This window comes from Mauremys reevesii, linkage group 7, assembly GCF_016161935.1.
Source record: "Mauremys reevesii isolate NIE-2019 linkage group 7, ASM1616193v1, whole genome shotgun sequence".
Classification (NCBI taxonomy): Eukaryota; Metazoa; Chordata; order Testudines; family Geoemydidae; genus Mauremys; species Mauremys reevesii.
The window spans coordinates 76,466,705-76,527,652 of NC_052629.1; the positions used below are offsets into that span (position 1 = coordinate 76,466,705).

Genomic DNA, 60,948 nt, shown 5'->3' on the forward strand with positions numbered 1-60,948 from the left:
CAACAGCCAGCACACTGCCTGAGCCAAAAGCCAACAGCACCAACGATTGACAGGGTAGCTGGGGCCTCCCAGGAGAGGGCAGGGGGGCAAGTATGGGCACAAACCTGCCTCCGATTGTCTATCCTGCTCGGCCCTGGGCACAGACCCCTGCAGGTGGGGGCCCTGCTGTCCACCCTTCCCATCTACCCCAACAGAGCTCCCTGTAGACCTGAGCCCTGGCCATGGGGGTGAGAGGGGCCACAGGCCACAGACAGAGCAGCAGCCAGAGGCAGCTCAAGATAAAGCTGCCGCCCTAGACAGCACGGCCACGGGCTGCCCCTGCACCGCTCAGATTTGGCCCAGCCGGGCAAATCTGTCACCCTAGGTGCTGCCCGGTGTTCCCAGCGCCAGGGGCTGCTAGCTGCAGGGCCCAGTACTGGGGTGTTGGCTGGGGGCAACCCCATCACGCCAGCTCCGAGAGTCGAGGCTGCAGGAGAGTCTGAGAATCAACGGACCGCGTGGCACACACCGCTTCGCCACAGGCTCCGCCCCCCCAGCATGGCCTGACTCGAAGGGTGGGGCACTGCCTGTGCTGCAACGGCTGCAGGTGGACCTGGCACTCAGGGTCGGGGGACAGTGGCACCAGAACATGGGGCTCCAGAACATGGGGATCTGGTCCCTGGCACAGAGTTCGGTTGGGCCTGGGGGGGGGGGGGGTCCAGTCCCTGGCATAGCGCTGGGTAGGAGCCCAGGGTGGTGACTGGTAGCATCCTTGGGCCCTGTCCGGCTGGCCCATCTCCTGCACTGAACAGCTGGCAGTCCCTTCCATCCTTCAGTGCTGCTGCCCTCCAGTGGTGCTGCTGAGTTACTGCAGGACAGTTCTCTCTCCCTCACACCCGTAGCAGGCCAATGGGGGTGGGGGGTGCTCTGGGACAGGGCAGGGGGCCAGCGCTCCCCACAATGTGCCGGGATGGAGGCTGGGTGCTGAAGAGCGACCCTGCTGGGGCACGGGCTGCAGGGCAGAGCAAGCAGCCTCACTGTCCACCCCCCTGTGCCTGTGGGAATAGAAACACCCCACAACCAGTGCAGCCCACACTTCTGGAGATGGGGCCCCTCCCACCTGCCCCACAGGCCAATGCAAACCCAGAGCAGGCCGGGGCTGCCCAGGAGGCTGAGTGCCAGCAGCAGGAGGATGATGCGTCATTGCCATGACATAACGCTGCTGCCGGGTGTGTGGGTAGAGGGGCTGGGCCCTGCCCCCTGTGAAGCCAGCCCCAACCCAGTGCTGTGGGAAGGTGGGTCCCATGTAGTGGCTGGTGAGGTGTTGAGCAAGGGGTCGTCCTAGGCTGGCACTCCCTAGGGATGTTACTCCTGCCGGCTTGCCCCTGGCTGCAGGGGCAAGTCAGGTGGGAACTTCAAGCTCTGGGACTTGTTTCCCCTGCTGCGGCCCCTCTCTGGGCACCACTGGGATACCACTGGCATTTGAGGGACCTGCCCTAGAAAGTGGAGGGTGTGTGTGGTCCAACAGCACCCTGGCACCTAGCTTTGTTCAGCGCTGTGTTGCCATGGCTCCTGCCCTCAATCTCAGGGCAAGCCCTGGGGCCAGGCCAGGCTGGAAGAACTGGCCATGGATACTGAATTCCTCTCTGCCCCAGAGGGTACGCCCCCACCCCCAGGGCAGGGCTGGGATAGCGGAAGGGACGCCTGGTCCCTGAGCCTGCAGGGCCATGAACCCGGCTGCGCAGGCAGGCAACTCCTGCCAGGGTTGTGTGTGAGAGGTCATGCCCTGTGCCTCAGGGCCCTACCCCACACAGCCCTGGCTCCTAGCCCACAGTGTGGGCAGAGAGCTTTCCAGCACCAGGGCGTGCCCTGCTGGTGCCAGCCCCTATGGCTACATCCCTAGCCACTGGGTCCATAGAGCACCAGCAGCCGTGTGGGGCACTGAGCTTAGAACCAGGACAAACAATTCCAATATCCCCAGACAGTCACAGGATGCTCCGAGGCCCTGGCTCCATGCAGACCCCGGGTGGCACTGGGAGGGAGGGTTGCCAGCAGTCCTGCACCCTGCTGAGGACATAGTGTGACAGCCAGGCCCAGCTGTCCCTGCGCCGGGTGGGAGCCGAATTTCCATTCACCCCTTGGACAAGCCCCCATGAAATCAGGACAAAGAGCCCGAATTCCAAAGCTTCCCCCAAACCAAAACTTTGTGATTCAAGCCCCAGAACTTGTTGGTTTTGACAGTTCCTTTGTATTAAAATAGTTGCTGTGTCTCTTCGCTACACAATAAATATCAGGTAGAATATCAGGTAGTGGTCAGCATCCCTGTCCCAACACGCCAAGCAGGCAATGCCAATGGGAGCCCAGCTGGGTGCTGGTGCCGCCTCCCATCATGTCGCCACAGCCCCCTGACATGCTGCCCAGCCCAGGTCTCCCTGGCCAGTTCTGACTGCGTTCCTGGTGCCACACGGGTGGATAGCACCCCCTAGCACGCGGCAGCTGCTTCACCCTCCTCCCCACTAGAGGCCAGCTCGTCCTCGGAACCAGGCACTGACGGGCTGGACAGGCCAGGCTCCAGGTTGACATAGGTGATGTTCAGGTTGATGTAGCGCTCGCCCTTCAGGGAGGCCATGATGCACTCCACCTCCCCGATCAGGGTGGAGAAGGTGGGGCGCTCCTCGGGGCTCGGAGCCCAGCAGCTCAGCATCACTGCGTACCTGCCCCAAAGAGAGGGCCCGTTAGAGTCAGGACAGGCCCAGGCGCAGGGAGCTCAGCCGGACTCCAGCACCAGACCACCTCCTGCTCCCCCACCTGATCCCCACATGCCAAACCATCCCAAATTCCCCTGCTGGGCCCCCTGCACCCCGCAACCCCATGCACCAGGAAAGGGGAGCCCAAAGGGAGTGTCCTGCGTGAGGGGATGAGGAGGATTTTGGGGGCGCTGACTGGGCACTGGGAGCTGGTAGGCAGGAGTTTGGGAGCTGGGATATGTGGGGTTGATGTGGGGGACACAGGAGGGAGCGGGGTTGTGGGGGCAGAAGGTCCCCAAGGGGCCCTGAGCCACCCCCCGCTCCCCGCGAGGAAGAGGGCACAGCACTCACAGCGAGTTCGGGCAGTACTCAGGCTGCGGCAGGCGCCGGCCACTCAGCAGGTAGTGCGTTATGTCGTAGGGATCCACCTCGGGGTACGGTGGGGCCCCACGTGTCAGCAGCTCCCACAGGAGGACTCCGAAGGACCACTGTGCCGGAGAGAATGGGGGTTATTCCGGCAGCACCATGCGTGCGGCCCCCTGGAGTCTCCCACTGCACATGTGGGCACTGCCTGAGGGGACCCAGCCCGGGGGCCTGGCCTTGGCAGTGCCCGCAGCAGCAGGCATGGGAGAATCTGCCCCATCAGGTCTCTGGTCTCCACCAGGGAGGGGATAGCTTAATCCCCGCTCCTCCCCCAACTCTTTACCTCTGGCTACCTGACCTGCCCACCTGCCGGAGAGCCATATTTTGAGACCCCACATAGGCCCAGTATGGGCCAGCAAGGACACGGACCTGCCTGGGTCAGCGACGTCAGGAGTGGTGTCTGCTGGAGTGCTCTGACCCCCGGGCCGTGTTCTGACCCCTGGGTCGCACTCTCCCTGGGCCACACTGACCCCCAGGCCGCGCTCTCCCCATGCTGGTCTCTGACCCCTGGGGACGGGCTCTACCTGGGCTGCGCTCTCCCCTCCTTTGCACAGCGATGGGAATGCCAAGTGGTAGGAGATGCCCAGACCCCCGTTGTGCAGCCAAGGAAGCTCAGCTGGAGGCCAAGTGCTCAGCAAGTGCTGCTCTGTGCCAGTCACGCTGGCTGGCAGGGCTCTGCCCACTGCCAGCTGACACAGCACAGCCAGCGCAGGTGGCAGGCTGCTGGGAAAGGGCAAGCCACACGTAATAGGTCTAAACTTCCAAAGCCCCATATGCCAAGGGAGGCAAGTGACACCGTGTGCAGACCAGCCACTAACCCTGGCTCCATCAGCCATGTGCCCAGGGTGCCCGGTGGGGGGCAGGGTCCAGCCGGGGTGGGAGCTGGCATGAAGAGAAGAGCAAAGCACTGTCCTGGACTTGGAGCGGCTGGGAGCCACATAGGGCCATTCTGCAGTCACTTGCCATAGCCACCCAGCTCCTGGGCGCCCCCCGGTGGGCGTGGCATGGGCACAGGCAATGCACTAGCCCCACACACAGCCCACTCCGCACTCACCACGTCCGACTTGGTGGTGAATTTCTGGATCTGCAGGCTCTCGAGCGCCATCCACTTGACGGGCAGCTTGGCCTGGCGGTGCTGCCGGATACTGTAATACTCCCTATCAAAGACGTCCCGGGCCAGGCCGAAATCCGCCACCTTCACTGTGAATGTCTGGTCCAACCTGCAAGGCACAGACAGGGCTGGGGGCAGAGTGGGAGGAGGACCAGGCTGGTCCCCACCGCCCCGGGGAATGCCAACTGAGCTGGTGGCACCGCTCCAGGAGCCTGGCATTCGGAGCCGCTTATCTCCAGCCCCCAGACATCTGGGCCCAAAGCCATGGGCGGGCATTCAGCAGCCACTGGCACACAGGCTGGCAGGTCTCAATGCAGCCCCCAGGGCCACGCGTCCACCCTCCCAGCTGGCAGAGTAACTGCTCCTGGGCCATGAACCCCATCCTCGTAATAGCAGGGTTCCTTCTGAGGTGGCTTGACTAACACTCGCCCTGCTGCTGCCCAGGCTCAGCCAGTACCAAGTGAGCATGCCAGGTCCCGGTACCCACCAGCCCCAGGCTCAGCTGGCACTGAAGGGACATGCCAGGCCCCGGTACTCACCAGCTCTGGGCTCAGCTGGCACAGACAAGGCCTGCCAGGCCCTGGTACCCACCATTCCCGGGCTCAGTCAGAACAGAGGGGGCAGTGACAGGCCCCAGTATCCACCAGCCCAGGCTCAGCCAGCACAGACTGGGCAATGCCAGGCCCCGGAATCCACCAGCCCCGGGCTCAGCAGGCACAGAAGGGGCAGTGCCAGGCCCTGGTACCCACCAGACCAAGGCTAAGTGAGCACAGAGGGGGCAGTGCCAGGCCCTGATACCCACCAGAGGGTGCATTCCAGGCCCAGTTACCCATCAGCCCTCAGTTGGCATAGAGGGGGCGTGCCAGGCCCTGGTACCCACCAGGCCCTGGTCTGAGTTGGCACAGAGGGGGCAGTCCCAGAGCCTTGTATCAACCAGTCCCAGGCTCAGCTAGCACAGAGGGGACAGTGCCAGGCCCCATAACCCTCCATCCCCATCAGCCAGCCCTGGGCTTGCCGGCGGCACTCAGAGGAACGAGTGCCATGGCCTGGACTCCCGAGACCAGCGTGCCTGGCCAAAGTGTCCCACTGGGAAGCGACTTGCAGTGAAGAGGATGCTGAGGAGTGTGCCAGTGAGTGCTCCAGGCTAGCGAGGCATCCCCAGCGTCCCGCATCCGGGCACGCAGGCACCAGACACACGCCCGCCACACTCACATGCAGTTCCTGGCGGCCAGGTCCCTGTGCACAAATTTCATGTGGGCCAGATAGTCCATGCCCTGCGCCACCTGCAGCCCGAAGCCTATCAGGTCCTTCACCGTCGGGTTCTGGGGAGACAGGAGCAGGGAAACATGCATCCCCATCCCTCATGCCTGGGCACAGCCCAGCCCCTACCTGGCACTGCCACGGCTGGAGCCCTGTGACCACCAGCTCCCCCAGCTCCCCCAGCCACCCTGCATCTGGAGCCAGGAGACTGGGGCAGAGCGCCAGGTGGGGCAATGCCCATGGCTGGCTGTCAGGAGACCTGGCTAGAACGCTGCTTGGAGGGTCTCCACGGCAACCCCTACAGGACACAGGCGTGGAGCACAGGAGCATGGCCCTCTGCTGAGCCTGCCCCTGGCCACAGCTGGGGGCTGGCATGCGGCAGTGAGCTACCCGGGCAGAGTTGAGTAGGGGGCCCAGGAAGGGAATAGCTGGGGGCTGCAGGGCGGCATGGAGAGGCCGTGGCAGAGCCCTGGGGCTGGAGGGCAGCATGGAGGGGCAGTGGCAGAGATGGAGGGTTGGAGGGCAGCGTGGTGGGGCAGTGGTAGAGTGGGGGAGAGGGGAATAGCTGAGGATGGGGAGACAGGAGTATGGTGTGGATGGGCAGCAGTAGAGCTGGGGGGCTGCAGGGGAATAGCTGGGAGGCTGGAGGGCGGCATGGAGGGGCAGTGGCAGAGCAGGGGGGCTGGAGGACAGCGCAAAGGGGCAGTGGCAGAGCTGTGAGAGGAGAATGCAGGGCACCCTCTGCTAGCCAGGTGAGCCCCTTGCCTTCCCAGTGCAAAGTGGCCCTGCCGGCCAGCTAGCCTGGAGAGAACAACGTGAGGATAGGGGCGGGACTCGACCCTAGCACCCTCAGGACCCAATGTCCCGGTTCCTGGTCTCCTGGGAGCCAGGGGAACTGGGTGGCTGGCTGGTGGGAGGGGCAGATGGGCTCTGCTGGGTGTCCATCAGCCCTCATCTCACATTCCTGCCCATTCAGCAGGCAGCACAACCCCCGACCCCAGACCCAGGCACCCCCTGCCCCACTGGGACCCTGGGATCCGGAACGCCCCCTGTTCCCTGCAGCAGCTTCAGCCTAGCTGACAGGTCTGGCAGCTCTTGGAAACCCAATGGCCACAGTGCTGCCTGGCCGCAGGGCACCTGGGCCGGTGCAGAGAGCATGGGCTGGTAAAAACAAAGGAGTGTCCTTCCACGGGCAGAGAATATAAAAGGCCCTGAAAACTCCTCCATTTGATCTCCAGTCCTGCTTCTTGCCTATGGAGGAACCTTGCTGCAAACTGAAGCTCTGAACAAAGGATTGAATGACCCATCCAGCTGTTGATGTACGCCAGAGACTTGATTTGAACCTGCAGTTTATTCCACCACTGCTGCAAGCCTGAACCAAGAACTTTGCCATTACTGTATGTAATTAATTCCATTTAACCAATTTTAGCTCTCACCTATATCTTTTTCCTTTTATGAATAAACCTTTAGATTTGCGATTCTAAAGGATTGGCAACAGCACGATTTGTGGGTAAGATCTGATTTGTATATTCACCTGGGTCTGGGGCTTGGTCCTTTGGGACCGGGAGAACCTTTTTTCTTTTACTGGGGTATTGGTTTTCATAACCATTCATCCCCATAAGGAGCAACGCTGGTGGTGATACAAGGGAACTGGAGTATCTGAGGGAATTGCTTGTATGACTTCTGGCTAGCCATTTGTCCCCTTAACAAGTGGCATTGGTGGTGATACTGGGAAACTGGAGTGTCTAGGGCTTGTATGACTTATGGTTAGCCAGTCGGCTAAAACCAAAGTCCTCTCTGTCTGTCTGGTTTGGTGTGCCTTAAAGGTGGAAAAACCCAGGGGTGAAAGTAACTTAAAAGATTTACCAGTATGCCGGAGTCCTGAGCGGGGCATGGCCTCAGCCGGATGAGGCGTGGCCTCAATCAGAAGAGGCGGGGCCTTTCAAGATTTAAAGGCCCTGGGGCTCCGGCTGTGGCTTGGAGCCCCAGGGCCTTTAAATCACACCGGAGCTACCAGCTGCAGAGATGGCTGGGAGGCCCAGGGCTCAGGGGTGAATTAAAGGGCCGGGGACTCCAGCCGCCGCGAAGCTCCAGGCCCTTTAAATCACCACAGGAGCCCTGCCACCACTACCTCCGGTGGCAGGGCTCAGGCTAGGGCTGGGGTAGCGGTGGCAGGGTTCCGGCGGTGATTTAAAGGGCCCGGGGCTCCAGCCACTGCAGGGAGCCCTGGACTGGACCAGCTTCTCCATGGGTGATTTAAAGGCCCCAGGGCTCTGGCAGCCAGGCTCGGGTGGGGATTTAAAGGGCCTGGTGCTCCTGCCACTGCGGGGAGCCCCAGGCCCTTTAAAGTGCTGCCGGAGCTCCAGCAGCGGGGCTCAGGCGGTGCTTTAAAGGGCCTGGGTCTCCCCACAGGGGCCGGAGCTCCATGACCTTTAAATCCCCGCCCAAGCCCAGCTGCCAGAGCTCCAGCGGTGATTTAAAGGGCCCAGGGTTCTCCGCAGCGGCTGGAGCCCTGGGCCCTTTAAATCACCCATGGAGAAGCCAGTCCAGTCCGGACTGTATTGGCTTACTTTCACCTCTGGAAAAACCCCAGCCTTGGTCTGTAACTGCCGTGCTCTAAGCAATTTGTCCTGAATTGGTACTCTCAGAAGTGTCCCACCAAGCACAGCATTGCTACAGGAGGTTACACGTTCTCCTCTAGGCTACAGGAAGGGAAACCCCAGCCAGGGTGACCCTGCCTTTGCCTGGCCCTTGAGCAGTGAGGGTGGCTGGCCTGTGCTTACCCGTTCCTTGGAGCGGATGAAGTGTCGGAGGTCTCCGTGCTTCATGTAGGGCAGCACGACCAGGGGCAATCCCTGGCGTGGCAGGCAGACACCCACCAGCGACAGGACATGGGGGTGATGGAAGCTCTTCATGAGAATCCCCTCCTTCAGGAACTCCTCCACCTCCTCCACGTCGGTGATTCCTGGGACCGAGCACAGCCTTGAGGCTGGGGCACCAACCAGTCCAGGAGCTGCAGTGCAGGGACAGGCCCCAGGGGATGGGGCAACCTGGGCTGTCGGAGCCCAGCAAGGAGCAGCAGAGGGCACGGGAGAGCAGTGGCTACATCACAGAGGGGTTACGCCCATGCCATGGGACACCACACCCAGCCACCAGCCAGGCACAGCAGGGGCTGGGCACACACACACTTCCTAGCCCCCGGCATTGGCAGCTGCGCAGGGGGAAGGCCTGAAAATGCCCAGGAGTCAGGCATAGCCAGCCAGATAGGTGGGGTTCCCACTCTAATCACCTCGTGTTCCTTGGCCCATAGCCTGGCACGAGTGAAGGACCAGCGCAGGAAGCAGGTGGGGCTCGGAGGGACCCCAGGGAGGATGGGGATTTGGGACCCCCTAGAGCGCGGCAAAGGCAGCCCCTGCGGGAGAGCAGGCCAGGAGCCAGAGGGAGGGGCACTCACGGTTCAGGGATTTGACAGCGCAGTGGATCTCCCTCTCTGACAGATCTCTGTATGTGCCGTGGTACACGCTCCCGAAATGCCCTGGCCCGGAAAACACAGGCACCCTGGAGAGAGCTGCCATGCAGCAAGGAACGCCCCAAGCTGCCTTTTGCTCCAGCCGGCCTGCCACAGGCAGGGCAAACATCTAGACTCCAAGGGGATGGGCTGGAAGATGGCAGAGGGGCTGGGCGGGTATCAATGCTGCAGGGCCCAGATGGGCACCAGATACAGCAGAGGCTGTATTACTGTGGAGAGGCACCCCACATGTACTGGATACAGCCAAGGGAACATGGCCATGTTGGTGCTGCAGAGCCCCGATGGGCACCAGATACAGCCAAGGGGATGGGGCCATGTCGGCGCCTCAGGGCCTGGACAGGCACCGGATATGGTTAAGGGGACAGGGCCATGTCGGCGCCACAGGGCCCAGACGGGCACCAGATACAGGGTCCGGGGCCATGTCGGCACCATTGGGCCATGTCGGTGCCACAGGGCCCAGACGGGCACCAGATACAGGGTCCGGGGCCATGTCGGCACCATTGGGCCTGGACGGGAACCGTATATGGCTGAGGGGATGGGGCCATGTTGGCGTTGCAGGGCCCAGATAGGCACCAGATACGGCCTTGCCCTGCTGTGGGGCCTCCAGGCCAGCCCAACGGGCTCTCCACAGGGCTGTTCTGCGCTGGGCCGGGTACTGCCCCTCATTGGGTTCAGAGAGGCAACCTACCTGGGCAACAGCCACCAGCTGCAGGCATGCACCTGGCACTCCGGGGAACGGGCTGATCTTGGTGCAGCCAAACTGTACCGTGCTGCTCAGCCCGAGCCCTCAAGCCGTGGGCAGGGACCAGCCCCTCTGACGAGGGGAGCAGCCAGGGCTAGGCAGCGAGGCTGTGGCAGGTATGGACACCCCCCCGCCATGCCCAGCCCCGCATGCCATGCCACAGATGAATGCCGTGCTGGATCACCACCACATGGGGACTCTCATTAGTACTGAGCTTCTCTGGGGTGGGACCTTGACACAGAGGGAATGCCAGGTGGGCCCAGCCCGACCCAGCTACGGCTCAGCACTCATTGTGCCAGTCTGCATGTGCCAGGTGGGCCCAGCCAAGCTCAGCGCTTCTTGTGCCAGTCTGTATGTGCCACACAGGTCCAGCCTAACACAACTACAGCTTGGCACTCACAGTGCCAGGCTGCGGGTGCCACGCAGACCCAGCCCAACTATGGCTCAGTACTCCTGTGCCAGGCTGCAGATGCCACGCGGGCTCGACCCAGCCTCAGTTCAGTGTTCACTGGGCCACGCTGCTGGTGCCAGGCGGGCCCAGCGCTCACCTTTGCCGATAACCCGGTCCCGGTGTGTTAGCAGCCGCTCCTCTGGGATCAGGACATCCTTCACCTCCTCCAGCAGCTCAGGACGGAGGTTTTCGACGCAGCAGGACGGCATCCTCACAAGAGGCACAGCAGAGCCATCACTACTGCCCGTGTAGGAGGCATCTCGGAAGCGCCTGCTGCCAAAGCCACCACTGGGAGTGGCTGCTGGGGGCAGCACCGCCAGGAACCGGGCAGAGAGAGGAAAGTCACAGCAAGACCCTGGCAAAACCCTTCCCCTCCACTGGATCAGCCTGCATGCCCTGCTGCCTGCCCGCTGCTGGGGCAGAGGGAGGAACTGCCCTTCAGAACATCGCCAGGGTCTCCCGATCAATGCCCACCAGCCTCGCGAGGGCCCCCAGGCATTGCAGTGCTGGGAGCTTGTGGGCAGGGGTCCCACGGCTAGCGAGGACCAGTCGGCAGGAGCTGCACACAGCCACGGCCAAGACCCGCCCACTGGGCCAGAATAGAAGGGAGCGGACTGACATGCTGGTGCAGCTCTAACACGGGCAGGGCTGCCCCACGCTGGCGGGGGAGGGAGTGGGGGCCAGGTGTCTGCTGCAAGGATGGTGACTTGTCCCTGCCCCATAGGCTGCAGGCACAGTGAGCAGCGCCCCCTGGCATGACAGTTCCTTACCCTGCACATCCCGGTAGTCCATGAAGGAGGGGAGCGGTGCAAAGCTGGGGGCATTCCCATTGGGATTCACCATCATCTCCAAATTCTCGGTCCCTGAGGACATGGAACAAGAAGCCGTTCAGAGCCTCAAGAGCCAACGCTGGCCTAGTGGCCTGGTCCACTTCTCCCGGGTACCACATATCCCACTGGCCACAGGCTTCGCTTAGCCCCCCTGCCACACTGAGAGGATGGGAGGCCCAGCCCCACTCAGCACCGGCACCCTAAGGACTGGTGCAGCATCAGTAACAATGGGGCGGGGGGGGGGCAATTTCTTGGTGCCTAGATAGCAGGATGACAGGCACATTGCCTGTAATGCCAGAAGACACCTCCCCATGGTCGTGGGGCACAGTCCCATTCACCCAGGTAAGGCATATGACACCCAGCTTGGGGCCCAGAAAGGGAGCGGACGCTGACAGAGCAGAGAGCGTGTGACACAATGTTCAGTGCCTGTGGGAATGGGGCCATGGCAGGCTCAGGGGTGTGACACCCCGTGTGGGGGAAGGGAATTACCCATCTCCTTCCTGCGTCTGTATTTCACCACCAGGAACGCCAGGAGGCAGCCGAACATGAAGGTGGTGATGATGGCCAAGAGGATGCCCGTCAGGGGGTCTGGGGAAATGGTGGCCACCACCAAGCCCAGGTACTGGCACGCACCATTCACACAGATCTGGGGAAGGACAGGGCAGGCAGTCAGTGCCTGGGCAGCCAGCAGGTGGAGAATGGGTCCCTAAGCCATCTGCAGGATTAGGGGACTTGCCCACCCCCAGCGCTGAACATCACCCCAGCTCTTATCTAGCACTTTCACCCAGCAATCTCGGTGTGCTCTGTCAAGGTCAGCACCGTTAGCCCTGTTTTGCAGAGGAGGAAACCGAGGCACGGGGCATGGCCGCGACTTGCCCAGATCTCCTGAATCCCAGCCCAGTGCTCTATGTGCCATGCCACTCTGCCTCTCTGAAGCATTAACACACTGTACTCCTGCAGCTGGCACTCCTGCCCAGGTTTTCCAGAGGGAGTGGGGCTGGCATGAAGGGAGCTCCACTCCACACAGGTCTCCTGGGTACCGAGGGATTCAGCGCCCAGGGCTGGTGGGACAACAGAGGGCCCAGAAGCAGGCAGCACATGTGGCACATGGCCAGCCCCGAACCACATTCCCTTGGCAGGATGGGCATCGTCACCTAATGGACCAGAGGACATTTCCCATCATTGGGCCCATGGGGCTACACCCCTCTGTTACAGGGATGCTCGGAGCATGCATGCCAGGTACCCTAGCCCCCATGCTCTGCCCTGTCCCAGCCCTGCCTGGCAGCACCCCTGCAAAGCCTGGCACCTACTCGTCTCAGCAGTGAGCACTGAGTGAGGCAGGTTGGGCAGGACATGGGCATCAAAGATGCCACCCCAGTACGTGCCATGTTGCAGAGACACCAGAGGAAGGAGACTGACAGGGTCACCACGAGGGGTCAGCCGGCGGGGACCCCCCGGCCACCCCTTTACACGCAGGACAGACAACAAGCACCTGGCACAGCCTGTGGCTGCATGCTGAGCTGGATGCTGCTTCCCCTGCCCTCCTCACTGTGTGCCAGACAGCAGAACCAGGAGTGAAACCCAGCAGCTGGCTGGCAGTGGGGAAGTCGTTCCCCACAGGCCTGGTGCCCTCCAGAGGCCGGGAAAACCTTCCCCAGGCAGCTGCACTCAGGAAATGTTCAGCCCACATGTTCAGCCCCGAGTGCTGTCCAAAAAGGAAGGGCAGGGAGAGGGGGTGGCAGGCTGCAGGCCAGATCCCCCAGGGCAGAGGGCCAGTCTAGGCAGTGCTGACACAGCTCCAAGCCAGCCAGAGTCTCCCTGGGCTCCATGCCAGCCAGGAAAAAAGGGGGGCAAAGCCCTGGGAGCCCTGCGTGAGCACTGTCCTCCCTCCAGCTCGGCTCTACCTGCACAGGGACTCCATCCGGGGGGAGGCTAAGGTTCCTGGGGATCCGGCAGGTCACTTCGTTCTTTAGCACGCTGGGATGGCAGTCCTGGCCCGCCACAGTCACGGTGATGCTCATGCAGCCCACCAGTGCGTCCAACCCGATTTGCTGCACACACAGCCACCGTCACAGGGATCCCCCAACCCTAACTAGAGAACTCCCCCACCTGAGCCACCCCACCTCCCCGCCTCCCCCAGGATCTCCCTGATCTGAGCTGTCCCACCTTCCCCCGGAACGCTCCGGCCTCTCCCTGGAACCCCGCCCCCACCTGAGCCACCCTGCCTCTCCAAGGTTACCCCCACTCCCCGGCCTGAGCTGCTCTGCCTCCCTCAGGAACTACCTCACCTCCCCGGGAAACCCCCTGGCCTCTCCCAGGAACCATCCCACCTGAGCCCTCCCAGCTCCCCTGGGAACCCCCAGGCCCACCCCTCCCCAGGGTGCCGCACCACCCCAACCTCAGCTCCAGCCTCTCGCCTTGGCTCCCATCCCTTCACCCTAAACCAGTGCCCTGTCCTTCAGGGCCAGTCATTCATCCCCCTGCAGGCCCTCAGCCCGCTAGCCATGGCCCCGGGCCCTCCCTCACTGGCCATGGCCCCAGACCCAACCCCACCAGCCATTGGCCCAGCCCCGGGCCCTCCCCCACCCTCTCCCACTGGTTATCCCTCCATGTCCTGGGCCCTCCCCTCTCCCATCCCCACCAGCCATCATCCCATGCCCTCGGCCCTCATCTCTCTGCCCCCCAGTTCTCTCTGGCACTCTTCTGGCCCCCAGCCCACCAATGCAGGCCTGGCCTGGCCCCCTCAGTCCCACTCCTTCCCAGGCCCCCTGCCTCCCGCAGCCCCCTCCGTACATGGATCTCGATCTCGTCGTCACCAGACTTGAGGTGGTACTTGTGGTCGTCGTGCTCAAAGGACAGGATCTGAGGCTTGGGGTAGTAGTGCAGGAGGAAAGCCCTGCGCCCAGGGGAGCCATCCAGCAGCACGGTCAGGTTGCCATGGGCGTTCTCCACCCTGTTAGCGAAGGGGTAGGCTGGGCTCTGGCACACCAGCTGCTCGGAAGAGCGCAGCCCCGTGCACACCTGAGGGGACACGGTGCGTTGGAAGGAGGGTACCCGGGAGCAGAGCTCACAGTGGGGAGGGGACCCGGTGCTCCCTGGATATGGCCTGGAACCAGTTCCCAGGCACGCCATCAGGCCCAAGCCCACGCCACCCTTTGCTCTGCTGGCTGCATGCTATGGACCCAGCCTGGGCCTCTTGCCATCCCCCCCGCCCCACCACAGGCACACTCCGTCTGCAGGGAACCCGTGGCTGCAGCACCAAGTTAACGCGCCCACCTTGGATAACTGGAGACCAGAGCTACCAGTGACATGAGTGTGTGAGCTCTCAGCCGCCTCCTGGGAAATGCACAACCCCCTGTGACTGGCACGGCCTGGGCCCAAGACCTCAGACTGGGACAGCAGGGCCTGTGGGCCAGCACTGAGCAGAGCCCAGGGCTGGGTTAGCATGGCTCGCATGCTGGGATTGGAGGGCACTGGCAGAGCTGGGCGGACACAGGGCAGGGCTAGCAGGGGCTGCGGGGTGGGATTGAAGGGAACTGCCAGAGCTAGGGAGGAGCCCAGGGCTGGGCTAGCAGGGCTTATGGAGTGGGATTGGGGGGGAAATGGCAGAGTTCAGGGTGGCCCAGGGCTGGGCTAGCAGGGGCTGAGGGGCAGGATTAGGGGGCAGTGGCAGACTGAGTGGAATCTCCTACAGCGCCTGCCTGCACCAGGCCCGACCAGCGTTTCAAACCCATTTTTCTCTCCTCCTTCAGCACATCGTGCCCAGCTCCCTGACGGTGATCCCCTGGCCTCAGCCGGCCCTGGCCCACGATGCCGGCCCTGCCCCACCCCTCATACTCACCTTGGCCTCCGTCACCACGCTGGCGTCCACAAACTGGATTCTGGGGTAATACACGGAGTCCAGGCTGGTGCCATGGATGGTGAGGGCCGAACCCCTGCAGAAGGTCACAAATCACTGCCATATGGATTGTGAAGCACAGCCCTGAGCCTGGGACCCCAGGGCCAGGGGAGACCTGGCCAGGGCACACTGGGGGCCTACAAGCTGGGGGCAGCCCCTGGCCAGAGCATGCTGGGGACCTGAGGGCCGGCAGAACCCTGGATGGGATGCACTGGGGACCCACAGGCCGGACCAGCCTCCAGTGTTGGACGTGCTGGGGACCATGGGGCTGGGGAACCCCTTACAGGATGCACTGGGGACCCACAGGCCAGGGGAACCCCGTACGGGATGCACTGGGGACCCAGGGGAACCCCAGCTGGGGTATGCTGGCTAGATATGCTGCCCAGGGCATCTGGTGTCCACAAGGGGAGCTGTGCCTCCTGTTCCTAACCCCCCATGCTGTGAACTCCCACGTGTCATGGGCTTGCAGAAGGAGGCTGGGGTTGCCCATGGAATCAGGGGGCTGCCCCATCCCCAGCCTGGAGGGGGAACACCTTGGCTCTCAGGAGGGGGCCCTCAGCCTGGTGAAATGGGCCAGGCTGCTGGGCACAGAGTGCTAGGCTCTTCACCGTCCCCTGCAGGGAGGCGGCCATGCAAGCTGGGGGTTGGGGAGGGAGGCTGTGATCCAGGGAGGTTGGAGAGTAGGGTTGGAGTGGTGGGGGGGGGTGACATTATTGACATGAACTGTGACTGTATAGATCATTGTTGCAATCACTGTTATATATTTGCAGTCAATATTGTACAAAGGTTGCCAAGTGAGGTGTCTATGAAAAAGGTTATGCTTTGCTAGTTATGATTATGCTATCTGTAGGCATGAATCATTTTTGTATTTAAAGTATTGGCTCTATACTGTCTGTATTTCAAACTTGTGCTATGCTTCTGGGTGACACTCCAGACAATTTGGCATCAGCACTGCCTAGCCTGCTTGATGGCCCATTAAGGACCATCAGCTATACAAATGACCCATTGAGAGAAGGCAAATACACTTTGTGACTCATCAAGGTATACGGGACATGCCTATGGACAGAATTCTCAGGTTTTTCCACGCCTTGTGCTCGGTAGCTTGTTTTTGGAACAAAGGAAGCACAGGCCACATGGCAAGACACTATAAAAGGCAGCGGCGTCTCCTCCATCTTGTCTTCAATCCTGCTTCTTACCTCTGAAGGTACTTTGCTACAAGCTGAAGCTCTGAACAAAGGCCTGAATGACCCTCCCAAGCTGTGGATTTACTCCAGAGACTTAATTTAAACCTGCAGTTTATTCCACCACTGCTACAAGCGTGAAACAAGAACTTTGCCATTACTGTATGTAATTGATTCCATTTAACCAATTTTAGATCTCATCTATATTTCTTTCTTTTTATGAATAAACCTTTAGATTTTAGATTCTAAAGGACTGGCAACAGTGTGATTTGTGGGTAAGATCTGACTTGTAGATTGACCTGGGTCTGGGGCTTGGTCCTTTGGGATCAGGAGAACCTTTTTTCTTTTACTGGGGTATTGGTTTTCATAACCATTCATCCCCAAAAGGAGCAATGCTGATGGTGATACAAGGGAACTGGAGTATCTGAGGGAATTGCTTGTATGACTTCTGGCTAGCCAGTGGGGTAAAACTGAAGTCCTCTCTGTTTGGCTTGTTTGGCATGCCTTAATAGTAAAGGAACTACAGCCCAAAGCTGTAGTTCTGACTGTCCTGCTCTAAGGGCATGGCTACACTTGCAGATGCAGAGCGCTTTGAGTTAAACCAGCCTTTGTAGAGCGCAGTAGGGGAAGCGCTACAGTCTGTCCACACTGACAGTTGCAAGCGCACTGGTGTGGCCACATTAGCAGCTCTTGCAACGGCCACAGAGAGCAGTGCATTGTGGTAGCTATCCCAGCATCCAAGTGGCTGCAACATGCTTTTCAAATGAGGGGGGTGGGGTGGAGTGTGATAGGGAGTGTGTTGTGTGTATGTGGGAGGAGAAAGAGTGGGTTTTTGGGGGGCTGAGAGCATGTCAGCATGCTGTCTTGTAAGTTCAGACAGCAACAGACCCCACCGCCCCCCTCACACACAGCATTCCACAATAATGGTTGCTTTGTCTCTGGCTGTCAATCGGAGCTTTCAAAGGGCATATTGGCGTGCCTGCAGTGATTCCAAAACAATGACAAGAGTCGCCACTTGACTTAAGGGGATTATGGGACATTTCCAGGGGCTGATCAGAGCGCAGTAATGCAACACCTCGTTCACACTGACGCCCGGGCGATTCAGCCAATGCACACCAAGTGTTAATCTTCTCGCCAAGGTGGAGTACCAGGAGTGCTCTAGCCGTGGAGTCAGAGCGCTCTACGTGCCTTGCCAGTGTGGACGGGTGGTGAGCTAGGGCGCCCGGGGCTGCTTTAATGCGCTCTAAATCACAAGTGTAGCCAAGCCCTAAGCAATTTGTCCTGAATTGATACTCTCAGTTGTGTCCCGCCAGAGGCCGCAACCCTCTGCGGGACATAGTGGGACTGTGACCTGCGGGGTTGGAGTGGGAGGGCTGTGACCAGAGGGACTGTGATCCAGAGGGGTTGGAGTGGGGGTGATGTGACCTGTGGGGTTGGAGTGGCTGTGATCGGGGAGATGGAGTGGGGGGCTGTGACTGGGGGGCTCCAGGGGTGGGGGGACCCTTGGCAACTCTATGTCCTCTGGGCACTCACTCGTAGGTGCAGTTGGGGGAGATGTCATGGAGGACAGGGTCTTGGCGGTACTGGAATGGCTCCGGGGCAGGGAACTGCTCCCCGTCTATCCACAGGGCCACGGGGACATCACCCAGGTTGCTGGCTGCAGGGCTGGTGCAGCGAATCTCGGTGGGGCTGGGAACAGAGGACAGCACAACATGGAGACAAACAGACCCCCGGCTGGGCTGCAGCCTGCCCCTCAACCCGCCCTGGCCCACATGCCCCCCGGTGACCCGCCCGGACCAGCATAGCCGACACCCCCACGCTGGCCATCCCATAGCTGGGAGCGTGCCTGGCCCCATCCGTGCCCCAACAGGCCCTGGCAGTCCTAGGGCAGGAGCTCCCCTAGAGGGCTCTGCCCCCAAGATGAGCCCCAGGCACTGCAGACAGACATGGGCTCTAACACACTGCAGAGTGTCTGTGGCACCAGACGCCATCCAAAGGACCCCACATGGGTGTTTGTGTGTAAATATGACCTCAGTGGAGCATGTACACACGTACGGAGCTGGCCGCACCCAGCCACGCCGATCCAGCCGCTAAGCCGCACTGACCCAGCCATGCCACACCACACCTGGCCACACCAACCCAGCCATGCTGACCCAGCCACACCTGGCCATGCTGATCCAGCCACACCAATCCAGCCACACCCAGCCACAGCAAACCAGCCACACCTGGAAGCACCGACTCAGTCACACCTGGCCATGCTGACCCAGCCACACTGATCCAGCCACACCTGGCCATGGGGAACCAGCCACACCTGGACACGCTGACCCAGCTGCAATGACCCAGCTACACTGAACCAGACATACCAACTGAACCGCCCCCAGCTACGCTGACCCAGCCACACCAACCCGGCCGCACCGACCCAGCCACACCCGGCCACGCCAAACCAGCCGCACCCGGCCACGCCGATCCAGCCGCACTGACCCAGCCACACCCGGTCACACCTATCCAGTCACACCAGCCCAGCCGCACCTGGCCACAGCAGCCCAGCTGCACCAACCCAGTCACTTTGGGAGCAATTTGTCTAAGCAATTTGTCCTGAATTGATGCTCTCAGTTGTGTCCCCCAGAGGCAGCATCGTTACAATGGCGTAGTCATGCTAGGATACACAGAACCAGGTCAATTAAGCTTTGGATCAGAACCCCAAGCTATCCAAATTTGAATTTTGGGATTGAGAGTTTGGTTGGTTAAAGAGCAGTTGCAATGGGTGAGCATATGAGGGCCTTGACAAAAAAGCCCTGGAAGATTTGTGTTCAGAAAAGGGGATAAGCTTTGAAAAGAAAGCTACAAATCAAGAACTGAAAGCTCTGTTAATGGCCAGTGAGCAGAAGGCAGGAGCACAGTCCTTACCTGATGCTACAGAAGCTGCAGAAGCAATTAGAATGCAAAAGGCAGCAGATAAACTGCAACTTCATCATGAACAGAAACACAGACATTTGATGGCTGGAAAAGCAAAATAATGGCTGAATTAGAAAAAGAAGCTAAAAGAAAGAATGGCTGAATTGGAAAAAGAAGCTGCTGAAAGAGAGGAAAGGGCTTGTGGAAGGCAAATGGAACAACTGGCTGCTGAGGAGAGGGTTCAGCAGATGCAACCAGAAACTGCCAGACTTAAGCTCCAAGTCAAAAAAGCAATGGAAGAACAGCAGAAACTGTATCATCTTGAAAGTACAGTTTATAACAATGTTGGTATGTTGTATAACTCTGAGCAGTTGTCTAGGTGTAACTGAATGTACCCCAACACTGCCAACTTTTATGTAAATGCTGTTACTGTGAGTTCAGTAGAAGGTGACTCCATAAATTGTGCCAATGCTATGTATGGGAGTGGTAATGGAAAATTCATAGAGAGTGTAAACGTCAATGGTAAAAGCTGTTTAGGGCAAATTATAGCTTCTAACATCACTCTTGTTAAAGCAGATCTTGTCAAAGAGGAAGATTACTTACCAAATCAGAGTGTGAATATTGTAGTCCTCTATGAGCTTACTGTAAGCATGCCTTTAGCCAGAATCCACCTTGAATAGAATGGTGCTAAGCATGAAGTTATAGCTGGTGTAAGGAAGTTATTGCCTAAGGATCTTTTGATTGGGGGAAATATTAAAGCTTTGTTCAGTCCAGGTAACCAGTCACAGGAAAGGAATGATCTTAAACCTGTGTCTATTATGGGCAATGATTTGCCTGGGGAGGGTTTCTCCAAATGTTTGTCTGAGTAAAAGAGCTATTTGTCTGTGAATGAAGTTTCTGAATGTCTGTCTAATGGCTCAGAAGTGAATCTGGAATTAGATCAAGCACAGAAAGAACTCATTGGTCAGGAAAATGTTTCTCAGGAGCAAATTAAAGCCCTAACTGAGGAAGGCAAGGAAAGTTTGAATGAGCCTAGGCAGCCTTGTGAGCTAATGGCTTTGTCTAATCAGCAGTTTGGGGAGGCAAAGATAGTGGAAAATGAGTGTCCCTATACCTTACCTGTGTGGAGAATTGTAACAGTAAAGGGAATGTGCCTGTGTCTGTCAGGGGTATTGACTTGCCTATGGAGGGAGCTACCCCAGTCTCCAAGCAGTTGTCTGTGAACAGCCCTGTGTGCTGGGACAAGGGAAATGAGATCCCGAGCTGTGTGTCTGGTAAAGGAAAATGTGTCTCCAGTTCTTTGTCCATGAAGCAGACAGAAGGTGCCTTTCAGCCTGTAATGGTTGAGTGTAGTGCTATTGTCTCAGAGTTGGTTCTGGATTCAACTAGAGCCCAGGAAGGAAATGGTCCTAAGTTTGTGTCTACTAGGGAGAATGGCACTGTAACTAGGTTGCATCCAGTTAGTGTCATGGCAAAATCCCAGAGACCAGACAATTCTGATGCTTGTATTTTGCCTGTTGCTAATGTGTGGCTGGAAAAGGGTGTAGCAACTTTGCCTGATCACAGTAATATCCTAGCCAGGGCACGAGGAGAGCATAAAGGTGATTCAATTGTGTTGCCCACTGACAGTTTGGAACTTGCAACAAGGTGGAAATAATTCCTAAGCTTGCGTGTGCTGAGCCTGGTAACCTGCATGTTGCCAGTGACTGTGACAAAAGTTGCAGAGGGAAAGAGAGTACCTGTAACCTTTTATCTAGTAAATCTATGAGTTTGCCTGAAAGGGGATTGTGTAGAAATCTGCCTGATGAGCCAAATGTGATCCTGGATGTATGTGAAACCCAGGAAAGTGTTCCTTTAGAGCAGGGATCGGCAACCTTTCAGAAGTGGTGTGCCGAGTCTTCATTTATTCACTCTAATTTAAGGTTTTGCATGCCAGTAAAACATTTAAACGTTTTAGAAGGTCTCTTTCTATAAGTCTATAATATATAACTAAACTATTGTTGTATGTAAAGTAAATAAGGTTTTTTAAATGTTTAAGAAGCTTCATTTAAAATTAAATTAAAATCCACAGCCCCCCAGACCAGTGGCCAGGACCCGGGCAGTGTGAGTGCCACTGAAAATCAGCTCGCGTGCCGCCTTTGGCACACGTGCCATAGGTTGCCTACCCCTGCTTTAAAGCAAGCCCTAGGTGAAGAGGGTAAGGGCAGAATTTCTGTGAGGGGTGAATTGTTGCTTAGAGAAGCTCCTAGGGAAAGGAATCCTCATGGTAATCTGTGCAAGCAGTTTGCTGCAACTGATGGGTGTGAATATAATTTAATCAAAAAGGTTTCAGTTCCTAGCAGCCAGAAATGTTCCATTTGGAATGGATTCACTGACTTTCCTTTTGAAAGATCCAATGTGGATAGCGTTGAAAAGGTCTCAGATGAAATGAAAATTGTCAGGGAATTTAAACAGCCCTATGACCAAGTGGCTGTGTTTGGCCAGCTTGTTGGGAAGACGATGGTGTTGGAACAAGAATGTCTCCACACTAATTCTTTAGGTGAGCAGTCTGTGCTTCAGGGTCCAAGGACAGATGCAGTTACTGGTGTTTCAAAGCAGAACAGTTTTATGGCTGAATGTTTAAGGATGCAGGGAAGAGCAAGCAAATTCTCTCCCTCAGACTCTTTGGATTTGTGTGGTATCTGTGGTTGGCGGCCCATACCCCGACTGGGGTGACGGGCATGAGTGAGTGAGAGTCATTAAGACAGAGTCCAGCCTTGAAATTGGTAGCAGTTAAGAATCTGAAAACTGGTGACCAGGTTCCTGTCTGTGTTGATGCAAACTACCTGGCTGACAGGGAGAAGAAAGACTTGCTAATAGCTGTTAGCAAAGAGAGTACACCCAATCAGCCAGTGGATTCTGTTAAACAAAAGAAATCAGGGTTTAATCCTTCAGGGCAAGGAGGGAAAAGGGAACTAAGGGCAGGAGTGAAAGTAACTTAAAGGACTTACCAGGACTTTGGAGTCCTTAGGAGGGGGCGGGGCCTCTTCCAGAAGAGGCGGGGCCTCTTCCAGAAGAGGTGGGGCCTTTAAATCCCAAGACTCTTTAAATCACCCCAGGAGCTACCAGCTGCACAGGCAGCTGGGAGCCCCAGAGCTAGGAGTGATTTAAAGGGCTTGGGGCTCCAGCTGCCCTACCGCAGCGCAACCCCAGGCACTTTAAATCGTCATCGGAGCCTGGGGGGCTCCCAGCTGCCACCCCAGGCTCTGGTGGAGCTTTAAAGGACCCTGGGCTCCGCTGCAGTAGCAGCAGCCGGGAGGCCCATGCCCTTTAAATCACCACTGGAGCCCCAGTGCAGCTACCCCAGGAGTCCACCAACCGGACTCCGGTGGTGATTTAAAGGGCCCCGGAGGTAGCAGCAGCGGGAGCCCTTTAAATCCTTCAAAAAACACCGACTGGGCAGGATTTTTGCAGTTCCTTCTCAACTGCATGAAACTAGTCCCTAGGTTGCTGGGGAGGGGGTAAGGACCCAAACACCTATGAAACATTTAAAGATTTTCACTCAAAAACCATCCCTATAGCTATTGAGAGCAAACACCTTGCACTTTCTGGAGTTCTGAAATTTCCTATATTTCAAATTGCCTTGTGCTGCCCTCCCAACCAGTCCCCTTACCCCGTGCCTCCAACAGCGCCCCGCCAGCCGGTCCCCCCTGCCCCGCGCCCCCAGCAGCGCCCTGCCAGCCGATCACCCTGCCCCGCGCCCCCAGCAGCGCCCCGCCAGCCAGTCCCCGCTACCCCGCGCCCCCAGCAGCACCCCGCCAGCCGGTTCCCCTGCCCGCGCCTCCAGCGGCGCCCGCCAGCCGGTTCCCTACCCCGCGCCTCCAGCGGCGCCCGCCAGTCGGTCCCCTGCCCGCGCCCCAGCGGTGCTCCGCCAGCCGGTCCCCCCTGGCCCGCACCTCCAGCGGCGCCCCGCCTGCTGGTCCCCTCTGCCCTGAGCTTCCAGCAGCGCCCCGCCAGCCGGTCCCCCCTGCCCCACGCCCCCATGCCTCCAGCAGCACCCCGCCAGCCGGAACCCCCTGCCCCACGCCTCCAGCGGCGCCCCGCCAGCCGGTCACCTCTGCCCCGTGCCCCCAGCGGCGCCACACCAGCGGATCCCCCCTGCCCCACGCCCCCAGCGGCGCCCCACCAGCCGGTCCCCCCTGCCCCGCGCCTCCAGCGGCGCCCCGCCAGCCGGTCCCCTTCCCCGCGCCCCCAGCAGCACCCCGCCAGCCGGTCCCCCCCTGTCCTGCGCCTCCAGCGGCGCCCCACCAGCCGGTCCCCCCCGCCCCGTGCCTCCAGCAGCGCCCCTCCAGCCAGTCACCCCTGCCCTGCACCTCCAGTGGTGCCTCGCCAGCCGGTCACCCCTGCCTCATGCCTCCAGCAGCACCCCGCCAGCCGGTCCCCCTGGCCCGTGCCCCCAGCAGCTCCCCGCCAGCGGCTGGAGCCCCGGCCTTTTAAATTGTCCCCGAGCCCTGCTGCCAGATTCCCGAGGAGGCAGCAGCAGGGCCCTGGTGGCTATTTGAAGGGCTGGGGCTCCGGCCGCTGGCAGGGTACTGCTGGAGGCGCGGGGTAGGAGGACCAGCAGGCAGGGCACTACTGGAGGCGCGGGGCAGGGGGATCGGCTGGCAGGGCGCCACTGGAGGTGCGGGGCAGAGGGGACCGGCTGGTGAGGCACTGCTGGAGGCGGGGCAGGGGGAACCGGCTGGCGGGCAAGGCTGGAGGCACGGAGCAGGGGGGACCGGCTGGCGAGGCGCTGCTGGAGGCGTGGGGCAGGGGGTTCCGGCTGGTGGGGCGCTGTTGGAGGCACGGGGTAAGGGGACCGGTTGGGAGGGCAGCACAGGGCAATTTGAAATATAGGAAATTTCAGAACGCTAGAAAGTGGAAGGTGTTTGCTCTCAATAGCTATAGGGATGGTTTTTGAGTGAAAATCTTTAAATGTTTCATAGGTGTTTGGGTCCTTCCCCCTCCCCAGCAATCTAGGGACTAGTTTCATGCGTTTGAGAAGGAACTGCAAAAATCCTGCCCAGTCAGTGGTTTTTGAGGGATTTAAAGGGGCCCCAAGTCCTTTAAATGGCTGCCAGGGGGGCCGATCTGCCCCGGTAGAGTGCACTGGCTTACTTTCACCGGTGCTTTGAAGTGTGAGTGTGGTCACAGCGCCAGCGCTGGGAGAGAGCTCTCCCAGCGCTGCAGGTACTCCACCTCTCCATGGGGATTAGCTTGCAGCGCTGGGAGCCGCGCTCCCAGCGCTGGGGCACTGTTTACACTGGCACTTTACAGTGCTGCAACTTTCTCACTCAGGGGTGTGAAAAAACACCCCCGAGAGCAGCAAGTTACAGCGCTGTAAGGCGCCAGTGTAGCCAAGGCCTTAATTTTGCAAAGGGAAGCCACAGGTTAACCCTAAAATGTCAGAACCCCAATAGTATTGAGCCAAAGGTGTGGCATGACAAAAATGATTGTGGATGGACACTGGCAATGGATTTGTTGTTACTGCTAATGGTAATTTTTGTAACTAATGTGTTGCTATTACCAAGAACTGTAAAAATTGTGCCTAATCTTTTGAAAAAAGCCCTTGAACATGTTAAAAGGAATACATGAGAACATACTTTATTTTAAAAGGCCTTGTTATACTGATGTTTCATAGTTAATGCCTGTAAAAAGTATTGGAACTTTTCACAGCGGAAAAGACATTCCAGACCTGATGTGCTGTATGAAAAAGGAAACTAAGGCACACTACCATATTGTTTTCACAGCTAAATGCCAAGATTCCTATGCTATGGACAACATTAATATCTACATTGTCTTGATAATAATTGGGTTCCAAACATTTGCCAGAGTTTGTATGGATAAAATAGCTATGGATAAAGTAGGACATTGAATGTCAATGGTAATTGGGACAAAATAAAACATGATTTTACAAAAGGTAGATCATGCCAAACCAACCTGATCTCCTTCTTTGAGAAGGTAACAGATTATTTAGACAAAGGAAACGCAGTGGATTTAATTTACCTCGATTTCTGTAAGGCATTTGATACGGTTCCACATGGGGAATTATTAATTAGATTGGAAAAGATGGAGATCAATATGAAAATCGAAAGTTGGATAAGGAACTGGTTAAAGGGGAGACTACAATGGGTCATACTGAAAGGTGAACTGTCAGGCTGGAAGGAGGTTACTAGTGGAATTCCTCAGGGATCAGTTTTGGGACCAATTTTATTTAATCTTTTTATTACTGACCTTGGCACAAAGAGTGGGAATGTGCTAATAAAGGTTGCGGATGACACAAAGCTGGCAGGTATTGCTAACACAGAGAAGGACCGGGATATCATACAGGAAGATCTGGATGACCTTGAAAATAGGAGTAATAGTAATAGGATGAAATTTAATAGTGAAAAGTGCAAGGTCATGCATTTAAGGATTAATAAGAATTTTGGTTATAAATTGGGGACACATCAGTTGGAAGTAACAAAGGAGAAGAAGGAACTTGGAGTATTGGTTGATCACAGGATGACTATGAGCCGCCAATGTGATCTGGCTGTTAAAAAAGCTAATGCGATCTTGGGATGCATCAGGCGAGGTATTTCCAGTAAAGATAAGGAGGTCTTAGTAACATTATACAAGGCACTGGTGAGACCTCATCTGGAATACTGTGTGCAGTTCTGGTCTCCCATGTTTAAGAAGGATGAATTCAAACTGGAACAGGTACAGAGAAGGGCTACTAGGATGATCCGAGGAATGGAAAACCTGACTTATGAAAGGAGACTCAAAGAGCTTGGCTTGTTTAGCCTAACCAAAAGAAGGCTGAGGGGAGATATGATTGCTCTTTATAAATATATCAGAGGGATAAATATCGGAGGGAGAGGAATTATTTAAGCTTAGTATCAATGTGGACACAAGAACAAATGGGTATAAACTGGACACTAGGAAGTTTAGACTTGAAATTAGACAAAGGTTTCTAACCATTAAAGGAGTGAAGTTCTGGAACAGCCTTCCAAGGGGAGTGGTGGGGGCAAAAGACATATCTGGCTTCAAGACTAAGCTTGATAAGTTTATGGAGGGGATGGTATGATGGGCTAGCCTAATTTTGGCAATTAATTCTTCTTTGATTATTAGCAGGTAAATATGCCCAATGGTCTGTGATGGGATGTTAGATGGGGTGGGATCTGAGTTACTACAGATAATTCTTTCCTGGGTGCGGCTTGCTGAGTCTTGCCCACATGCTCAGGGTTTAACTGATCGCCATATTTGGGGTCGGGAAGAAATTTTCCTCCAGAGCAGATTGGCAGAGGCCCTGGAGGTTTTTCACCTTCCTCTGCAGTGTGGGGCATGGGTCACTTGCTGGAGGATTCTCTGCACCTTGAAGTATTTAAACCACAATTTGAGGACTTCAATAACTCAGACATAGGTTAGGGGTTTGTTACAGGAGTGGGTGGGTGAGATGCTGTGGCCTACCTGTGCAGGAGGTCAGACTAGATGATCATAATAGTCCCTTCTGACCTTAAAGTCTATGAGTCTATGTTCTTTAGCTCTTGGAAAGATCACATGAGACATACAGGAAGAGCAAGGATCCAATCCACTATTGTTCTAACCAAGTTTTACCTTAAGTGTGTAAAGAGATTCAATCATGTTATTGAACATGACTTTGAGAAACCATTTCTGTTATACACTAATACAGCTAATAATTAGCTGTAGTAAGACAGGACCAAGGATGGGGAGCTCTTGGGATGCAGTCAGCGATGTTTGTCTCATCCCTTCCTGCATCAATTTTGCGTTGGGGGTGTGACGTTATTGACATAAACTGTGACGATATAGATCAGTGTTGCAACCACTATTACAAATTTGCAGTAAATATTGTACAAATGTTGTCGAGTGTGGTGTCTATGACAAGGTTATGATTTGCTGGTTATGATTATGTTGTCTGTATGAGCTTTTCTGGGAATGTTCAAACTAATGTGTAAACAATGGCGTCCGCCTACAAACTCAGTCATGCATGGACATGTGACTTGCCCATGTGACTCCAAGCTCCATCTTGCTTCTGTGATTTTCCACAGTAAAAACAAAGGAGTGTCCTTCCATAGGGAAGAGAATATAAAAGGCCCTGGAAACCCCTCCATTTTGTCTTCAATCCTGCTTCTTACCTCTGGAGGAACTTTGCTACAAACTGAAACTCTGAACAAAGAACTGAATGACCCATCCCAGCTGTGGATGTACTCCAGAGACGTGATTTGAACCTGCAGTTTATTCCATCACTTTGCCATTAGTGTATGTAATTGATTCCATTTAATCAATTTTAGCTCTCATCTATAATTTCTTTCTTTTTCTAAATAAACCTTTAGATTTTAGATTCTAAAGGATTGACAACCGCGTGATTTGTGGGTAAGATCCGACTTGTATATTGACCTGGGTCTGGGGCTTGGTCCTTTGGGACCGGGAGAACCTTTTTTCTTTTCATGGGGTATTGGTTTTCATAACCATTCATCCCCATAAGGCAAGGTGCTGGTGGTGATACAAGGGAACTGGAGTATCTAAAGGAATTGCTTGTATGACATCTGGTTAGCCAGTGGGGTAAAACCGAAGTCCTCTCTGAATGACTCATCACAGCTGTGGATGTACTCCAGAGACTTGATTTGAACCTGCAGTTTATTCTATCACTGCTACAAACCTGAACCAAGAACTTTGCCATTGCTGTATGTAATTGATTCCATTTAACCAATTTTAACTCCCATCTATATTTCTTTCTTTTATGATTAAACCTTTATATCTTAGATTCTAAAGGACTGGCAACAGCCTGATTTCTGGGTAAGATCTGACTTGTATATTGACCTGGGTCTGGGACTTAGTCCTTTGGGATCGAGAGAACCTTTTTTCTTAGAATCATAGAATCTCAGGGTTGGAAGGGACCTCAGGAGGTCATCTAGTCCAACCCCCTGCTCAAAGCAGGACCAAACCAAACTAAATCATCCCAGCCAGGGCTTTGTCAAGCCTGACCTTAAAAACCTCTAAGGAAGGAGATTCCACTACCTCCCTAGGTAACCCATTCCAGTTCTTCACCACCCTACTAGTGAAAAAGTTTTTTCCTAATATCCAACCTAAACCTCCCCCTCTGCAACTTGAGACCATTACTCCTTGTTCTGTCATCTTCTACCACTGAGAACAGTCTCGATCCATCCTCTTTGGAACCCCCTTTCAGGTAGTTGAAAGCAGCTATCAAATCCCCCCTCATTCTTCTCTTCTGCAGACTAAACAATCCCAGTTCCCTCAGCCTCTCCTCATAAGTCATGTGCTCCAGCCCCCTAATCATTTTTGTTGCCCTCTGCTGGACTCTCTCCAATTTATCCACATCCTTCTTGTAGTGTGGGGCCCAAAACTGGACACAGTACTCCAAATGAGGCCTCACCAGTGCTGAGTAGAGGGAATGATCACATCCCTCGATCTGCTGGAAATGCCCCTACTTATACATCCCAAAATGCCATTAGCCTTCTTGGCAACAAGGGCACACTGTTGACTCATATTCAGCTTTTCGTCCACCGTAACCCCTAGGTCCTTTTCTGCAGAACTGCTGCCCAGCCATTCGGTCCCTAGTCTGTAGCAGTGCATGGGATTCTTCCGTCCTAAGTGCAGGACTCTGCACTTGTCCTTATTGAACCTCATCATATTTCTTTTGGCCCAATCCTCTAATTTGTCTAGGTCCCTCTGTATCCTATCCCTACCCGCCAGCATATCAACCACTCCTCCCAGTTTAGTGTCATCTGCAAACTTGCTAAGGGTGCAGTCCACACCATCCTCCAGATCGTTAATGAAGATATTGAACAAAACCGGCCCCAGCACCGACCCTTGGGGCACTCCACTTGATACCGGCTGCCAACTAGACATGGAACCATTGATCACTACCCGTTGAGCCCGACCATCTAGCCAGTTTTCTATCCACCTTACCGTCCATTCATCCAGCCCAGACTTCTTTAACTTGCTGGCAAGAATACTGTAGGAGACTGTATCAAAAGCTTTGCTAAAATCCAGAAATAGCACATCCACTGCTTTCCCCTCATCCACAGAGCCGGTTATCTCGTCATAGAAGGCAATTAGGTTAGTCAGGCATGACTTGCCCTTGGTGAATCCATGCTGACTGTTCCTGATCACTTTCCCCTCCTTTAAGTGGTTCAGGATTGATTCCTTGAGGACCTGTTCCTTGATTTTTCCAGGGACTGAGGTGAGACTGACTGGCCTGTAGTTCCCTGGATCTTCCTTCTTCCCTTTTTTAAAGATGGGCACTACATTAGCTTTTTTCCAGTCATCCGGGACCTCCCCCGATCGCCATGATTTTTCAAAGATAATGGCCAATGGCTCTGCAATCTCATCAGCCAACTCCTTTAGCACCCTCGGATGCAGCGCATCCGGCCCCATGGACTTGTGCTCGTCCAGCTTTCCTAAATAGTCCCGAACTACTTCTTTCTCCACAGAGAGCTGGTCACCTCCTCCCCATACCGTGCTGCGGAGTGCAGCTGTCTGGGAGCTGACCTTGTCTGTGAAGACAGAGGCAAAAAAAGCATTGAGTACACTAGCTTTCTCCACATCCTCTGTCACTAGGTTCCCTCCCTCATTCAGGAAGGGGCCCACACTTTCCTTGACTTTCTTCCTGTTGCTAACATACCTAAAGAAACCCTTCTTGTTACTCCTAACATCTCCGGCTATCTGCAACTCCAAGTGTGATTTGGCCTTCCTGATTTCACACCTGCATGCCTGAACAATACTTTTATACTCCTCCCTGGTTATTTGTCCAATCTTCCACTTCTTGTAAGCTGTTCTTTTGTGTTTAAGATGAGCAAGGATTTCACTGGTCGCCTGCCATATTTACTTTTCTTCCTACACATCGGGATGGTTTGTTCCTGCAACCTCAATAAGGTTTCTTTGAAATACAGCCAGCTTTCCTCGACTCCTTTCCCCGTCATGTTATTCTCCCAGGGGACCTTGCCCATCAGTTCCCTGAGGGAGTCGAAGTCTGCTTTTCTGAAGTCCAGGGTCTCTGTTTTACTGCTTTCCCTTTTTCCTTGTGTCAGGATCCTGAACTCGACCATCTCATGGTCACTGCCTCCCAGGTTCCCATCCACTATTGCTTCCTCTACTATTTCTTCCCTGTTTGTGAGCAGCAGGTCAAGAAGAGCTTTTCCCCTAGTTGGTTCCTCCAGCACTTGCACCAGGAAATTGTCCCCTACACTTTCCAGAAACTTCCTAGATTGTCTGTGCACTGTTGTATTGCTCTCCCAGCAGATATCGGGGTGATTAAAGTCACCCATGAGAACCAGGGCCTGTGATCTAGCAACTTCTGTTAGTTGCTGGAAGAAAGCCTCGTCCACCTCATCCCCCTGGTCGGGTGGTCTGTAGCAGACTCCCACCACGACATTACCCTTGTTGTTCATACTTCTAAATTTAATCCAGAGACACTCAGGTTTTTCTGCAGTTTCATACTGGAGCTCTGAGCAGTCATCCTGCTCTCTTACGTACAATGCAACTCCCCCACCTTTTCTGCCCTGCCTGAATACTTTTACTAGAGTATTCGTTTTCATAACCATTCATCCCCATAATGAGTGGCACTGGTGGTGATACTGGAAACTGGAGTGTCTAAGGGAATTATGACCTATGGTTAGCCAGTGTGGTAAAACCAAAGTCCTCTCTGTTTGGCTGGTTTGGTGCACCTTAGAAGTGGAGAACCACCAGCCTGGGGCCATAACTGCCCTGCTCTAAGCAATTTGTCCTAAATTGATGCTCTCAGTTGTGTCCCACCAGAAGAAGCATCATTACAGCCACACATGCAATGACCAGAGCCAATACCGGATTTACAATGGCACCACTGGTGTCAGGCCCACGGTGGAAAGGGGCCCCGGCTCGCTCTTCTCCACCTCTGCTCTCTCCTGTGGGGTCAGAGAAGCTTGACGCTGCAGGCTACTGGGGCTCCATGGCAGCCTCTGCCGGCAGCCTGGCTCTTGCCCCACCTCTTTCCCCAGCATCCTACATTCCCTCCCCCCTGCCTTCCCCCACCACCAATCAGCTGGATCAGCTGCTTGCCAGCAGGAGGGGGGAGGAGGAGCAAGCCGCAGCATGCCACTCTGGGGAGGAGGAGGAGGAGAAGAGGTGGGGGTGAGGCCTTGGAGAAGGGGCTGGAATTGGGGCATACCCCCTCCAACCTCCTGTGTGAGCACCCCCACAACCCCAGCCCACACCCCCAGCCCATCCTAACCACTGCACCCCCTCACACACACCCAGCCCCCTGCACCCCCTCACACACCCCTAGCCCCCTTCCCTGACTCCTGTACCCCCACACACACAGCCAGCCCCCGTCCTGACCCCTGCACCCACTACACCGCCCCAGCCCTGACTCCTGCATCCTCCCTCACGTCCCCTCAGCCCTTGCCCTGAAACCTGTACCCCCTTCACACACCCCTAGCCCCCTGTGACTCCACTGTGACTCCAGATGTGTTCTCCACTGTGTTCATTTTTGAAAATTTATAATAAGTGATGCTCGGGGGGTGGGGGGTGCAAGGTGGAAGTTTCACTTAGGGTGCAAAATATCCTTGCACCGGCCCTGGATCCTGTGTTAGCTGAACCCCACAGTCTCCAACCAACCTAGGCAGTACAGCAGACATGGCCCTGCCCACTAGCTCCTCTCCACTCCCTAGTCCACCCGCCACTTCCCCCCACTTAAGGCTTAGCCCTCTTACTTTTAAAAATGATTGCTTGCCCCTCTCCCCCCATCAGGCTTTTCCGGCAGCCCTGTTGCCAGGTATCCAGTTTTAGACTGGAAACTCCAGTAGAAAATGGGGCCTGAGTGTCTAGTCAGCAGTGCTGACTGGAAACTAAATGTCTGGTTATAGGAGGAACCACATTAGCCTCTGCTCATCCCACTCCCAACACCCACCCCAGAGGGCTGGAAGAGAACCTGTCCTCCTGCTGTGGGAGGAGGGACACCTCAGTGCAGAGAGACACAAAGAGAATGGGGTAGAACCAGATAGGTACCCGCTCTATGTGGGCAGGGGCGGATCCTATTTACCCCCCTCCCCAGCCCTGCTGCGCTTGCAGTTTACCCCTGACCCCTCCCTTGCTCCAGAGACCAACCCTAGCTCCTGCCCCACTGTGCTTTTACCCCCAGCCCCTTTTACAATCATTCCCCAGGGGGGCCCACAAATATGTTTGGCGCCAGGCCCACAAAAAGTTAATCTGGCCCTGACCTGAGCAACTCCAGCTGAGAGGCCAATTCAGGGAAGGTAGCTCCCAGGCCGCTCTGACCTACCCCTTCTCAGCTGGGCCACTCACCATACGGCTGTCCAATATGAAGGTTTTAGCTACCCTGACCTAGAGCCGATGGCCCAAGCCCAGCCCCCCAAGCCCAGCCCCCCAAGCCAATGCAGCAATGAGAGCTTCATGCTTGCTGTACCTCTGCTGCCCCACCACGGGGCACTCTGCCCCTCCGAGCGTCACCCTCCAGCTGCTTCCCACAGTCAGGTTTCGGCCCCAGATGGAGAGCTGGGTCCCGCCGGCCAGCGGACCGTACACAGGGTGGACAGCAGTGACATTCGGCACCTGCGGAGCCACAGAGGGCATGGGGCCTTTACCAAGGGAAGTAGGGGGCAGGTCATCCCCAGAGGGGAACCTCTCCAGCATGCCGCCGGGCCAGCTGCCTCCATGCCAGACACAAAGAGGTGGTGATGGGATGGTGCAAGGCAAGGGAGGGGTGCGCCGGGGGGGGGCGGTGTCCCAGCTGGGCACCAGGCCCTGCTTACAGAGGGGCTGGGCCTGACACATGATAGGGACGAGCCGCTGGCTGGAGAGCAGGTATGGGAAGTCTGCCAACCCTGCTCCGGGAGCTGCCATCCCTGGGATCCCAGCTGGCACTGGGGGGCAGCATTCCTAGGCAAGCCCCATTGCCGACCCCTGGCTCCAGCCTGGGGGCGGCTGCTCTCCTGCGGGGCTGTCCCTGCAGCTGGGAGGCAGGCAGGGGAAAGGACGTACCACAAAGATGAAGCCACTGAGGGATGAGGAGCCACTGACGTGGAAGGGCGGGTCCTTCGTCTGCTCCTCGATGGTGAGCTGAACCGTGACAGGCCCTGCCACCACATGGTCGCTGCTCAGCTCCAGCTCGCACACCAGCACGTCCACAGCGGCTTTGGTGGGGGCCAGCATGGGGGGCCTGTGGGACACAACAGGGAGCACTGAGACACGGGGGCAGGCCCAACCCCCTACCCCAGCCAGAGAGGACAACAGTGGGGCCCACACCCATGCCGTGTCCTGTCACCATCCGCAGAGCAGGGGCACCAGCCGGGGAGTGGCTCTGAGAGGGAAAGTCACTGGACTGTCGCCAAAACCACCCTGGCAATCGCTGAATGCCTCTGGTACAAACCCCAGTGGGTGCCACCAGCTGCCCATGCTCCGAGTCTGACGGCAAATCTGCTGGTGCCCCTCAGTCCTGACCCACAGCCCCTCTTGTCCATACTACTCCAGCCCCCTCCTAAAAGGCCTGGTTGCTTGGGGCAGTGGCTGCATGACATGGGGCAGAACTCACTGGGGTGCCAACACTGGTGACTCGTGCTGTGGGGAAAGGCCAGTGGCTGCGTGCCTGGAGGAGCTGATTCCATCACGTACTGCCAGCCCGTTTCCACTCGGGAAAGCTGCCAGCTCCTGGCACCCGTACGTGAAGGGGCCCCACCTGGGGAGATGCTGCAGCTCAAATGCAGACAGAGCACGGGCCAGGGTCATACTGCAGAGAGAGGGGCCCACCAGGGTGTGGGGGGAGAGAGGGAGCTGATTCAAGAACCACCCTGCTCCGCCTTCTCTCTACTACCTAAACTGGCGGAGGTCGGGGGGGGGGTGCTCCAAGCACCCCACAAGCTGAATGGGGAAGTTGCCTCTTCCCCCTCCCCACCCATGTTCTGAGCTGCCCCTGGCCAGGAAGGAAAGCCCCACCCCCAGGTGAGTCAGCCACAGAAACTTCTATCCCCAGGTCAGTGGCAGCCCCGACAGCAACCCCAGAGCCCTACCACCACCCCCTACCTCCTGTCCAGGCTCTCTTCAGGCAGCACGGTGCAGTTCCTCTGCCCCACCGTCACCCGGTAGGTGCTGCCAGCCACGGGAGACCCAACGGCGGCAAAGTGCCTGCGTGACTGGAAGCCCATCCCACAGAGCGTCACCCGGGTGCGGCCATGCAAGGGGGCCCTTCGGGGGTGGAACTGAGGGGAAACAAGGCAGCATCACATCCCCGGCCCACCCCAGCCCCCAGACATCCCGGCTCTCCACTCTCGGACCCCCAACAGCAGCACAGGGCTCACCCACCCAGCTCATGGGCAGCAGGTGGGCAGCCCTGGTGAGGAAGGGAGGGTGCAGGCCAGAGGCTGCCCCTGTGGCAAAACCGTTTGGTGAGCCCTGGGCTATGGCAGGAGGCACGTCCAATGGCAGGCTGAGGGGACCCCAGCGCACTGACAGGGCACGACTCCCTCACGGGGGGGGGGAGGCAGCAGCAGATGGCGTTGGGGGCCGTGCCCACCCTCCCCCTTGTCCAAACCCACCTGTTGTCCCTGCAGCCACCACAGCCTGCAATGATATGATGGATCCAGTGTGGCTCACACCCCAAGGACCAAACCAGCAGCCTCCAGCGTCCAGGGCAGGAGCTACGACAGCAGAAGCTGAAGAGCTCCCCAGCGCTGAGGGGGTTTGTGACGGCCCCCATGCAGCAGGCTGTCCCTAGGGGACCCCTGATAGCTCCCTGCCCGGCAGGACCCCCTGAGGGGGCCCATGACAGCTCCCCACCCAGCAGGACGCTCCCAGGGGGCCCGTGACAGACAGTTCCCCCCCTGGCAGGATGCCCAAGGCAGCCCATGATGGCTCTCCACCCAGCAGGACGCCCAAGGGAGCCTGTAAAAGCTCCCCCCCTGGCAGGACACCCGAGGGGGCCCATGACAGCTCCCCACCCCACAGGACACCAAGGGGACCTGTGTCAGCTCCCCACCCAGCAGCACACCCCAAGGGGCCTGTGACAGCTCCCCGCCCAGCAGGAGGCCTGAGGGGGCCCATGACAGCTCTGCGTCTGACAGGACACCCTGAGGGGGCCCATGGCAGCTCTCTGCCTGGAAGAACCCCCTGAGGGGGACTGTGACAGCTTCCCAGCAGGCAGCAGTCCTGTGGAAGGGCAATGCTGGGAAATAACCTCTTCCAGTACTAGAGTTTATAACTTCTTCTAATGCAACTTAGCAGCTGGGCATGAGGAGGAGATGCCCGCAAGTGCTGCAAGTGATGCCAAGGTGCCCCCGGGGAAGCATCTGACCAGCCATCCAGGGGCTTAGAAGAGGGGGAAAGGAGGCATTTCCCCATTGTGATGCTCTGTACCTCGGGAGAACACCCTACACCCTCACGTTCATCTTTATAAAATGATTGTGTGGTATCCAATGCAAAGTTTGTCATGTTGGGTGTCTTCGGAAGGCTCATGATGCACTGAACATGGCTGTTATAGTGATGTTATAGTAATTGTTACAGTTATGTTATAGGTTATAATTTCATGTATATAGTTATGAGGCTGAAAATGTATCCTCATGGCTTAGAACAAGCTCATGCAAAAACCCTTCAAGAGCAGAGAGGCGGTTCACATCTCATCAGGGCATGGATGGGACAAACCCAGCCCAGCCTCACAGGAACAAAGGACACTGGCCTAGGCAGGAACAAAAGAATCTGTTAGACCCTAGAGGGAGTCACCCCCTTCCTCTGGTCAGTTTGGGACTGCGATGAAGTAATGCTCACCTGACTCTGAGGGGAATGGGGAGGAGCCAAGAGGAAAGGAAGGACATGATAAAAGGGAGACACATTTTGCCATGCTTCCTCTCTCCTCCACCTACATCTACAGACACCACCACCACCATGCAACTGAAATGCTGATCAAAGGGGAGAGCCTGACAGAGAAGTAACCAGCCAGCCTCTGGTGAGAAGCATCTATGTTTTTAAGGACATTGAAAGTGTTAGGAGCGGCTTAGAATGAGTTTTGCTTTTATTTCATTTGACCAAATCTGACTTGTTATGCTTTGATTTATAATCACTTAATCTACCTTTATAGTTAATAAATCTGTTTGTCTATTCTACCTGAAGCAGTGCATTTGGTTTGCAGCGTGTCAGAGGCTCCCCTTGGGATAACAAGCCTGGTTCATATCAATTTCTTTGTTAAATTGATGAACTTATATAAGCTTGCAGCATCCAGCGAGCATAACTGGACACTGCAAGACAGAGGTTCCTAGGGTTGTGTCTGGGACCAGAGATATTGGCTAGTGTCATTTGTTTGCAAGTAGCTGGGAGCAGCTTACATGCCAGAGGCTGTGGATGAACAGCCCAGGAGTGGGGGTTCTCACAGCAGAGCGGGGTAAGGCTGGCCGCCAAAGTCAAGGATTGGAGTGACCTAGAAGATCACTGGTCCAGATAACACCAGAGGAGAACGTCACACCCATGTTAACAGAGATGTTTTTAAACCGCTTGCTGCCATCCCATGGGTCACTCTGCTGGTTAGTTCGAGGCTTTCCCCTGCCCTGCATCTGTCTGCTCTGTCAGCTGATCAGGACAGCTATCTGTTATCCTGGGTGTGTACAGGGCCCAGCACAGCAGAGCCCTTATCCTCACGTGCTGCAGCAATGCAGAGCCCTCGGTGTAACCAGTCCTTGCCGGGGAGCTGGCCTTTGGCAAGGTTGGAGGGGAAGCTGAACTAACAAACACGCTCAGGAGCAGCTGCTAACCGCCCCCTCTGCCCTGTTTGAGTCTCTGCAGGAGGGAGGTGGTGGGAGAGGGAGTTTGTTTTTGCAGAGGACCACGTGTAACCTCACCTAGCAGTAAGGACTCCAGAAAACTGCCTGGAGATGGGGACCCTAGCAACTGGTGACCTGGTGACCAGGAGGCCCAGCCCAGCTTGGCAGTCATCTGGTTCTGGCCAGTGGGAGGACAAAGGGCTGAGGAGAAAGGACCCTGGTGATCTGACCAACCAGTTCCAGCCAGAGGGGAACAAAGGATGGAAGAGAGGAGCCCAGGTTACCTGTTTAGCTGGGACCGAAGACAAAAGATGGGGAGGAGCTGTTGCAGGAGATGATATAGGATGACTATCTGGAAGGAGGGGGCTTCTGGACTAGGGAGAGAGAGCAGCCAGAGCCCACCTGGATGCAGGAGAGACCTAGATGTACGGTGCTGAGGGAGGCCAGGCCTGAGGGCCCAGAGAGTTTCCTGTGCTGGGTTCAGATGCTCAATAAACCCTCCTGTTATACGCTGGCTGAGAGTCACTCCGGTCTAGAGAACAGGGTTGCATTATTCCCTCTGGGGATGGAGGCCCTGGGGGTCCAGAGTGAGTGGGCTCCCTGAGGGGGCCCAAGGCAAGAGACAGACGTGCTGAAGGCTCAGAGAGGTGCGGTTCCAGGGGACTACGGCTTAACCCCCGAGACAGAGTAGACTGAGACAGAGAAGGGCTGTCGCACTGAAGGCAGTTCCTCCCAGGGACTGTGAGGAGCCAAGAAAGAGCACGAGTCCTGGGAGTCTGTGACACAGGGCAGTTACCTTAGACCCAAATGAGAGGGCACATGAGAAACGGCAATAAAATATTGCCAGATCTAGGGAAGGGAAGATGGGGCAGAGGACATTACAAGATGGGAGATTCAAACCAATAAAAGGCAATACTTCTGCACACAACATGCAGGCAGACTGTGGAACTCTCTGCCACCAGAAACTGCAGAGGCCAGGAACTTGACACAATGCAAAAAGAGATTGGACATGGGCACGGACAATGAGAATAGCCAGAGCTGTCATAATTAATAACAAATCTGGCAGGGATATTGAACCTCTTGCCTCAGGGCTTAAGCCAACCTATTAGAGACCAGGAGGGGACCTGTGTGCAGAGGGCTAACACCTCTGGTCCCTGGGAGGCTGGGCCAGATGGATCTCTGCTCTGACCCAGTCTGGCAATGTCCATGTTCCTCTGATAGGTGACAAACCCTGCCCTCTCCCCCCAGCCTGGCACAAAGCCAGTCCCTGCCAAGAGCAGCATGTCCCCTGCCAGCCCCCCTTGGGGGAGGGAAATGCCCAGGTTACTGCAGAGCTAGGAAAGGGGATCGGGGGTGAGCATGAAAGAAAGCCTGGGTCAGTGCAGCAGCCAGGCAGCACCACTCCCTCCAGGGTAGGATTGGCAGTGGGTGTGTTTTGGATCCAGGGCCCTAGGGGCTGCATGTAGCAGGAGGACGTATCAAGGTGCACTGGAGAAAGCGGAGTGCAAAGCGTGGGCCCCGTGGCAGGGCAAGAGCCAGTGCAGCATACAAGGAGGCACAGCGTGGGGGACAGTTCAGGGGCCTACGTCAGTGAGGATGGGAGGGCAGCTCTTCTCTGTCCATAGTGCCGCGCAGTCCACCTGCCGAGTGCACACGCCCCCACACCAGCCACACCGCATGAAGCGCTCTGCCCGCAGGCAGCGCTGGCACGTCAGGAAGTGGCGGCAGCCTGGGCCGGTAATGGCGACTTGAGACACCTTCAGGGGAAAGGGAGAATGTCAGCGTGCGGGGCCGAGGCTCGCGGAGATCTCGAGGCAGCCACAAAGCACCCACTGAACAGGGACCTCCACACACTCCTCAGTGCCAGGAGGGCAGGACATGGACTTCCTGCAGCTGGAATGCCCCATGGCACAGCCACTGCTGCCTCCCAGCCACAGATGAGGGGCTGCAATGAACCCCACGGCCCAGCCAGCACATCTCCCCAGGACTGACCAGCTGGCAGGACAGCCGGCTCAGCAGCCCAACATGCAGACCACCTGCCTACACCCCACAGCACTCAGAGGCAGTCCAGGGCTCCAATCCCATTTGGGGCCAGGGCACAAAGTGCCTTCCCGACCCGGCCGAAGTGGGAGACCCCAGCCCAGCGAGGTTGGGGGCAAACACTCGCCTGTCTCACCTTGTTTCCAGTGGCGAAAAGCAGAGAGTCTTGCAGCAGGCCAACCTCCCGCAGCACTGGCAGCTCCTTTCCCAGGGAGAAATTGGCCAAGGTGACGGTGTAGGAGCTGGATCGCTGAAGCACCACCTGGGGGGGGGGAGAGAGCGAGCGACCCCAAGGAAACCTGGGGGACATGGCCCAGCCAACCCCCACGGGAGGAGAGTAGCACTGCCCTGTGCGGGGCACCGTGCCTCGGCTCCCTGCAATCCCAGGGAAGTGGGGGTCTACAGTGTCTGCATGACACCCCAGTGCTGCTCAGGCCCAGCCAGTGGCCTGACGACATGGCTGGATGGAGGCAGCTGACTCCTCCAAGCCCAGCCAGCCGCAGGGAGAGGAGGTGAGCCTACGGTAGTGGCAGCACAACAATAGCACCAGGGAAAGGGATGGAGGTGCTTTGGATTGGGCCAATTGTAACTGGGTCATTGTAACTGGCAGCCAGTCACAGAGCCCCAAGTCCAGTCATGATTTTCCCCATTTTATCCGGCCCGTGTCAGTTCCACGGGATGGACGCCCCGCGTGAGCTTTGGAAACCATTGGAGCATCCCAGGGCGTGTCGCCCCCTGCTGGAGGGGCTGGCATTGCAGCCCCCTTGGAGTGGATACGGGACACAGCCGCGGAGCCTGGCACCGCAGAGCCTACCTGCATAATGCGCCCCTCCGCCGTGCCCAGGTGGGCGACCGTCACATTGCCCTGGGCCATCACAAAGATGGAGGTGAGCAGGACTCCGGCCATGTTCCCATTGAACAGATCCACCTTGTAGGGGGCTGTGGTGACCAAGGTGGGCTTGTTCCAGCAGCTGGTATCCACCACCGGAGACGAGAGGTTCAACTGGGACATCGCACAGCGTTAGCTCCCTGTGGCACCTCCACCACCCCCCTGTCTTCCTCCCCCTCTCCCCGCCGGCTGCCCGGTGTCACACATGGACCTGCCTGTGCTCCCACTGCATCTGGGGGCGCTGCCCCCGCCCTGCTACTCAGTGCTCCCTGTGCTGGCCACCCGTGGGGAGGGAGCAGCTGGGGGGAAAGGGGACAGGGAATCCACTGCTGGCCCCAGCCACTTCCAGCTACCCCCTGCCCGGCTTCCTCCCGCTACCACCAGCAGTCAGCTCCACATTCCCACCTATACACCCCACCCTCCCAGTATCACCCAGCCCCCCAGCACCCACCCATACTGGGATGCTGGGGGGTTGGGATGTATCACCCATATACTGCCAACTCCCCAATACCACCCAGTCTCCCAACCCTCCATATATTCCAACCCCCAACATCCCAGTACCACCCATACACCCCCAACTCCCCAGTGCCACCCAACCCCCATACACCCCAACCCCCCAGCACCCACCCATACACCCCCTGAACTCCAGTACCACCCAACCCCCCAGCATCCACCCATACGCTCCCAACCCCCCAGCATCCCAGTACCACCCATATACCCCCAACCAGGGCTGCCCAGAGGATTCAGGGGGCCTGGGGCAAAGCAAATTTGGGGGCTCCTTCCATAAAAAAAAGTTGCAATATTATAGAATACTATATTCTCGTGGGGGCCATGCAGGGCCCAGGGCAAATTGCCCCACTTGCCCCCCCCCTGTGGGCGGCCCTGCCCTCAACTCCCCAGTACCACCCAGCCCCCATTCACCCGCTGCACCCCAGTATCATCCAGCCTTCCAGCACCCATCTATACATCCCCCAACTCCATAGCACCCACCCATACACCCCCTAACCTCCCTCCCCACCCCCCATACATCCCACCTTGCACTACGGGGTGCATTGCCCAGAAGCTGAAGTTGATGCAATCAACAAATACAAAATGATCTCAGTAACTGATTGGCCCAGAACATCCCCCATGGTGCTACACAGAACTTGGCACCTGCAGGTGTAGGTAGCCTTTGGGCTTGGCACTGGCCGGGCGAGAAGAAGGGGACTCCCCTGATCTCCAGCTCCCCTTTCTGCAGAAGCCCGGGTCAGCTGGAAATCACCAGAAGCCAGGGCCAGCTCTAGGTTTTTTGCCACCTCAAGCAAAAAAAAAAAATTTGGCTGCTCCCACCCCAGCCCTGGGCTGCTCCCCACTGCACCAGCCCTGGGCTCTCCCCTCCCACCTGCACACCCTGCCGCCGCAGCTCTGGGCCTCCCCCCACCCGCACCCCCTGCTGCCCCAGTCCTGGGCTCTCCCCCCACACCCACACCCTGTGCCGCCCCAGCCCTGGGCTCTCCCCCCACACACACACCCCGTGCCGCCCCAGCCCTGGGCTCTCCCCCACACACACACCCCGTGCCGCCCCAGCCCTGGGCTCTCCCCCCACACACACCCCGTGCCACCCCAGCCCTGGACTCTCCCCCCACACCCCGTGCTGCCCTAGCCCTGGGTCACTGGTAACTTGCTCCCAGGGTGGGTCATTCAGCAGGAATTTTGGATGTGCACAGAACACAGACAGGATTGGTTCCCATATGGTTATAGAATTGCAGTAAAGTGGAACAATTTTCAGCTTGTGTGATTGGAGGATATCTGGGTGCATATTATCAGACTGTCCTCCATAAATGAGGAAAAGTTGAGGTGCCTTTATTATTCTTTTGTTCCACTCTTTCTTTCTATGGGGAATTTGCCAATGCAATATCACTGTCTTCCTTTTAAACAAATAAAACTAAAAAAAAGGCAATGGCTTTTGAAAATAGCAATTCCAGTCCTAATAACCACTGGGGAAGCATTTCTTGCTCAATTTTATCCTACTTTTTCTACAGCAAATTACAGTGGATCAGTATATTTGATTTGGGAGAAATGAAGTAACAGCTGCCCAAATTGAGCCTGAGCACTCATGAATTTTGAGGTGTTCAAATCTGGAAGGCAGGTGCTAGATTCCCTTTCTGAATATTAGCTAAATCTGGAAAGGAAAAGTCAATTTCTGCTTCCATGGCTCAGAAGTGGAAATCCTCCTACGTGCCTGGTACTGTATCTAAACCTGCCCAGGTCCAGAGCCTCCCCTCCCTTACTTTTCATTTTAAATTCTAGTGGGATCCACATACCTCCCTTGCTAGGCTTCAGATAGAGAGGGGGCACTGTCCATTTAGTCCACCCAATTCCTTCTTTGGGGGCTGCAAGGTGAGTTCACACCAGTATCCCTAATCCAGTCTGGGGAAATCTTCTGAAGGGGATAGCTGGGCCAAAGCCTTCTACTCCTTGGGCACACTTGTTCCCCATTCACAATGCCACCCCGCTCCAGCAGTGAGCTCTCCATTCACCACAAGCTGCAGCATGAGGTTTCAGCTACCATACTGATAGCAGCCAAGGGAATGCTGGGAAATGTAGTTCTTTCCCTGCTCCAGGGCTGGCTCTATAGGCAGGGAGCTAACCAAGGAACTACAGCTTCCAGGGCCCCCTGTTGGTTCTCAGCTCCCAGGCTGGATCCCTGCCAGCTGCCGCCCCTGCAAATAGGCTGCCCCAAGCAGCTGCTTGCTTTGCTGGTGCCTAGAGCCGCCCCTGCCAGCAGCGAGAGAGGCCTGGCCACAGGACTGGCCGTTAAGCCACAGACAAGAGATGCTGCAAGGGAACAGATACTGCCGGTAGCTGCAAGGGAAGCAGCAGCTCCTGGGCACTTGGATGAATGCCAGGCAGCTGCCAGGAAATTTTAGAGCTGTTTCCCTTGCAGGGAAGTCTCTCTTGGGATAATGGGCAAACTCCCTGCCTTGATCCCAGAGTTTCTCAGCCCTGGGGCAGGGGAGGAGGTTGGACTGCCCCAGGAGGGGCAGGCAGGACAGATGGGAGAGGGGCAGAGGAGTGGAGGTGGCACAGCTGCAGGTCAGCTTCCTGAAAACATCTTCCCCTGCAGCACATGGCCCTGATCCAGCTGGCCAGAGACACAGCTCAGCGGCCCATGCTCCATATGGCTGCTCAGAGGGATAATGCCTGGGCTGACCACCCAAGGCCATCCACAGAGCAGGTGACTTCCCAGCCAGAGCAGGACAGGTATGGACGGAAGGTGGAACAGTGCCAGAAGTGGGCGGGGAAGACAAAGGAGAAGGGATGATGCCTGTGCCAAGGCACAGAAGGAGAGGCCAGCCACCCACCCGGTGCAGGGGGCAGCACAGAGATGAGTCACTGTCCAGTAACATGCGCTGCGCTGTACGGGGGGGGGGGGGCACTGAGGCGCAACTCTCCCCCCACCAGGGAGCCAGAAGACCAAAGCCATGCAGCACTCTGGAGGCATGATGTGCAAGCCGCTCTTGTGACACACACACTGCCGGATGGAGACCTCCTGCCCTGGGACCAGCAGCCAGTGAACTGAACCCGAGCTGCTAGAGCCAAGGGCTCCTAAAGGAAGCTGATGATCAGGGCGTAGGATGGACAGGAAGGAGGAGGACAGATGTCCTCAATGTTCCAGGCCACACAGCAGTGCCCTCGGAAACCCATCTCCATCGCTTGGCCCAGAGCCACATCCATGGGCCTGGCACAGACAGTCCCACAGGGAGGCTCCATGGGATCTGACGCACGCCATCCCTGGAGATGAGGTCGCTACCGCTAGGGCCTTGCTAGCTAGTCACCCCAGGGGCGTGAGGAACCGCTGGCACCAGCACTACCTCAGCAGGTAGGTCAGAACATACTGGTGCAGATTACAACCAGAGCAGGGTGGCACATTAAGCCTGTGATGGGACTTTCAGGACCGGGTTCACAGGAAGCAAAGCTCCCTCTGGCTACAGTCAGAGGTCCCGGAGATGAAGACGCAGTGTTTCTGTCCTGCCTCGCGTTGGCTGCGTACCATTTGCTATCCTGCTGTTGAATCCACAGGCAGCTCCTAACTTAAGGCCTGTTTGCCTCTCGCTTGCACAGCTTAGCTGTCTCACCTGGAGTCATAACACCCACCCCTTCCTCCACGTGCACCAGCACCCAACCCATCTGGAGCAGGCAGCCCAATTTCCCTGCTTTTGGGACTCGCACAGCTCCAGGCAGCTGCTGCAGAAGAGGAGGGCGGCCAACTGTAAACAGAGCATGAGCTCATGCCAGGCGCTCTTGGGAAACGGACAAGACATCTGGCAAGAGTAAATACTTAGGCCCCTCCCACTCCTAAAGGCAAGGGGCTTGGCCTGACCCCGTGACACACAATAGTGGAAGGAAGGAGACGAAGCTGGACCAAAAAGCCACAGCAGCCTCCGTGGAGAGAGGATTTTCCATCACACTTCCAGGAAACGTGGTGGGTTCCCATTCCTCCAGGGCAGAACTCCCAGGAGATGAAACCGGGGAGGGGAAAGGGATCCAGCTGAGATCAGGGCTCGGTACACAGCCTCAGGCTGGGCTACACTTAAAAATCCAACATCACTCGGCTGGGAAAACGTCACCCCAAACACTGTAGTTATGCTGGCCTAACCCCTAATGCAGACACAGCTAGGCTAACAGAATTCTCCCTTTACCTAGCTACTGCCTCTCAGAGAGCTGGATTCACTCCAGCCATGAGAAAACCCCTTAGCTGGCACAGGAAGTGTTTAGGCTGCAGCTCTACTGGGGCACAGCTGCAGTGTTGTAGCTGTGCGGCCACAGACACCCTCTGGCCCACCCCTCTCCTCTACCCAGAATGGAGCTACAGGCTATGCACAAGCACAGCCAGTCACAGGGCAAAGGGCTGCCCTGTTGCACCCTATCCCAGACAGCCTCCGCCTCGCCTCACCGCCCCCTCCACGTCCCTGCTACCCACAGCATTTCACAGCCTCCAGGGGCTGAAGTTCACAGCCTCTGGTTCTTCCAGCGCGGGGATCAGGTGACAGGGCGCTTCCCTCTGCACATCTGCATCTGCTTAGACAAAATCCAGCTGTGTTCTGCTACTGGCAGACACAGAGTCCCACTGAGGGGGAGCACTAAGAGCAAGGCTGCAGGAGGGACTCCCAACAGGGCTCCAGTCGCCAGCACTTCCCATCTTCGCAGAGCAACAAACCATGGCACAGGAACACCAGGGAGGTGACAGCCCGGCCCTCAGACGTTAGGAAACAGGAGATTAAAGGGCGGACGTGCAGTTTGAGTTCTGCCCCTGGGGTGACTGCATTACAGTGCAGTTTTAATTACAGGACCGCTATCCGACTTCCCCATGGGCGAGCATGTCATGGCTGTGCCCTAACACACACACACAAGGGGCCAAAGGCTTTCAAAAAGCAAACTGCAAACCCAGAAATGCCATCTTGTGGCATCATACTGAGCCCCAGTCGGGTCACCAGCAGGGTTGGGACTGTTAGATGCACTGCACAGACCTCTGCCCCTGGAGCAATCCACATCAGTAGTAGGTTGTCATCCTCTCCCGGGCCAGGGGGATGAGGCGCACGCTTTGCTGGGGGCTCCCAGTTAGCTGCTAGTGGTAGAGGAACAGTGAGATGCAGGGATCTCTGCTTCCATTCCCAGGCCTGGATGGGAGCCCAGACTCTTCTGCCATTTTTCCCAAGCTGTTCCATCCCCTCCAACCTGTCTCAGTCCTGTCTCTTCCCCACCCGGGCTCCTTGCCTACCCAGGCTGTCTCCAGTCCTCAGGCTTCTCATACCAGTCCCTGTCTCCTTGCCCAGCCTGTCCCAGTCCCTCCTCCAGCTACTCGTCCAATCTGTCTCTCTCAGGGGTGAAAGTAACTTAAAGGACTTGCCGGTACTCCAGAGTCCTGCAGAGGGGGAGGGGCCTCAACCAGAAAAGGTGTGGCCTCTATCAGAAGAGGTGGGGCCTTTAAATCCCAGGGCTTTAAAATCAGGATTTAAAGGGCTCAGGGATTCAGCTGAAGCTAGGAGCTGGGCCCTTTAAATCACCCCCGGAGCTACCAGCTGCAGAGGCAGCTGGGAGCCCTGGGGTTTGGGCAGGGGTGAAAGTAATTTACATTTCTTACCCATATGGTCCAATCGCAAGCAACCCACCTCTCCTACGTACTTCATGGATCCCTCCCATTGCATGACTTAGGGCAGGTCTACACTAAGGGCGGGGGTCGAACTAGGGTACGCAAGTTCAGCTACGTGAATAGCGTAGCTGAACTCGAAGTACCCTAGTTCGAACTACTTACCCGTCCAGACGCCGCGGGATCGAAGTCCGCGGCTCCATGGTCGACTCCGCCACCGCCGTTTGCAGTGGTGGAGTACCGGAGTCGACCAGAGCGCGCAGGGAGTTTGAACTATCGCGTCCAGATTAGACGCGATAGTTCGAACTCCGAGAAGTCGAACTCACCGTGTCGACCCGGCAGGTAAGTGTAGACTAGCCCATAGATAGAGAAAATAAAGCTACTATTACTACTACCCTGGGGGCTGAACTGCGCAGGGAACAGCTGAGTGTAAACTGTTCTTATGCAGGCAGCAGCAGCAGGCATCTCAGCCAGTGTCCCTACTGAAAGCTAGAGCCTAGAGGAGAACCCCTGCTGGGGGGCGGGAGGTGGGGGGAGGAATTCAGAGCCTTGTCTGCAGCCTGGCTGGAGGAGGGGGAAGGAGGAGACGAGAAACCAATGTGACAGTGAGTTTTCCCCTTCCACCTGCTTTTATTAGCTCTGGATTTAAGCTGTGCAGCCAAATGCTTATATTTGTTGTGTATATTAGTATTGGCGAGATCCCCTCATCCTGGCGGGGACAGACAAGGACTGCCCCTGCCATGATCAAACACACCCTCCCCACGCCCCACCTCTACTGTGAGTGAAATTAACAAGGATGCCAGAAACCGCTTCTAACCCTGGGGGCTGAACTGCTCAGGGAACAGCTGAGTTTAAACTATTCTTATGCAGGGGGCAGGCTTCTCCCTCCCTCAGGCAGTCTCCTTTTCTTACCGGTCCTCCGTACCAGCCCGTACCCGCTTACTTTCACCTCTGGTCTCTCTCCTACCCCCAGGGCTGGTGCCCTAGACTCCCTTCCCATGCTCCTCAGCTAGCCTGTCTCTACTGAATCCCCTGGCCAGCCCCATTGCCCAGTCTCTTGGCCTACCCAGTCACAGTTCTACCCCTGTACCTAGCTCCTCATCAGATCTGTCTCCATCCCCCCACATTCTCCTTGTCCAACCAGCCCCAATCCCCCAGCCCTTCATCCGACCTGAATGCCTCCCTCAGTGGCTCTCAGTCCCCATTTCCTTGCCAAAGCAGTCTCAGCCTCCCCCACACACATTCCAGGCCCGGTTTCCCAACCCCAGTCTCAGACTCCTGGTCCCAGTTTACTCCTTCCCCTGCCTCCCAGGACTGGCTCTTGCCCCTCTGCATTCAACTCTGCTTCCTGCTCAGGACCACTGGGGGGGGGGCAAGCGGGGCAATTTGCTCCAGGCCCCACAGGGGCCCCCACGAGAGTTTTTTGGGGGCTCTGGAGCAGGGTCCTTCCACTCACTCCGGGAGCCCCGGAAAACTCTCGCGGGGCCCGGGCCCCCGGAGCTTCTTCCGCTCTGGGTCTTCAGCAGCAATTCAGCGGCGGGGGGTCCTTCCGCCCCGGGACCCCCCGCCGAAGTGCCGGGTCTTCGGTGGCAATTCGACAGTGGGGGCCCCCACCACCGAAGACCCCAGGCCCCCTGAATTCTCTGAGCGGCCCTGTTCCTGCTCCCCTGGGCCTGGCTGCCAGCAGCGGGGCTCTGACAGCACACAAGAGCCCGGCTCCTGCCCTCAGACCCCATGCCCAGCTGGGGCCAGGAACAGCTCTGCTCTGCCCACCCCCTCTATCCTGGGCTGGAGCATCAGATGCTCAGTAGGAAGGTGGCTGCGCAGACTGGTCAGCACTGGGAGCTCTGGGGCAATGGAGCATGCTCAGTGAGGGAGAATCTCCAGCCACCATTGTGGAAGTCTTCACGGTGTGAACTGTAATGTTAAAACTCTTTGAACTTAGCCAAGTATGGGAGGATTTTCCTAGGGACAACACAAGGCACCCACCTGACACTAGGGTGACCCCGTGTCATGTCCCTGCTCCAAAGCATGGGGCCGCTAGAGCTGGCCATGCAAAAGGTCACATGCAAAACCTCGACCCGACCACATGGAAACAGGGGCTGCCCCACCTACAGGCAAACAAGCCAGCTGCATAGGGTGGCAGATTTCTGGGAGACACACCACGGACCCATCTACCGAGGGAGGGAGGTGAGCTGCAGAGTACTAACTGTCCCATGGAGACCCTGATGTGTTAATACACAATTCACAACCCCCACAAACTGCTCCATGGCGGAGTGCATTCAAGCCCTATGGGGAGAAGGCCCAGGGCACAATGGCCATAGACAGCGAGGGAAGAGGCCTGGTCTCTCCAGTGGGAGGGGAGGCCCTGGATAGTCCAGTTTCTCCCATGGGTGGGGAGGTCCTGACCCTCTTTAAATACCACTCCACTGCCCCTGGACAAAACACCATATATTTCCCCAGCCTCATTCTTGGAAACAGCTTGACCATTTTGGCTGGAAATTCCCAACAAAATTCAGGCTGCGGAAGACACGGGGCTCCTCATCACATCCCCCAAAATGGTTTGAATTTGGCAAAGTTATAAGTAACTGACAATGGAGTCTTATAACAGGAAATGATGAGCAGCCTTCCCAATAGGCCAGATTGCCAGCCCCGGCTCTGAGCACTGGGGTCACAGAGCCACATCCCTCCCCTGCTGCCAGCCCCGGCTCTGAGCACTGGGGTCACAGAGCCACATCCCTCCCCTGCTGCCAGCCCCGGCTCTGAGCCAGATACTTCAGCATAGCTCCAGGAAAGCACAGGTGCAGACTAGCTGAGACACGCCCACAGGGCTGGGGCACGGCAGGGTGAAACTCAGGGCTCACCCTCCCTGGCTGTATCTCCCTAGAAAAGCTGGCACTAATTCCCCTCGTATTTCTGTACCTATAAACACAGTCTCCAGGGCCACCTGCGGCTGCTCCCCTCCCCAGACCTCTTTGCAGCCCCAATTCCCCTGCTGCCCAAGACCCCAGGCACAGACAGAAGATCTCTGAGACCCTGATTGCAGAATGTGGTTATGCTGCACCCAGCAGAGGTTTAGCCTTGCAGTGGCCAGGACACCAGGGTATTTGAACCCCATCTCCAGGAGGCCAAGTTCTGTTGAAAACGAGCTCTCTGAGGATCCAGAGGAGTGGGTCAGATTACAGGGCAATTAGCAGCCGCAAGTGGAACGCTAAATCAGAAGCACCTCTGGTACCTATGTGCACTCAGCTTACAGCTAGGAGAGCTCCAGACCTGGCACTGTTGCCCCTGACTTAACAAGGCCAACGCACCAAACACGAGGTTACAAATCCCCCATGACGAGCTGTGCCAAATGTGCCCGGTGCGCCTGCTGAGAGGCCCGCCATAGGAACATCCAGATGGGGCAGTTCCCAGGTGCAGAGGTGAGAGCTAATCAGAGACAGAAAACATGCAGCAGGCTACACACCCTGTCTGCATCTGCAGCAGGTGAGTCACAGGCACCCAGCTTCCCTCCATGCCTGCTCTGTCCCTGCTCTCTGGAGCTTGGTACTGGCTCAATTCTGGGTTTTTGTACTCCCCAGCTTGCTGTCAGAGCAGCTTAGGACACTGCCACCAGTCTGCAAGGATGGTGCCGATGCCCCCAGTGCTGCAGCAACAGAGTATTTCAATGCCAGGTGGTACCGCCAAGAAGTGCAAGTGCAGCCAGGCCAGAGAGGGATTGCATGGGTAGGGAGCGGCCACGTGCACTGCCCCTTCCCCATCCTATACATGTGTGCCATCTGCTGAAACCTGGCCGCACACCAGCACTTGTTACCTTCCCCCGTGGCCAGCAGCCAGGGAGTCTTGGCACGGCCTCCATGGCAGGGCCGGTGCAACCATTTAGGCGACCTAGGCAGTCGCTTAGGGCGCTAGGATTTGAGGGCGACATTTTTTTCGTCAGCGACCGCGGCGGCCGGATCTTCGGTCGCCGCCGGCATTTAGGCGGAGGGAGCTGGGGCAGGGGAGTACGCGGAGGGCTGCCTGCAGCAAGTAAGGGGGTGGATGGCACGCAGGGGAACTCCTTGCCCCAGCTCACCCCTGCCCCGAGCATGCTGTGGTTGCTTCACTTCTCCCGCCTCCCAGGCTTGTGGTGCCTAAGCTGATCGGCGCCGCAAGCCTGGGAGGCGGGAGAAGTGAAGCAGCGACGGCGTGCTCGGGGTGGAGGCGGAGCAGGGGTGAGCTGGGGCTGGGGGGGTACCTCAGGGTGGGGAGCTGCTGCAGGGGGGGTGCCTCAGGGCAGAGGGGGAGAGCTGCCACTGGGGGGGGCACTTCAGGGCGGGGGCTCGGGGACGGGGGAGGCGCAAGGTGGAAGATTCGCCTAGGGCGCGAAACATCCTTGCACCGGCCCTGCTCCATGGGCATGTCTGACAGAGCCCTAGCAATTCTTGTTCATCCTGCACTGGACAGGAGACAGCTTCTTTCTCTGAGTCACAGGCCTGGACCCCTCCTTGCACCCCCACTAGAGAATCAATTTTCCCCTCAGGCCTTAGCAGAAGCTGAACCGAAGAACCCAGCTGGGGAGTGTGAAGATCCAGGCCAGGCCAGAAACGCAGCAAGGGGCCAGCTGGGAACTGACCCTGCTGGAGCCACTGGGGAGAATTGAGTGTCGGACTCTGGGGTGCTTGCTTTTCCCCTTGCTCTGGGCTTGCCTGGGTCATCAGCCCCTCCACACAACCCAGCTCTCTGACAGGCACTTGCCCCCCGCCCCCCGAATTCGCTGCCTCTCTTCAGTCATCTGCTTGTTTCCGAACAGGGAGAGGGAGGAGATTTAGGGATTAGGATGCTGATGAGCTGATGACATGAGCCTCCTGCACTCGGTGCTGCTCAGTCCTGACCTGCAGCCCCCCTGCTACTCCAACCAAGGTCAGAGACACAGTGATGCTGATGGTGCCTTGCCCACTCCTCGACCTGGGACAGAGCTTGGGTTAGGTTTGAGACCCAGGCAGCCCACTGAAGCATGGCTGGATCTGAGAGAGTGCTGGGGGGTCCAAAGATCAGCCCAAGGGCTGGAGTCACTATTCTATCTGGGGTGGCACTTCCAGGAGAAAGTGGGTAGGAGAGCTGGGTGTAGGCCTGAAATTGAACTCAGCCTTGGGTGAAACTCAGGGATGTCACCACTAAAATTAAGGGGGAAAATGCTCCACTGCTGCTAAGGTGCCCCCACCTCAGGAATGCCCCTAACAAGAGTTATAACACCAAGGGTTGTAAAGTAGAGACACCCAGGCACTGGGAAGTTTAGGGAGGAAACAGACACCAAGAATTGGTAAAATAGCTACGATAAGCTCTGACCAGTGAATTTATGCTAACCATTTGCACAAACACAGAAGATCATAAGTTACAATTTGGGCATGAGAAGTAAAATATAAAGAGTTGAACAGGGAGGAAAAAACAGAGGTGCCAGTGCATGGTTGGTTACATTTTGTTACCTAGGGATACTGAGTTAAAGGAGGTAGCTTGTTTTACCTATATAATGTAACAAAAAATAATGCTCTTTGGGAACCATCTCCAGACAGGAATTTAACACCAAGCTGCTGGAACTCTGACCCCTCTGCACAACTGTGACATGCAGACGCTTCACCAGAATCCCCAGATGAGATGATCCTGACTGGCCATCGGGTGAATTTTGTCTGTATATTGGAAGTGTTGAGCATAAGAGATTTGCTTGGTATACGTATTCTGTGTGTGTTGCTAATAAATAGATGTTTGAGCACAGCTGTGTAAGGCTCTCTCACTGGGAAAAAGTCCTGCAGACCCATAAGGCCCTGAGCCTCGAGGGAAAGGGCGGGTACTTAAATTGACGAGGTTTCTTCCTGAGCCCCACAGGTAAGGATAGGTGCCTTACACCCTGAGCCCTCAGAAGGGAAAGGGTGGGGGCGCCTAAATTGATTGGGTCACACCTTGAGCCCTCCGCAGGATATAGGTGAGGTGCCCCGGATATTTGGCGGGTAACAGGGGGGACAGCGCCATAGGCACCCCCCTACAGCGCTGTGCTACGAACAAGCCCTTACCTCGAGCCCCAGGGAATAGCACCCCCACCAGGGCTCTGCTGGGTTTGAGCACAGAGGAGAGACAACACGTCCCACCCCGGTCCTCCATAGCCACAGGATGGGGCTGTTCCCCCAGATCCCTGGACATGCAGCTCTCTGGCCAAGCTGCCAGTGCAGAGGACACACAGTTGAGCCCGTCTGGTCAGAGCCCAGGTGCCCAGACTGACTCCTCGTTCAAATAACACAGTGCTGACAGGCACCAGCCTCCTCTTTACAGCAGGTGATGTCCACTGAGGCAGTGCCGTCTAGATCCAAGGCCGGGCGGGAGGGGCAGGCAAAGTTGCTGGAACTGGAAGGAGGGTCCCATCACAGGTCAAAGACAGAACTGGCCACCTGCATGCCTGGGGGTGGCATGTTCCCAAGGAACACCTGTAACACCCTTTGGCTGGCTCCCCACTGCAGATGGAGAACTCACCCCGCCCAACCTGACAGAGCAAGCCTAGAGCCAGGCCATGCTGTGCCCGCTCCCCAAGCCCAGGCCCGAGTCTCTCCCAGCATGTCCCATCCCATTATTTAAGAGTGGATCGGGTTGGGTTTGAATGAGAGAGATAAACCTCTGCGGTGCCCTGCTCCCTCCCCCCGCAGCCACTGCTCCTCAGCACAGCGCCTGGCTTCAAATGGTAGTCCACGTTCAGAAGTGACAGACGCTACTTCCCTAGACCTGCCTCAAGGGCTTGACACACGCTCAGGACACAACCGAGCTCCCACTGGATGGAAGGACAAGACCGGGATCCAGAAACAGAGTTACTACCGAGCCCTCGCCCTTTACTCTTCCTAACCGCCAGGCATGCATGGGCTTCCTGTGCTGGAGTGAGGGGCTTTCCTAGGTGGATCGCTCAGCCAGCACCCCTTCCAGCCCTTGTAGAAATCCGCCCGCAGCCAGAAATCATGTAGCGACAGAGAGGGGAAATGAGTCAGGGTTATTGCACAATCCAGCGGAGCAGGCAGCCTTCGGATTCCAGAGGCAGCAACACCCCTTCAGCTGCCAACACGCTGTTTGTTTTGCTTGTGCAAACTAAGTCGGCCAGCCTGCACAGCCCGCACTATCAGTTCCTAACTGGCCTATGGGCCCATTTCACACCAGAAACCTCCCATGCTTCCAAACCCCGTCGCTGCGAGGTGCCATGCTCTCCTGCCATTTGCCAGCATGACACAGCCCAGTGTTAAACTGCAAATCGCCCCGTAACTGGGACCCTGGCACCCCACCTCCCCCAGGTGAGCCTGCTCCTCATCTCGCGTGACGCTGCCCAGGAACGTATCCACACAGAGGGTCTGGCCACCTCGGATGAGCACTGCGGAGGCTCTGAGCCATGGGATGCCACAGAAGTCAGGTTGTAAACACCTCCCTGCAGCACTCTGCAAACAAAACAAGCAGCATGTTCCCAATTCCTGGAGCTGGGGGCCCCAGGGAAGGGGGCACCAACTTGTTCTGCTCCAGGAAGAACACAAAGCTGAGAGAAAAGAGGGAAAGCAAACAGCCACACAATGCCAGGAGTGGGCAGGACGGCAAACAGCAGCCGATCAGTAAGAATAGGAAAAGGCCAAATCAGACCAGACTTTCACTTTATGCAGAGATTGCTAGCCACAAGTTATCATTGTTATTATTCATGCCTGTTGCGGCACGGCCTAAGGGCAATCCCACAGTGCCAGGCACTGTAAGACACCCCATAGCTATATCAGTGTGTGGCCAGGAGCATGGTAACACCCACTAACACAGCTACGTGGCACAGGATTAGCTTTGCCCACAGCAGTGCTTGCTGCCCAGGGGAATTTTTGTGGATGGTCATTTTCTACAATCCTGAGATCACAGGTTTGGAGTCTAGCAGAAGCCCAAAGTGCCAGTGAGTAGCAAAAAGTTGGCATAGCCCTTTTTTCCTCTCTCTCCCTCCCTTGCTGCCAATGACCGTGTCTGTCTGTATCCCATCACTCAGAAAACACAGGCTCAAGTGCAGATCACGGGGCTGGGAGTCAGGAAGGCCCAAGTTCTCACGCTGGGTCTGACACAGTTTTTCTGCAGGACTCTGGACCAGCCCTGTCCCCTCCCTCTGCCTCACTTTCCCCATCTGGCAAACGCAGGGGAAGCAAATGTTTCCTCAGGACTTTGTGATGCTCCATTCATATTTGCACAACACTCTGAGAGAGGGAAGTGCTATTTGCTAACCCCATGGGCCACATCCTCTTGAAGGAACGGAAACAGAAGACAGAGCAGGGCACTTGGATCAACTCACGTGCTGCCAAGCAGTAATGAGGCTGCTGTTAAATGTGTGTCATTGGGGCTTATATATAATTCATGGGGTAGAAAAGCAATTAAACCAAACCTCACTGGCTGGGGGGAGGGGCAGCGGGAAGAGAAGCTTTTAGGGTTTGGGGAACAGAAAACAAGGCCGCTATAACTGATGGTGAACTAGCCCCGCTAGTCCCACCCTCAGGGTGACATGAGACACAACCGACTCTGCTCGGAGCAAGGTCAGCAATACGCAAACTGCAAAGAGCCTGGAGCTACAGTTGAGGCAGCGACCCCCTGGCCCTAACCACGCTGACAAGCGCAGCTTCTCACCCCACAGAGCACTCCGCAAGGACAGGGCTCCCCTCAGACAGATCTCAGCTACTGCAACTGCTAAAGGTCATCTCAACACCCCCCGAACCAGGAAGCACAAAGGCCCGGCTAGCACAGGTAAGGGTGAGGAACAGGAAGACGCTAACCAAACGTTAAGCCTCAATAGCTGAGGTTCAATGTGGAATAAGAGGACTGGGGGCAACTGGGCCGCCTTTCCTTTTATCCCAACCAACTGGCCCACCCCAGAGAAACCGATCTGAGCAGAAAGCGCTGCATGCCCCCGCTCCCCTGGCAAGGGGGAAGGCAGCGTTCGCAGGGGACTCACGTTGTGGGGGCAGTACTCAACGGCCTGAAAGAAGCTGAGCCCTCGCAGCAGCTCGCGCTGGGCAATGCCACAGCACTTGGACATTCCATCCTCGATGGCCTGGTTGATCTGGTGCACGGGGAAGGCGCACACCGCCGAGTACCAGCGAGGCACGGAGCTCTCTGCCTCACTCTCAGCGAACGCACCAAACAAGACCAGGTCAGTGTCGTTGACGCTGATTTCCTGGGCCAGCTTTGGGCCCGGCCGGGCCACATGGGCTGCCTGCAGCACGTTGAAAGCCACATCGTGTTTGTGCTCCCCATCCGAGCTCCGCCTCCGTCTGCGCTTGGACTCGAAGCGGCAATCCAGGACCAGCTCGCGGTACCAACCCATGTTGTGCTCCTTGGCTTTCAGCCGCACCAGCCGCGTGTGGTATGATCCAGATTTGGGGCTCTCCTTTTGGACAGTCAGGAAGTACACAAAGTCCTGGGCATTGAAGGAATACACATAGTCAATGGGGTAGGAGTCCTGGAACTCCGGAAGCACACTGAGGGAATCGGAAATACAGAACCCATCCAAAGTGGCCTTCGGTCTCCGGATAGACACCGATTTCGGGCTGTACCTTGCAGCTATGCTGCTATTGATGGTAGAGGCAATGTAGAAGTAAGAAACACGGCTGGTTTCAGTCACCAGGACCCTCGTCCCCAGGGGGCTGGCCACGCAGTCTGGGCACTCATCAGGACTGTTCTGAGCTGCATACAAACAGTAGGTGGCACTAACCACCACCAGGCTGTCTTGGATTTCCAATTCGTGCTGGAAGCACCGGCCGTGCTGGGAAGTGCCACAGCTGTATAGCCATGGCTCAGATGGGTCCATCACCAGAACCACATTATCTGTGTCTTCAGGCTTCCGGCTGGCTCCTGGCTCCTGGCACTGGGCACAGATCTCGCACTGAGCACTGCCCACGGGGCCAGTCACGATGACTGATGAGTTTGCCAGTGCCGGGCTCACCACATAGATCTTGTTTCGCACTGCCACAAAGAGGGCAGCTGCTCCGCTCGGATCCTTGTAGGTGACAATGTTCTGGATGGGGCCTTCCGCGGTGAAGCTGGGCAGATCATACTTGACAGTGAAGTCCCTGGTAGCACTATAGGGAATCCGCGGGCACTGCCAAGTGCTGAAAGAAACTCCAGTGAGCATGAACCCCAGGGAGAGGCAAACCAGGAATGAAAGCCCCATGCTAGGGGAGGAAACGGTGCTCCAAGATCCTTGACTTCAAAGGTCACCTGAGCGCCTCAGCTCTGAGCGGGTCTGGGATCCATCAAATGTGAGCTACCAGCCCACTACAGCTAAAATACCAGCAGGAGAGAGCATGTTAGTCGCAGCACTGAAGAGGTGTCATGCCCCACTTGAGTACCCACCGGGAGCACACCTTCTCCCCATTCCCCAGAGCAGGCACTGGGTCTCCCCCAAGAGTGCAGAGAGGATCAGGCCCCCCATGCTGGCTGGATCTCTCCAGCATGTCCACAGCACCTCCCAGCTGGACAGACCCAGAAAAGCACTGGTTCATCTTATTCACTGGAGGAAAGAAGTGGATTTGTATTGATGGGTCATGAAGCATGCCGCCCTGACACTGCACTGCCGTGTCAGCGAGCCACTTGCAGTCAAGCATCTGGTAACCTCAGTGAGGGTTCACCCAAACCAGGCAAGCCAATACACTCTGCATGCACTGCCCTGGATACACACTGGGGCTGAGGCACATTGGATGTTGAACAGAACAAAGAAGCCTGGCTAGGTTTTAACCAGCTACAATGTTTGGATCCCTAGACTGGTGGCTGCATAGTTCTGGGGCCCATTCCAGTTGGGATCTGCAAGCAGACAACACTTCTTTCTCTCAGAATCCCCTCATCTTTCATGGGCAGCCCGAGCTATTTGGAAGAGGTAGCACCAGGCAGCCCCTCCTCCATCTGGCCTCCGCATTGCCATGAGATGGAGACAGGAAGGGCTGGGGAGGGGAGAGGGCGAAGATTCCTCTTGCTCACTCAGGCACCTGCTGCAGATCCAGGGACTGAGCATCAAAGGTGAGCCTGGCTACCATCTCAGCCTGCATCTAGCTAGGATGGGAATGAGGGGCCTTATTGATGGCCCGCCTCCCACTATTCCCAAAACCATCTGGGCAAGAGCCTTTGTCAGGAAGGTTGAAAGGAGCACTGAAGTGCAGAATAGGGCCCCAGTCAGGTTGTCTGCTAACAAGGGAGGCCTCAGGACTGCGCTCACTTCCCTAAAGAGCAAAAATCGATCAAGAGGCAAAACTCCCGGCCCCAAATCATCTCCATGCATAGTGAGTCCGAGTCTGTTCCAGCTTTATAGAACACCTGCCTCAATAGAATCATAGAATATCAGGGTTGGAAGGGACCTCAGGATGTCATCTAGTCCAACCCCCTGCTCAAAGCAGGACCAATTCCCAACTAAATCATCCCAGCCAGGGCTTTGTCAAGCCTGACCTTAAAAACCTCTAAGGAAGGAGATTCCACTGTTATTTCATATGCCGGGTCCCTGGATTAAGGGAACTTGACAGAATTTGGCTTCTGTTTGGTTTATTATTATACAAGGCTACAGTCTCAGGGGCACATTTTCCTAACCTTCATAAGTGCACGTGGAGCTGCCCTCAAGCACAGACTGTTCTCAGTGGTACCTGATGACAGAACAAGGAGTAATGGTCTCAAGTTGCAGTGGGGGAGGTTTAGGTTGGATATTAGGAAAAACTTTTTCACTAGGAGGGTGGTGAAGCACTGGAATGGGTTACCTAGGGAGGTGGTGGAATCTCCTTCCTTAGAGGTTTTTAAGGTCAGGCTTGACAAAGCTCTGGCTGGGATGATTTAGTTGGGAATTGGTCCTGCTTTGAGCAGGGGGTTGGACTAAATGACCTCCTGAGGTCCCTTCCAACCCTGATATTCTATGATTCTATGTGCATCCGCAACTGGCTGGTTATGTAGCTAAACTGCCACTGTTGCATAGGCACTTACTTAGGCCTTGTCTACATGGGAAAGTTTTACCAATTATACCACTATAATTACACCAGTATAGCCCCACCACTCCACCGTGGACAAGCCTTATTCCGCTATAAGAGACCATTTTTCTGGGTTAGTTTACACCTTTTCCCAAGCAACATACGCTAAACCAAACAAGCCACGCTTCTCCTTGTGAGTATCCCCAAGGGGCATGGCAGCACCTCCAGATTAGTTTAATTACACACTTCAGTTTACAGATAAGGAAAATTGCTTTTTAAACAAGGCAGCTTTGGAGTGGGGAACTTCCTCCTCTCCTTCGTCTGGGGCTGGGCTGCTAGCTGCATCCACACACCTAGATTACTGCAGTGATTCCGGAAACTCGCCTGCACTGTCTCACACCTCCTCTGCTCCAGTCACCACATGCCAGAGGAAGGCAGAGACAGGGGGAATATGGATAAGGAGAGCCAGCCGCTCCCTCTACCCCACACCCGCCCACCTGCTAGGTATGCTCACCGGGGGCGGGGGTATGAAACTGGGGAAAGACACCGAGAAGCCAGGAGAACAGTAGGGTTTCTATTGAGGCAGGAAGCATGGTAAGTGGAGATGCCCTCCCTATGCCACAAAAACCATGGGACAGGAATGGTTATGACTGACCAGGGCAGATTTGAAGCAGTGACCTGGTAGTGGCAGGTCCTGTGCCCCACGCCTCATCCTGCAGGCAATGGGCCCTGCGCCCCACTCCCCATCAGATCAGATGCCCAGTTCCCCCATGCCAGGTGGCTCTCTGTCCTGAGTACCCCCATTGAATCTCATTAACACGCTCCCAATGGTTAGAAACTGACCCTAGAAAACCGTGCCAGGCACAGGCAGAGATCTGTCCCTGGGACCAGCATATGGGCACCTGCTGAGAGGCAATCCAATGGCCTCAGAGCGTCTGCCTGCCCCTGCTCTTCCCCCCGGGCAGGGACCCCAACGCCAGCCTGGGCCCCTCTCTGCACCCCCCCCCCTCCCATGGATCTGCCCTGGGAACCCATGTTCCCTAGCACCAGTGGGTATAAAACCTGGCACCAGTGGGTATAAAATGGGTATTCACCCCCCATCCCAGAGTCACCCCCTGCCCGGCCCTGCTGCCCCAGACACACCACACACACACCCCCGCCCCAGACACACCCTCTGCCTGGCTCCTGCTGGCCCAGACACCCCCCGCCGCCCACCCCAGAGACACCACCTCCCTGGCCCCCGGAGACCCCCGCCAGAACCCACCGCAGCCACTGGCCGTTCCCCGCTGCGCCGGTCCGGGCCAGCCCGTGTGTGCTTGGCCGGGGCGCTCCGCTCACCTGGTCGGGTAGCTCCGGGGCGGGGCGAGTTGAGCTGGAGGAGGAACCCGCCAGCTCCCGCCCTGGGGCCGGCACGGCGGGCGGGCTCCTGCCAGCGGGTCCGCCCGCAGTCTGGCCCGAGCCCCGCGGCAGCGCGGGGTGTGAGCGAGAGCCCGGGAGCTCCGAGTGCCCAGCTAGCCGGGCGGTCATCCCCGGACACACACACACACCCCGGACAGACACACACATAGCCCGGACTGACGCACAAGCACACCCTGGATACCTCCCCAGTCACCCAGACAGACATACTCACACATACCCTGGAGACACAGACAGACACACACACACACAGACACACACAACCTGGACAAACACACACACCCTGGACAGACACATACCCCGGATACACACACACTGGACAGACACACACATTCGCACACACACACACACACACTGAACTGACACACACCCCAGACACACAAACACAGCCCAGACAGCCAAACATACATCCCAGACACACACACCAGACAGACAGACAGACACCCCGGACGGACACACATACACCCCTACACACACACCCCGAACTGACAGACAGATACACACCAACTAGACAGACACACACACACAAACACTCCAGACACACACTGGACAGACAGACAGGCATACACCCTGGACACAAAAACTCCTTGTACCCACACCCTGTACAAGTACACACACTCCCATACATACATCCTGTATAAACACACACATATACTTTGCAGACACACACATTCTGTAGTGACACACCCATACACTCATACACAATACAGACACACATACATTCACACCCCAATACAGATGCATGCATGTACACACACCATATAGTCACACACACATCCCATACAGACACACATATGTACACTCATACACAGTCACCCTATACACACATAAATACACAAACCCCTGTACACTCACACATAGATACACACAGATATACATATACTCACTCAAACATGGACACACACAAAGCCATGTATGCTCACATGTGCAAACACAGAGATAGGCACATGCACTCTATACACCCACATGTGCATACACTCAAAAATACACACATACAGATGCATGCACTCCATGCACTCACATGTGCATACACACAGAGATACACACTCACCCCTATACACTCACACATGCATACACACGCAGATACACATAATTGTGTGCATGCACATACCTGTACGCATACACACGCACATATTCGCAGATAAATGCATGTGCAAACACACCCATATATGCACATACATAGCTGCATGCAGCTACACTCAAACATACATATATACTGATTAGGTGCCTTGGCAATCTTTTCAAAATACAGTAAATACACTCCCAGATTCGCCTGTAGCGCCATGAGGCCTGTGCTAATAACAGAGGCCGGTGCGGCCTGCTTTAATTGTGCAGTCAGTGTGGGAAAGTGCTCCAAGCAGGTGTACCACGGAATGGGGATGTGGAAAGGTGCGAACAGGAGGCAGACTCAATTAGTCCAAACAAAGAGGCTGTTGATTAGTCAGGGACTCTGTTCAAATCAGGTTTGACAAACCAGAGATATGAGAGGCCCGGAAATTAACAGCCCACAATTGGGGTGTAGGAAATGAGGCCTAATTGGCGATCACAATGATATTGGGCTGGGCTACCTCACTCCCCCCCTGTTTTTGGGGTTCTTAACAGAAAAAAAAAGACTTTTGGGGGAAATGAACAACTCCTGGCTGGGAGATAGGTAAAGCAAAGAGAGCAAGCGACTCCAGCCTGGCTCCCTCCC

The 60,948-nt window shown here is 56.5% G+C and overlaps 1 protein-coding gene across 3 annotated transcripts; it reads right to left on the minus strand.

Moving 5' to 3' along the window:
* Positions 1-2,215: 2,215 nt before the first annotated feature.
* MST1R (macrophage stimulating 1 receptor) lies at positions 2,216-59,202 on the minus strand. Of its 3 annotated transcripts, none has more exons than XM_039480724.1 (21): positions 59,178-59,202; positions 54,851-56,178; positions 39,678-39,866; positions 39,000-39,125; positions 38,410-38,580; positions 34,101-34,276; positions 33,063-33,240; positions 32,488-32,633; positions 17,685-17,840; positions 14,914-15,007; positions 13,866-14,093; positions 12,977-13,123; positions 11,562-11,718; positions 11,013-11,105; positions 10,340-10,543; positions 8,975-9,055; positions 8,304-8,485; positions 5,473-5,582; positions 4,204-4,369; positions 3,078-3,214; positions 2,216-2,693 (listed from the first exon to the last, which is right to left on the minus strand). In XM_039480724.1, the coding sequence occupies exons 2-21, from the start codon at positions 56,066-56,068 to the stop codon at positions 2,462-2,464; spliced, it is 4,191 nt and encodes a 1,396-aa protein (XP_039336658.1). In that variant the 5' UTR covers positions 56,069-56,178; positions 59,178-59,202; the 3' UTR covers positions 2,216-2,461. The 3 variants fall into 3 exon arrangements, with proteins under 3 accessions (XP_039336658.1, XP_039336659.1, XP_039336656.1); XM_039480725.1 differs by lacking the exon at positions 59,178-59,202 and adding an exon at positions 59,104-59,165 and having other exon boundaries at positions 10,340-10,540; XM_039480722.1 differs by lacking the exon at positions 59,178-59,202 and adding an exon at positions 59,104-59,165.
* Positions 59,203-60,948: the final 1,746 nt, after the last annotated feature.

Coding starts and splice junctions, on each gene's coding strand:
- MST1R (XM_039480724.1), bottom strand. CDS start 56,068: ATGGGGCTTTCATTCCTGGTTTGCCTCTCCCTGGGGTTCATGCTCACT. Junction 17,841..32,487: donor CCCGTGGTGGGGCAGCAGAG/GTACAGCAAGCA, acceptor CTCTGTTCCCAG/CCCCACCGAGATTCGCTGCA. Junction 14,094..14,913: donor GCGTGGTGACGGAGGCCAAG/GTGAGTATGAGG, acceptor GTGTCCCCTCAG/GTGTGCACGGGGCTGCGCTC.